Source organism: Pleurodeles waltl, chromosome 7 (genome assembly GCF_031143425.1).
Source record: "Pleurodeles waltl isolate 20211129_DDA chromosome 7, aPleWal1.hap1.20221129, whole genome shotgun sequence".
Lineage (NCBI taxonomy): Eukaryota > Metazoa > Chordata > Amphibia > Caudata > Salamandridae > Pleurodeles > Pleurodeles waltl.
In genome coordinates this window covers 552,826,602-552,898,690 of record NC_090446.1, presented here as the reverse complement: position 1 = coordinate 552,898,690, position 72,089 = coordinate 552,826,602, and positions in this window count along the sequence as shown.

The following is a 72,089-nucleotide window of genomic DNA, read 5'->3' as shown; positions in this document are numbered from 1 at the left end:
TTTTCAGATGTGCATTCCACAGAAGTGTCAATTTCCAGTATGTGGGCATGTGTACCCTGTGTCAGTATTGGTCTCCATGGTTTTACGGTTTTGTGCGGGTCTAGTCAGTAGTGTTTTGGTGCAAACCTTGAGTTCACAGAGTATCTTGCAAGGAAGAAGTGTACCAAAGCAGAAGAGCAGCTATAGGCATACATGGGTATAGGGCAGCTATGGTAAGGCAGATAATACAGAAGAGTGATTACAGAGCAACCTTAGGTGGTCATTACAACCCTGGCGGTCGGTGTTAAAGCGGCGGTAAGACCGCCAACAGGCCGGCGGTAAAACTTTTGCAATTACGACCGTGGCGTAAACCGCCAACAAAGACAGACACTTTAACACTCAGGCGAGAGACAATGTACCGCCCACACTATTATGATAGGCCAATCCGCCACCCTTTCCGGGACGGATTCACCGCGGATAAAAACACAGCAGAGACAGGAATCCCAAAGGTAAAACGCTCACCTCTACACACCCCACGAGGAGCGAGGACGCCATGGACCCGGAACTCCAAATTCTACCTGCAATAGTCTTCCTGTTCCTCTACCAGGAGCACGAATGCCGGCAGCGATGACCACGGTGAGCACTGCACCTACGACACAAGGGAAGGGGGAGGCAAAAAACAGGGACACACACATGCAACACCCCACCCTCACCCACTACAACACACACACTAATGCAGATCAATACATCACAGTTACACCCCCAATCCCCCGGAAGAATGCAAAGACAATAGAAAATGAGTGTAACCATTGTAATATATTAAAAGCAAGTAGGCAGAAATATATATATATATATACACCATGTACATGTACATACCAAGCATAGTAGTCGAGGTAGTGCTCTAAGAAAGTCCGTGGAACACTGGGATCACACGGTATGGGCGAGGCCCACACAAGATCCCCAACCATGACGGAGAGAACACTGCAGGGGCATCAGTCAGCAACTAAACAGGCACCTCAGAGGGAGGGAAAGGTGGGGGCACCTCAGCCGGATGAGTGCACAACGCAAAATCCACAAGGGGGCCACATGCCCACTGTTCCATCCTGGGGAGTGCAAAGCCACAGTCTCTCAAGTCTATACAGTGGGTGGGTTACCCACTGTTCCATCCTGGGGAGTGCAAAGCCACAGTCTCTCAAGCCTCACAAGTGGGCGGTTTGCCCACTGTTCCATCCTGGGGAGTGCAAAGCCACAGTCTCTCAAGTCTATACAGTGGGTGGGTTGCCCACTGCCATATCCTGGGGAGTACAAAGCCACAGTCTCACAAGTGGATAACAGTCTCCACTGGTTCTGGAGGGGGCATGGTGCACAGAGTGCTTCATCCTGCTAAGGACAGAGGTAGTGGATGCTTTTCTCGACTGGTTTTGGAGGGGGCGTGGTGCCCAGAGTGCTTCATCCTGCTAAGGACACAGGTAGTGGATGACAGTCTCCACCGGTTCTGGAGGGGGCATGGTGCCCAGAGTGCATCATTCACATTGTGACAGACTTAGTTGCGTCAGTGCCCTTGCCGCTCATGGGCCAGCGGGGCTTGAGACGGCGGTGCCTTGTTCAGCGGTGCTTGAGACGGCGGTGCCCTGTTCAGCGGTGATTGAGACGGCGGTGCCCTGTTCAGCGGTGCTTGAGTTGCCGGTGCCCTGTTCAGCTGTGCTTGAGTTGGTGGTGCCCTGTTCAGCGGTGCTTGAGTTGACGTTGCCCTGTTCAGTGGTGCTTGAGTTGGCGGTGCCCTGTTCAGCGGTGCTTGAGGCGGCGGTGCCCTGTTCCATGTTCAGCGGTGCTTGAGTTGGCGGTGCCCTGTTCAGCGGTGCTTAAATTGGCGGTGCCCTGTTCAGCGGTGCTTGAGACGGCGGTGCCCTGTTCAGCGGTGCTTGAGATGGCGGTCTCCATTGCAGGGTCTCAGCTGCTGGTGGTCCTTCATGGCCCAGCGGGGCTTGTGCTGGTGGTCCTTCATGGCCCAGTGGGGCTTTTGCTGGTGCTGGCGGTGGCCTCCTGGGCAGCTGGGCTGGTGCTGGCGTTGGCCTCCTGGGCAGCTGGGCTGGTGCCGGTGGTGGCCTCCTGGGCAGCTGGGCTGGTGCCGGCAGTGGCCTCCTGGGCAGCTGGGCTGGTGCCTGCCGTAGCCTCCTGGGCAGCTGGGCTGGTGCTGGCGGTGGCCTCCTGGGAAGCTGGCCTGGTGCTGGCGGTGGCCTCCTGGGCAGTTGGGCTGGTGCTGGCGGTGGCCTCCTGGCCAGCTGGGCTGGTGCCGGCATTGGCCTCCTGGGCAGCTGGGCTGGTGCTGGCGGTGGCCTCCTGGGCAGCTGGGCTGGTGCTGGAGGTGGACTCCTGGGCATCGGAGATGATGGCGGTCTTCTCCGCCGTGCTGCTCTTCCCAGACTTGCCAGGTTTCTTGTGGCCCTTCCCCACCTTGGAAGGTGTCACAGCTGACTCCACACTCCCACCGGGACCCCTGGGAGCGGCTTTGGTGGCTGGAGTCTTCCCCCTCTCCCCCCGGGCACTGGCTAACTTCTGATGCTTCACAGGTGGGGGACTGTCTGTGCTGTGGCTCCGTGCCACCCTGGCTGACCTGGTGGCCGGTGCACTCCAGATTCCGGTGACTACAGGCACCACTGGTCCCGGAGATGTTGTGGCTGAGGTGCTAGTTCGGGACCTATGAGACAGATGCGGTGGGGGAGGTGTGGGAAAGAGGTCAAGGGTGGACAGGAAAAGTTTTTGGGACACACTGGGACGGGTAGCTGGAGGGGGTTTGGGAGTTGAGTAAGAGGTGGTGGTTGTAGGAGGTGTACGTTTGGTGACTTTGGGTGAAGGTGCATGCGCTGGAGGCTGTCGTGAGGTGGATGGCTGTTGGGTGGGTGTGTGCCTGCGTTTGTGTAACTTGGGAGGGGGTGTCACAGACACACTGGGAGAGGACACAGGGGACGTATGAATGGTAGTGGGGTGGGGACTGCATGTGAGCGGGGTGTGGTGGTGGGTGTGCTGGAGAGGGATGTAGTGGCTGTAGAGGTAGTGCATGCAGGTGTGAGTGTAGACGAGACTGGGAGGGAGGAGGGAGACGACGAGGAGGGGGACACAGTGGAGGCAGTGGATGTTGGTGTGTCTGCATGTGTGTGATGCTTGCCTGAGTGCCTGTGGGATGTGTGGTGCTTATATTTGCCAGAGCTTCCCTTGTGTGTTGAGGTGTGTGCATGCTGGTCTGTAGGTGTGCTTGGGCTAGGCTGAGGTACAGGGGATTGGGTCTGGGTGGAGGAAGTTGGAGGGAGGAGGCTAGAGACGGGGACCATGGCTGCCATCAGTGCTGAGGCCAGAATCTGAAAAGCTCGCTGAAGGGCCGCCTGACCAGAATGAATGCCCTCCAGGAATGCATTGGTCTGTTACAACTGCCTCTCTACACCCTGGATGGCATTCAAAATGGTAGACTACCCAACAGTGAGGGACCTGAGGAGGTCAATGGCCTCCTTACTGAGGGCAGCGGGGTGACTGGTGCAGGGCCTGAGGTGCCTGGGGCGAAGGTGATGCCCACCCTCCTGGGTGAGCGCGCACAGGGCAAAGGCTGAGGGGCTGCTGGGAGGGCGGTGCTGGTAGGGGGGGTGGCGGCTGTACCTGTAGATGCGGGGGCACAGATGTTGCCGGCACCACAAGGGAGCTTCCATCATAGTACGAGTACGTGTCGCTGGTGTCAGCGTCTGTCCCCGCCGTGGAGCTCCCCTCTCCCTCTGTCCCACTGGTGAACTCTGAGTCCGTAGTCTCGCCCTCCAGGGCCATGTGGGATGCAGCTCCCTTGTGCTCCGGTGCCACTGCTCCTCTGCCTGATGATGCTAATGCACACAAGAACAGGGAGACCACAAAAAGAGGGGGGGGACGACAGAAGAAAGACACGTTGAGTGCATGCATCACCGCTACCGTTGGCGGACACGACAGACGCGCTCTTGGGCTCCACTGTTCAATTCCTGGGAAATGGCCTACAAGGCTATGGACCACATCTGCACACATAGATGACACAGGAGCATGACTAGGTGTACTTGGCACTCTACAGAGGTGGGGTGGGGTGCCACATGGCCTGTCTTACGGAGGGGCCTTGCCTACGGAACTCACCCTGGCCTAGGGAAACCCACAGTCCACCTCCCCCACCCAGACACCTCCACTGCGCGCAAAGTCGGCAGAATGAGAGTGTACTCACCCCCTTGTGTCTGCTGTGATGCCCTCAAGCACTCATCCAACTCCGGGCACGCTACCGCCAGGATCCTGAACATCAGGGGGGTCATGGTGCGATGGGCACCCCTCCCACGTTGGGAGGCTATCCCCAGCTGAGCCTCCGCCGTCTTCTTGCTCCAGCGGCGAATGTCCTCCCATTTTTTCCAGCAGTGGGTGCTCCGTCTGTGATAGACCCCCATGGTCCAGACGTCCTTGGCGATGGCACGCCAAATATCTTTTTTCTGGTGGGCGCTGACCTACATGAAATGTACAGGGGAAAAGAGAAGTTATTACCAAGTGCACCGTCACACTGATTGGCCCCCATTGCTACCCTTGCCATGTGGCACATGCATTCGCCGTCTTTCATGCACGCAGCACTCTCCCCCCTTCCTTCTTACATCCGGCCCTCTCCACACAGGCATAGCCCATACAACATGCTCCCTGTGTACTTACCTGTTTGTCTGGAGGACCGTAGAGTAGTGTGTACTGGGGGAGGACCCAATCCACGACTTTCTCCAACTCCTCCGATGTGAAGGCAGGGGCCCTTTCCCCAGACACTCGGGCCATTGTCTCTATCAGACCAACGTCACAGCAGCACTTGCAGTGTAGGTCCTCTCCTGTCGAAGATCAGGTATCGAGTGATTGAACAGATAGAAAATGGCGGTCACGTCTACGGCGGTGCGTACCGTCAACACCGTCGTACATTGTCATTGGATCCTGGGACCCATAGGGTCCAATTTTAACCAATGCAGCATTGCGCCGCGGTTTTCGACTGCCTACCGCAACGGTGTACAACGCCAGCGCAGTTACCTCACATCCCATTGTCCCACTTTAGAGGTCTGGCAGCCGCCATTTCAAGGGCCCACATGGCTTAATTTTTAACTACGTCACACATACCTCGGCCTAGCCGCAACACCATACAGGCCACTTTTCGGATTATGATTCGTGTACTGTGTAAGCTGTGTGTATGTACCTCTAAGTTGTTTGACTCTGTGCTCGCTGTTGTCCTTCTCAGGCACCATCTGCTGGGACATGTGAGGAGATGGCGGCATCCTCCGGTGTACCGACCATTGGTGGACTGATTATCACATACAGGATTGACTGTGCCACAATCCAGGAACTGTGTACCCAGTTGGAGCCAGACCTGATGTCAGCAATCCGCCATCCCACAGGAATCCCCCCTCAAGTGCAGGTGCTGTCAGTGCTCCATTTCCTTGCAAGTGGGCCTTTTCAAACAACAGTGGCCATAGCATCAGGGATGTCCCAGCCTATGTTTTCCAACGTATTGTCCAGAGTGTTGTCTGCCCTTCTGAAACACATGCGGAGCTACATCGGTTTTTCTCAGGTGGAGGATTTGCCTACAGTGAAAGGTGATTTCTATGCCCTGGGACACATCCCCAACATCATAGGTGCCATTGATGGGACCCATGTGGCTTTGTTCCCCCCCCCCCCACAGGAGTGAACAGGTGTACAGAAACCAGAAGAGTTATCATTCCATGAATGTACAGATGGTATGTGTGGCAGACCAGTACATCTCTCATGTGAATGCCATGTTCCCTGGCTCAGTGCATGACGCCTACATCCTGCGGAATAGCAGCATCCCTTATGTGATGGGTCAACTCCAGAGGCACCGTGTGTGGCTAATAGGTGAGCACCTGGAAGCAAGTCAGTGGGAATGGTTGTCTGGGGATATCCCTCCAGGTTAGTGTGTGTCTAACAGTTGTCCCTCACCATTTGCAGGTGACTCTGGTTACCCCAACCTGTCATGGCTACTGACCCCAGGGAGGAATCCCAGGACAAGGGCAGAGGAACGCTAGAATGAGGCCCATGGGCGAACTAGGAGGGTGATCAAGTGGACCTTCGGCCTCCTGAAGGCCAGGTTCCGGTGCCTCCATATGACAGATGACTCCCTATTCTACTCACCAAAGAAGGTGTGCCAGATCATCGTGGCCTGCTGTATGATTCACAACTTGGCTTTTAGACAACAGGTGCCTTTTCTGCAGGAGGATGGTCCTGATGGCAGTGTTGTGGCAGCTGTGGAGCCTGTGGACAGTGAAGACGAGGAAGCAGAAGAAGAAGACATGAACAACAGGGACTCAGTGATCCAGCAATATTTCCAGTGAGACACAGGTAAGAGTACAGACCTGCTTACTACATGTACTTTAACACTACTACCTCTCTACTGTCTGTCGTTTTCACCCACTGTATGGTCACTGAGTTGTCACTTTCCATTACGATTTCACAGATGTGGCTCCCACTGTATGACATCTGCTTAGATTCCTCATGGACTACAGCTGTGTGACATAGGTATGTTGACATTACAATTGGAAGAGCATTTTGTCACTGTAATTGCTATTACACTATTTGGAAATCACAGACAGACTCCAGATTATTTTGTGCTTTAAGTGTGTTTATTTAAGTGCTCATTATTGGAGGGGGTAGTGAAATAGTGAGGGGTGATGGCAGAGGAATGTCCAGGGCAGAGTCCAGTCTATTAGTCTCACAGGTGCATTGCCCATATGGGCATAGGAAGTGGAGCTGGGGCAGTTTAAGTATGGACAGGGTGACAAAGTGGGACAGTAGGATGACATTCAGGGTGGTCTCATTTCTTGGCGGGGGTCTTGGCATCGTGCTCTGTCTTTGTCCTGGATCTCAGGGACCGTTTGCGAGGTGGTTCTCCCTCTGCAGGGGGTGGGGTGCTGGTGTGGTGGTCCTGTGGCGGGGCGTCCTGTCCACTAGCACCAGCGGAGGTGGTGGGCAGTTCATCGTCCATGCTAGTGTCAGGGGCCCCTTGTTGTGCCACAGTGTCCCTCCTGGTGTTGAGTACTTCCTTCAGCACCCCTACGATGGTGTCCAGGGTGGAGCTGATGGTTCTGAGTTCCTCCCTGAAGCCCATATACTGTTCCTCCTGCAGGCACTGGGTCTCCTGAAACTTGGCCAGTACTGTTGCCATCGTCTCCTAGGAGTGGTGTTAGGCTCCCATGATGGAGGAGAGGGCCTCGTGGAGAGTGGGTTCCCTTGGCCTGTCCGCCCTTTGTCGCACAGCAGCCCTCCCAGTTCCCCTGTGTTCCTGGGCCTCCATCCCCTGGACCGTGTGCCCACTGCCACTGCCCCCAGATCCCTGTTGTTGTTGGGGTGGTGGGTTATCCTGGGTTCCCTGTAGTGGTGGACACACAGCTGATTGACGTGTCCTGGTGACGGAGGTATGGGCCCGCTGGGTGGGTGCTTTGCTGGTGTTTCCAGAGGGGCGAAGGTCTGTGGTGGCCTGTGGCAGTGTGAGGGGAACCGACTGTCCCGAGGTCCCCTATGGGCCGGGCTGGTCATCTAGATCCAGTTGGACAGAGGTGCTGTCATCACTGCGGGCCTCTTCTGTTGGTGGTGTGGACCCTCCTGTCCGGTGACGTTGGGTAGGGGTCCTGCAGGGGTATAAAAGGATGGTTATTACATCTGTGTGTGTCATGGTGTGCAATGGGTGGGTGACATTGTACCCCAGTGCTTGCATTCCTGTGTGGGACCTTGTGTGATATTGGTTTAGGGGGTTGTATGGGTATGTGCAGTGGGCATGCTTTAGTGATGGGTGTCCATGCTTTGTTGTTGCATGCAGGGCTTGGTGTTGGGATGTGTGGTTTGTGATGTTGGGACATATGTGAGGAGTTGGGGTGGTGAGGGTGAGGGTGGGGGTATGTGCTGGCATGCAGGTAGGGTGGGGGATGTAAGAATTAAGATTTGTCTTACCAGAGTCCTTTTCTCAACCTACTCCTGCGAGGCCCTCAGGATGCAGAATCGCGAAGACCTGCTCCTCCCATGTTGTTAGTTGTGGGTGAGAAGGTGGGGTCCCGCCTCCAGTCCGCTGAACCGCCTGGTGGTGTCTTGAGACCATGGAACGCACCTTCCCCCCTAGGTTGTTCCACCTCTTCCTGATTTCCTCCCGATTTCTTGGGTGCTGTCCCACTGCGTTGACCCTGTCCACTATTCTTCGCCATAGCTCCATCTTCCTTGCTATTGAGGTGTGCTGCACCAGTGCTCCGAATGTCTGTGGCTCTACCCGGACGATTTCCTCCACCATGACCCGGAGCTCTTCCTCTGAGAACCTGGGGTTTCTTTGCCGTGTCATTGGGTGGTGTGGGTGATGTGTGGGGTGGAGTGTGTGGTGATAAGTGTGCTGATATGTAGTAGTGTGTTGTGTGAGGTGCGTGGAAGTTCTGTGGGTGATGGTGTTGTGTGCCTGTGGATGCTGTTGTTCTGGCTGGTGCTGTCTCTCTCTGGCCTTCTTTCTGAATTTTTTTTCGTAGGGGTTTGTGGGTGATGTGGGTGTGTGTTTTATATTGTAATAGGTGTGTGGGAGGGGTGTGTGTATGTGTATCAGGTGTGTGTATTTGGAATTGTCCAATGTGGCTGTGTTTTGTAGGAGTGTGTGAATTTTGAGCGCGGCGGTGTGTACCGCCAATGGAATACTGCGGTTGAAAGACCGCCGCGTGGATTCGTGTGTCGTGATAGTGTGGGCGTTTTTCTGTTGGCGTGATGGTGGAGGTTTTGTTTTCGCCAGTTTATCACTGACCTTTGGTGTGACGGACTTGTGTGGGTGTCTAAATATTGGCGGATTCCGAAATGTGGGTCGTAATAGCTGGGGCGGTTTTCTGCGGCCGCGGCAGTGTGTTGGCGGTCTTCTGCACGGCAGTAAGCGGCTTTTACCGTCAATGTTGTGATGAGGGCCTTAGTGTGGACAAATTTGGTATGGGTATGTAATGGACAAACATGCGGGGCTCATCACTAAGATTGTACACAGGGTAGGGCTCAGAACTTCCTACAGCAACAGGGAACATCATTGCCTCTGTGCAGATTAATCTAACAGCTAGTCACCACACAAGCCCCATAGAAAGGTGGCACCAGAAGTGAATCTGTGTCTAGACCCTTAGGGCACAAACAAGGATTGTACTTATATACACGAGACTAGCCCTTGTAGGTCGGGCAGGAGACACAGTAACAATTCCTGGAATACAGCCATAGCACACTGTCACTGTTAGGCACTAATGACTACTTGCAACACTAGACAAAGGATGGCGGCTGGATTAGCCTCCTGGAAACCAGGTGCCAGAAAAAATACAAAGTTAAACAGTTCTAGACAGGTGAGGACTGATAGTACACTTACCAGACACGATAACCCAAAGGGAAACAGAAAGCAAGGGAACCAACTAGGAGGCAAAGCTGTTCACAGGGAGCAGGCTCTGGTAGACGCAAAGGCTGGAACAGGTCTGGGTAACAGAAAGCGGGCTCTAGCAGAAACAACCATGAACAAGGCTGAGAAACAGGGAGCGGAGTCTGACTGGAACAGGCAGGAACAGCACTGGTCCAGGCGTGATCAGGACTGTAACACAATCCAACAAGGAGTCTGGAACACAAATAAATCGTACTCCAATGCCCGAAGAGGAGCTTCAGGGAATGGCAGCTTCTAAGCAGTTCCAGGCAGCAGCAAGGCCAGGGCAGAGTCACATGGCTGGGCTGAACAACAGAGGTCACAGGTGTGTGCAGCTTCAGTCTCTCACAAGTCCTGGAAGAGAGAATCCAGTTTAAAGGGACAGTCAGACTTTTTCCCATAGGAAGCAATGGACAGAAGATTACAGGTCTTACCGACTACTAGGAAGTGAATTACGGGACATGAAGTCCATGCAGGATAATGTAGTTCTTCTATAGCATGCCATATGGAAAAGGAAAGCAAACAGAAGTCAGAATGGTAGTCTGGGTGAGTGTTAATGATGATTCCCAGGGTACATATAGTCCATATACAGTTCTCACCAGAGATGGGAGGGCAGAGACATAACACATGGCAGTGGCAGGAATTATTTCCAGGGATAGACTGCGCAGGGCATGTGTTGTGAACATTGCTTGTCATACCTGGGACATTCATGCTATCAATTTTCGGAAATTATGCACCTCTTGTCACACAAACTCCTTGCAGAGATAGCAAATGCCACACTTACTAATGTCAGGGGTCTGTTCATGCATTCCTGTTACCACTGATATTTCACACCCACTGCCTCATGAATGAGGCACTTATTTACCTTATGATTGGAGATGTCATAGTTGTGTGTCATGTACTACAGTATACCAGGTTGTCATATGCTGTGGTCTTATGATTTTGTCCTTCATATATGAAATTCAAAAAAATTTTTTTTTATATGTGTGAGGTTTGCTGTACAATTATGTGCATCGCATGAGATGTTGCATCAGAAGTTGTCCGATTTGTCTTTGTGACATGCTCCCTGAGGTAATACTCACATTCCTAAAGAACATGTGATAGAGAAATAAGTAACCAGAGCAGGATTGTGTGATAAAGTGAGGTGTTTAATTACATATCCTAACATGGTGTATAGACTGAAAAAGGTTTCAAACAATCTGCTGTCGGCAGTGCATTACTGCAGCTGTGTTTGGATGTTCCCCCTCATTTTCCCTGGTACAATCCTCCTCAGGCAGTTCTTACGGGGGTTCAAATAGGGGGATATTCCTCCTTACACAATTGTTGTGCAGGATGGCACAAGTCAACATGATCTTGCAGACCTTTCCTGGAGCATATAAAAGTCTGCCTCCTGTGATGTCCAGGCACCTGAATCTGGACTTTAGGATGCCAAAGGTCCTTTCTACAATGGTGCGTGTCCTCCGATGTGCCTCATTATAGGCACGCTCTGCTGCTGTGCTTGGGTTAGGGAATGGGGTCATGATCCATGGTTGGATCCCGTAACCCTGATCAGCTGAAAAATAAAATAGGAGTAAGTATTTTGTTAGTGCTTGCACCAGGAATGTCATGCAGCATGGAGGTTGATATCTTGTGTCATCTTTGACTCATATGTGTTTGTGGTATTGTGTGAGATCCTGGGCTTCTGTGAGGTTTTTTCTGCATTGGGTTGTTTGACTTGCCAACTTGTGTTTGGCTTTGTAAGAAAACAGGGCTGATTGCAGAGGCCCCATAACTTTTTGCCCCCATTTTCCTCTTTTTGCTGGTGTTTTCCTGACTTTGATGGTGCCCTGGGTACTGCTAACCAGTCCCAGGGCCTGTGCTCTGTGTAAAATGGATATGCAAATGAGGCTAATTATAATTGGCTAAGTTAACCTACCTATAAGTCCCTAGTATATGGTAGGGCATATAGGTTTAGGGACCACAGCATAGGTGGTGCACACCTAGGTGCACTGCTGAGGTGCCCAGTGTCATTTTAAAAGCAAGCCTGCCTTGCTGCCTGCTTTTAAATTAAAGTTATATGCAAATTCGACTTTGGAATTAAAGGTACTTCCAAAGTCTTAAACTACCTTATTTTTACATATAAGTCACCCCTAAGGTGTGCCCTATGTGCCCCTAGGGCTGGGTGCCATGTAACTATAAGCAGGGACTTTATAAAAATAGATTTATAAGCCCTGGTGAGGTAAAAACAGCCGAATTCGTTTTTCCCTCATTGAAGTAAATGGCCTTCATAGGCTAGAATGGGCAGACTTTATTTTAAATGTTAAAGTCTCCTTAAATGTTACATACCAAGAATTTGGTATCAAATTAATTGTTGTAATAAATCCCACAACTTCCAGTTGTTGGATTTAATATAACTTGTTCAGGTAAAAAGTTTAGACTTTACCTAAAAAGTTGCCAATTTCAGCTCTGCATTGTTTTTGCTGCTGTGCTCTGATTGGCCAGCCTGCAGCAGCTTCTGCCAGGCTACCTTGATGAGGTGTGAAGTGGCCTGACTTCACACAAAGGAATGTGCTTGGGGGAGAGAATCTCCCCTCAGCAGATGGTGAGGCAGGAAGGGGGAGGGCTGCCAAACTGGTCATCAAAGGCAGAGAAGGACATTTGGAGCACCCAGCAACACCCCCACATCCTGCAACCCCAGACAATTAGGTGCCCCCTTGATTAGATTAGGAGAGGGCAGGAGAGGGGTGTGTTTATGATTTTTAGCCACACCAGTGGGTGGGCTCAGCCAGATGTAACCTCCAAAAATCAGATTCATCCATGTTGGATTTTTAGAGACTGTTGCCTTCTGGGATGGATTTTTGCCACACTTCCCAGGAAGTGGTCATCACAGGGGGACGACCCTGTCCCTGATTGGAGAACCAGGGCCCCCCTGCTTTTCACCCAGGAGCAAGGATAAAACTGGCAGACCTGCCCCCACACCTCAGATCCCCTCCAGAATTCAACAAGAAAGGAACTAAAGAAGAAGAAGGACTGCCCTGCTGGACCCCTGGCCTGCACCTGGAACCTGCACTCAGAAGGACTGCACCAGCTGCACACTGGGGCTTCACCACAAGAAGGACTTTGCCTGGCTTCAACTGGTTCAAGGAGGGACTCCCTGTTTGCTACAGGTGAAAAATTGCTAACCAGAGTCCCCTGCACCAACTCCTGAAGAAAGCGACCAGCTGACCACTGTCCAGTGGCCAAAAAGGAGTTTGCGCCAGGTGCATTCTGGGAGTTGAAGTCTGCACCCCCCAAGGACCATCACAGAACTTCTGGACCCTTGGGGTGAGCTGTGGACCCCAAAAGAACCTTAAAAGAACATCTGGGTGAAGCACCAGAAGTTTGGAAAAGATTTGAGAATTTTTGGAAAAAAGCTCCAGAGAGGGACCGACCCGCCGCGGAAATTCTAGCCGGCTTGCCTCAACCGCGACCCGGCCTGACTTCGTGGTTCGTCCCGGTAAAGAAAAACATCCAAAAAAGAGACTAAGTCCGAACGTAAAAAGTTGACCGGGACCTCCCAGCCATCGTATCCGAGAAGGGCTCCATGGACGTCGGATCAAGATCCAGGTTTACCCCGGTCGAAGGATTTTCATCTCGAAAAAACGACTAAGTCCGAAGGTAAAAGTCTCCACCGAGGAAACCCACATCGCGTATCCGGACAAGGGCTCCAGGAGGTCGGATTCAACTGGCAGGTTCGTCCCGGTGAAGAAAAACTTCAAAATAAAGACTAAGTCAGAAGGTAACTTTTTAACCGAGGCCTCCCGCGACCTGTAGCCGAGCAGGGCTCCATCGCGGTCGGCCTGAAAGTTTGACTTTGCCCCGGTCGAGGTGCAACCAGATGACCCGATTGGCGCTTTTTGTTTCTAAGCGCTAGAAAAGTAATAATTCTTTAAAAATTCATATCTTTGGTTCCCCTGAACCGATTTTAATCGTTTTTGTGTCATTTTAAAGATAAAAATATAAACTATTTTTATAAATTGGTTTTGGATTTTTAAACTGTTTCCTGTGTTTTATTTAATTACTGTTTTGTGATATTTGAATGCTTTACACTTTGTCTCCTAAGTTAAGCCTTGACGCTCGTTGCCAAGCTACCAAGGGTTAGGCTGGGATTAATTTACTGAGACCTAACTGTACCTATGTGGAGGTTAGTGGCTTGTTGCTAGGTGTAGGTACCTACCTGCCCTACCAATAACCCATTTTCCAACATAATTGGAAGCAGCGACGGGATCCTGTACTTGTGTTCAATATCACGTTACAGTTTTAGGTAAAACAAATTAAAAATCCTTTAAATTGTCCTAGTGCAAAAATTGTTTTTAATTTTTAATTTGGATTAATTTCAATTATTGAATTTTTGTAATTTTTCTAAATTCTTGTTTCCAATTTTTGCAAAAAGTTTTTGTTGACACAAAACTAGGGAACCATGGAGCTTGATCTGGCTAGCCTACCCACACTGACAGTAGTCCAGCTTAGGGGGTTGTGTATTGAAAGAGGGTTGCCTGCAACCACTGATCTCAGGAAGCAAATCCTGATCACATCCCTGACAGCATGGGCTGAGGCCCAAGAGGTAGAGTCAGAAGAAGCTCCAGAGGTGGTAGAAAGAAGGGAGGATGCAAGCTCTAACCACTCAGGGGAGGGAAGGCATCTGACCCTAAGTGAGGACGAGGAAGAACGGTCCATAGTAAATACAGTCACTAGGGGCAGATCCAAAGCTAGTGGTGGGAAGGGGGTCCTTTCAGGAGGAGAGAACCCATCCATCAGAGAAAGAGAGCTGGAGGCCCAGCTAGCATACATAGCTTTGGAAGCAGAGAAGCTGGCCCTAGAAAAGAAAAAGTGGGCATACAAAGAGAAAAGAGATGGAAGCAGCGATAAAGAAGCTGAGGTGTCTATGGGTGGGGGAGTTTGCCCCAGATTACCCAAGGGGGTGGTTCCTGCTTATGTAGAGGGGGATGACATAGATAAGTGGCTGGGGGCCTTTGAGAGGGCACTCCAAATGAGAAGGGTTAGGCCTCAATACTGGGGTTCCCTTTTGTGGGAGTTGGTCCCCAACTCAGGGAGGGATAGGCTTCTGACCTTAAGGGGGGAGGAGGCAGATTCATACCCTAGTATGAAGAGGTGCTTAGCCAAGAAGTTTGGTCTGACCCCAGAGCAATATAGAATGAAGTTCAGGGACACCCAGAAGGTCAGTACCCAGTCTTGGGTTGACTTTGTGGACATTTCACTAAAGGCACTAGAGGGCTGGATTATTGGTAACAAAGTAGATACTTATGAGGGGTTATACAATCTGATCATGAGAGAGCACATCTTGACCAATTGTATCCAAGAAAGGTTACGCCAGCATCTAGTGGACTCTAAGCAGACCAACCCTAGAGAGCTAGGGGAGGCAGCTGATGAGTGGTTGAGAACCAGGGTGGTTGTCAAGTCCCAGGGGGGAGACTCCAAGAAGGGGGGGACAGGTCCCCAAAAACCTAAGGAGGGAGGTGGTAAGCCCACCACAGAGACTCCCTCTGTACCCCAGAACCCTAAGAAGGAGGAGAGTAAATCCCACTCCCAGTCTGACAAGCAGAGACAGGGAGACCCAGGGTTAAAAAAACTCTTGGACAGTAGGGCTTGCTTTGACTGTCAGCAGACAGGTCACTTCAGAGGAGATGCAGCCTGTCCAAGGAAGGTGGTTAGCACTGGGCTGTCCAGTGTAGCCATAGAGGAGGATTCCTCAGATGATGAAGTCCTCCTAGCATTGTGCTGGGAGACAGCACCAGATGGTAAGCTGGTGATCCCTGAGGGTGGGAGTAGGCACTTCCACCACATTCAAGTGAATGGGATCCCTACCACTGGCCTGAGAGACACCTGTGCCAGTCACACTGTAGTGAGTGACCGGTTAGTGACCCCAGACATGTATGTCCCAGGAAAGACAAAGAAAGTCAGGATAGCCACAGGGGAGGTCACCTCCAAACCTGTAGCCATAGTGCCCCTAGAGAGGGAGGGTATCCTTGACTGGATTAGGGTGGTAGTCAGTGCTGACCTCCCCCTAGATTGTATCCTGGGCAATGACCTCCCAGAGGTAAGTCTGGTCACAGATGGGGTGGTCGCCCAGGGCGCCCCCCCAACCCAAAGTCCTGGGGAGTCAGTCCCTACAGTTAGGAGACAGGGGTCCCCAAGAAAAGGAAAGAAGAAAAGGAAGGGTAGGCCACTCTTAAAGAGAGTTCCAGGGAGCCAAGGGCCTTCTGCCCCAGTAGGGGGGGAGCCCAGAGTTGGCACTGGTGAGGCCTCACCTGACCCCAAGGAAGTCCTGAGTAGTCAGGCAGCTGTCCAGATGCAGGGTGTTGCCCCTGCACTGACAGAAGGGAGAGTGGAAGGAGGGTGTCTGCCACAGGAGGTGGTAGCCCCCCACTCTAGACAGCAAGAGGGGTGCCAGGACCCCAAAGTTGCCCCTAAAGCAGCTCAGCCACCTGTCAGTGGAGAGCTTAGGGTGTGGTTCTGGGTACTAACAGCTGTCAGTAGCCTCTGCTGGGTGCTAGCCTTCCTGGCAGCACTGTACTTGGCCTGGGAGGCAGACCCCAAAGCCAATAGCAAAGTAGGCCCCCTGACCCTATTGGTCATGGTGGGGTTGCTCAAGTGTTGGGTGACCTCTTTGGGTAAGCTAGGTGTTGCCCTAGCAAAGTTAGGAGTAGGGGAGGTGGGCACCTCACTACCCAAGTTGGCAGAGAGAAAGGAGGGAGACCCCCCTAGAGGAAAGTTTCAGTTTGAGTTGGGTCCTTTTACTGTTGGGATGGCTTCACTACCCATAGTGAGTGACCCTGACAGGAGGATATAAGGCAGAGTAGGCCCTGCAAAGGGACAGCCAGTTTTCTTCACTGTCTTCCTCGCCTAACAAGCCAGGAAGACTCTCCCAGGGTTGGGCTGAGTCTCCTGGGCGTGTGGGCTGGGGGGGGGGGTTGTGTGAGAAAACAGGGCTGATTGCAAAGGCCCCATAACTTTTTGCCCCCATTTTCCTCTTTTTGCTGGTGTTTTCCTGACTTTGATGGTGCCCTGGGAACTGCTAACCAGTCCCAGGGCATGTGCTCTGTGTAAAATGGATATGCAAATTAGGCTAATTATAATTGGCTAAGTTAACCTACCTATAAGTCCCTAGTATATGGTAGGGCATGTAGGTTTAGGGACCACAGCATAGGTGGTGCACACCTAGGTGCACTGCTGAGGTGCCCAGTGTCATTTTAAAAGCAAGCCTGCCTTGCTGGCTGCTTTTAAATTAAAGTTATATGCAAATTCGACTTTGGAATTAAAGGTACTTCCAAAGTCTTAAACTACCTTATTTTTACATATAAGTCACCCCTAAGGTGTGCCCTATGTGCCCCTAGGGCTGGGTGCCATGTAACTATAAGCAGGGACTTTATAAAAATAGATTTATAAGCCCTGGTGAGGTAAAAACAGCCAAATTCGTTTTTCCCTCATTGAAGTAAATGGCCTTCATAGGCTAGAATGGGCAGACTTTATTTTAAATTTTAAAGTCTCCTTAAATGTTACATACCAAGAATTTGGTATCAAATTAATTGTTGTAATAAATCCCACAACTTTCAGTTGTTGGATTTAATATAACTTGTTCAGGTAAAAAGTTTAGACTTTACCTAAAAAGTTGCCAATTTCAGCTCTGCATTGTTTTTGCTGCTGTGCTCTGATTGGCCAGCCTGCAGCAGCTTCTGCCAGGCTACCTTGATGAGGTGTGAAGTGGCCTGACTTCACACAAAGGAATGTGCTTTGGGAGAGAATCTCCCCTCAGCAGATGGTGAGGCAGGAAGGGGGAGGGCTGCCAAACTGGTCTTCAAAGGCAGAGAAGGACATTTGGAGCACCCAGCAACACCCCCACATCCTGCAACCCCAGACAATTAGGTGCCCCCTTGATTAGATTAGGAGAGGGCAGGAGAGGGGTGTGTTTATGATTTTTAGCCACACCAGTGGGTGGGCTCAGCCAGATGTAACCTCCAAAAATCAGATTCATCCATGTTGGATTTTTAGAGACTGTTGCCTTCTGGGATGGATTTTTGCCACACTTCCCAGGAAGTGGTCATCACAGGGGGACGACCCTGTCCCTGATTGGAGAACCAGGGCCCCCCTGCTTTTCACCCAGGAGCAAGGATAAAACTGGCAGACCTGCCCCCACACCTCAGATCCCCTCCAGAATTCAACAAGAAAGGAACTAAAGAAGAAGAAGGACTGCCCTGCTGGACCCCTGGCCTGCACCTGGAACCTGCACTCAGAAGGACTGCACCAGCTGCACACTGGGGCTTCACCACAAGAAGGACTTTGCCTGGCTTCAACTGGTTCAAGGAGGGACTCCCTGTTTGCTACAGGTGAAAAATTGCTAACCAGAGTCCCCTGCACCAACTCCTGAAGAAAGCGACCAGCTGACCACTGTCCAGTGGCCAAAAAGGAGTTTGCGCCAGGTGCATTCTGGGAGTTGAAGTCTGCACCCCCCAAGGACCATCACAGAACTTCTGGACCCTTGGGGTGAGCTGTGGACCCCAAAAGAACCTTAAAAGAACATCTGGGTGAAGCACCAGAAGTTTGGAAAAGATTTGAGAATTTTTGGAAAGAAGCTCCAGAGAGGGACCGACCCGCCGCGGAAATTCTAGCCGGCTTGCCTCAACCGCGACCCGGCCTGACTTCGTGGTTCGTCCCGGTAAAGAAAAACATCCAAAAAAGAGACTAAGGGGGTCATTCTAAGTCTGGCTGGCGGCGGAGGCCGCCCGCCAGACTTCCCCCTCCGAAATACCGCTCCGCGGTCGAAAGACCGCGGAGGGTATTCTAAGTTTTTCCCTGGGCTGGCGGGCGGTCGCCAAAAGACCGCCCGCCAGCCCAGGGAAAAACTCCCTTCCCACGAGGATGCCGGCTCGTAATCGAGCCGGCGGAGTGGGAAGGTGCGACGGGTGCTCTTGCACCCGTCGCGCATTTCACTGTCTGCCAAGCAGACAGTGAAATACTTGTAGGGGCCCTCTTACGGGGGCCCCGCGACCCCCCCTACCGCCATCCGGTTCCCGGCGGGCGGACCGCCGGGAACTGGATGGCGGTAGGGGGGGTCGGAATCCCCTCGGCGGCGCAGCTAGCTGCGCCGCCTTGGAGGATTCAATAGGGCGGCGGGACACTGGCGGGAGACCGCCAGTGTTGCCGGTCTGACCGCGGCTTTACCGCCGCGGTCAGAATGCCCTGCGGGGCACCGCCGGCTTGTCGGCGGTGCTCCCGCCGACCCTGGCCCGCCGGGGTCAGAATGACCCCCTAAGTCCGAACGTAAAAAGTTGACCGGGACCTCCCAGCCATCGTATCCGAGAAGGGCTCCATGGACGTCGGATCAAGATCCAGGTTTACCCCGGTCGAAGGATTTTCATCTCGAAAAAACGACTAAGTCCGAAGGTAAAAGTCTCCACGAGGAAACCCACATTGCGTATCCGGACAAGGGCTCCAGGAGGTCGGATTCAACTGGCAGGTTCGTCCCGGTGAAGAAAAACTTCAAAATAAAGACTAAGTCAGAAGGTAACTTTTTAACCGAGGCCTCCCGCAACCTGTAGCCGAGCATTGCTCCATCGCGGTCGGCCTGAAAGTTTTACTTTGCCCCGGTCGAGGTGCAACCAGATGACCCGATTGGCGCTTTTTGTTTCTAAGAGCTAGAAAAGTAATAATTCTTTAAAAATTCATATCTCTGGTTCCCCTGAACCGATTTTAATCGTTTTTGTGTCATTTTAAAGATAAAAATATAAACTATTTTTATAAATTGGTTTTGGATTTTTAAACTGTTTCCTGTGTTTTATTTAATTACTGTTTTGTGATATTTGAATGCTTTACACTTTGTCTCCTAAGTTAAGCCTTGACGCTCGTTGCCAAGCTACCAAGGGTTGAGCTGGGATTAATTTACTGAGACCTAACTGTACCTATGTGGAGGTTAGTGGCTTGTTGCTAGGTGTAGGTACCTACCTGCCCTACCAATAACCCATTTTCCAACAGGCTTATTGACCTGGTATCTATAATTTTGTGCCCACACTGCTGGTCAATATGTATGCACCATGCGTTGTTTAGTGAGCAACATGTTTTAGTGTGCCTTTACTGGAGGGTACATGATGCTTCCACACACACATTAGATTCCGATGTTGTGGTAGCATAGTTGCACTACATGGCCTGGACATCCCATCCAATTAGACATATGTCATTGCAGATGAAATGCTGCAGTGAGGCCCTTTGATTAGGCTTGGTGACAATGTACAGCACATCTCCCTAAGTTGGCAGCACTGAAGTGTTCAGTACTGACAATGCACAATTGTCCCATGTGTGACTTGGTTCTATGCAAACCTTTGTAGTTTTCTCTGCCAGTGGCTCATGTGCAACCGTGCACCTATACTACCAAACTTGCTGCAGATAACCTGCCTAACTGCCTTGTGGAGGTGGATGTATCTGTGCAGGAAGGGCCATCTCCCTGTACATCTTTTATTTTGATGGACAATTGGCTCTTTCAGTGTGTGCAGCAGTGTACAGTTTGCATTAGTGGCACATCAATATGTGTTAATAGCACAGTCCACTTCCTTATTGCTACCTGGCAATGGCACCCCAGGAGTGATGTATGATGTTGGGACTGCCTCAGTATTTCCGTGTCACAATCATGTGATTCTGCATCATCATGCTATGTGTCTCAAGGTGTTTGACTTGCAGCAACACACAGTGCACACCCCTTCCACAAGAGATATTGCTTGGGAGGGTGTGGGATTGACTATATGACCTAATGTAAATGGTTCATCTTCCAAGTTGTACTTCCAGTGCAGGCCATGTCATTGTCACTGTGTGCTTTGACATTGGTTCCTTGTAGCTCTAGAGGGGCAGCTAAGGTTATTGGCAGCCGTCATTTGTCCATAGGTTTGTATCCCGTTGTGTCAGGGTTTACAAAATATCTACCTGTGTCACACCTCAGTGTCTTCCTGCCCACGTGTCAATGTAGTGGTGTATGTGTTGTGTGTATATTGTTAGGTTTATGGACTTACCGACAAGAAGGCCATTGCCATATTGTCCGTCATGGAAGTGCTGATTGATGGTGCTATGGCGAAAGATGAAGGAATCATGTACACTCCCAGGATACTTGGCCAAGATGTTGGTAAGCAATCCCTGGTGGTCAACAATGGCCTGCACATTTATGGAGTAGGTGTGCTTTCTGTTCCAGTATAGATGCTCTGTTTCTGCAGGTGGTACAATCAGGACATGGGTGCAGTCAATTGCACCAAGCACATGCAGGAAGCCATGTATTTGATAAAACCCCTGTTTGATCTCCTTTCGCTTCTGCTAGGTGTTGGGGAAGCTGATGTGGCTGGGTGTAAGGGAGATGATGGCATCTAGGACCTTGGGAAGGAAGGCGGAGTATGAGGGCTGTGATACCCCAGAGACCAGGGCACCCGTTGTTTGGAAGGAGCCACTTCCCAACATGTTCAGGACAGCTAGCAGCTTGGTCACTGATGGTATAATGTGTGGTGTCTGCAGGCTGGCTGTTATATGTGGCTCAATTTGGCACAGGAGCCGCTGGATGGCTTGCCAGTTGAGTCTATACCTTTGGATGATGTGCTGTTCCCTGAGGCCCTTGAGGGTTGTTCTAGTCTGAAGACCTTCTCCTGCCTTCTGTGTTGCCTTTGGGGGCCACATTGGGGCGATGGTGGCTGCTGCTGCTGTTGGTCCTGTGCCATGCGTCGTCTAGAATGCTGCAGCAGTAGCACCTCTATGTTGTCCCTATTGAGCAATGATATTGCTTGTGTGTGTTTTCCTTAAGTAGTGGTGCGTTTGCCTCATTTAAACACCTGCTCTGACCCAGGTGTTAAAATTTGACGCAAATGGGGCTTTGAGTTATTTTTCGGGTCCGGCTCCCACCCATGCGTTATTTTTGCCCTGTTGGATAAATATGGCGCTATAGGGTTTGAGGCATTTTTTGGATGGGAACGCCTACCTTCCATCTAATTGACGCAAGGCCGTTTCACGCATCCATAAAATGATGGAAACTCCATATTTTTGAAGCTAGATGTGTCTAGTGTCAAAATAAAAATATGTAGTTAAGTTTGCTCGGGATTTCTGTAAAAACAAAATGACACAAATCCGACACAAACAGAGTACAAATTTTGGGTCTTACATTTTGTATGTTTGCGCTGCTTTTACGTGAAAAAAATTACGCAAAGGCAGCACTAACTTTTCATAAATCAGGCCCTAGATGTGCTGAAATTGGGCTTTCAGGGTTCACTTCACTCCATGCCTGTACCCAACCAGAAGCCACACAGAACAACAGGGGTGGAATCCCAAACTCTTTCCAAGCTTCTGATAGGGCTTAGATTTTAGCAATTTCAGAAGCTGGCGGAGAACTTGAGGTAGGTATTTGTACATCTCTGCTGCTCCTCATTTACCTTGCTGTTTCCTATATCCACCCTCACAGTTCTATAGTGTTAATGCAATGGAGGAGTCACCAGCAGAGGGTTCAAGAAAAGAAAAGTAATTTCAAATCTGTTGCTCTTTTCATAAGTGAATGTATATGAGAGAGAATGTGTGAGTTAGAATTGATGAGAGTGCAAGTGAGTGTCTATGTATGTGTTTTTGGGATTGAGAATGAGTGTGTGTAGCTGAGAGCATGTGAAAGTAAGCATGACGAGAATGAGTTAGTGAGAGGTAGTAAGTGGCAGAGCATCGGAGTGAGAGTGAGTGAGTGAGTGAGATAGTATGAATGAACATGGATGAGTTATAATGAGTAGATGAGGGAGGATAAGAGAAATGGACTGTGAAAGAGAGTGCATGAGAATGTTTGAGTGCCTCTGTGAGAAAGAATCAGTGCCTTGAAGTAAAAGAGTGTGAGGCAGTAAGTGCATGTGTATGCTTGTGTGAAATAGAGAAGGTGTATCGGTCAGTGAGTGTATGAGAGTGAGCATGTGTGAGTGTGATTATGCATGAATTAGAGTGAGTGAAGATCACTGACAGTGAGTGAGAACTAGTGAGAGTGAGTGTATGTGTTTATGTGTGTTTGAGAGTTAGTGGGTGTGTTCAACTAAGAGTGGGTGGGTATGTTTAACTAATGGTGAGTAATTTGATTGAGTTAAAGTGAGTGTAAGTATGAATGAGTAAGTGATCTCAGAATAAACCGGACGTGAGTGAGAGGGAGTGAGTAAGGAAGTGATATTAAGTTAGTGTGAGTCTGAATAAGTGACCAAGGGAGAATGGGAAAGAGAAAGTGTGTATGTTTGTGCCTTTCTGAGTATTGTGTGAGAATAAATGAATGAAATTATGAGAGCCAGTGAAAGTGAGTGAGTGTGTATCTGTATATTTGATGGAATTAATGAGAATAAGTGTAAATTAGAATGAGAAAGTGAGGTTGTGGAGAATTATGAATGGGTTAGAGTGATTAAGGGAAACGTGTGTGTGTGTGGGGGGGCATGTGTGCCAGTGAATGTATGTGTATGTGTTTTTAAATCAGCCTCTTGCCATGACATATTTGAGGTAATTTGTGGCTTTTGGAAGTATCGATGCCCACCTACTGTCACTGGCCTATTGGATTGGATGTATTTCCTGTAAAGCAGTGTGTCGGTGGAAAAATGCAGGTTGTGGCTTACTGAAGGTAATTTGTGGAATTCGGGGGCACTCATAGGATAATGTTGGACTGGTATATTGGGGATAATTCTTGATCTAGGGAAGGCCGGTCATGGCAAATAGGGGAGGAAAGGCACTGCGTGAGAAAATGCTGCCTCTGACATATTACATCAATTTTCTTGACGTATTGACATCCATGATATATGGGTGGCATGAATGCCAAAATTCTAGTTCTGGCATGCTGGTTGTATTTATTGACATAAATGGGATATGTATCACAAACCAGCTACAGAGCTTGCAGTGGCAAACTGGGAGAAACTTACCGAACAGAGGGTAGCCCATAGCAAATTTTGAAGAAAATGGATCATCTCCTGCGAAGTGTTAGGCTGCGCTGACATGCAATGAAAGTGTGCGTTTCCAAACCATAGAGATTTATTAAAGGCTAAAATTGTTTACAGATGCAAAATTGACAAATTACTGAAAATTCAATAGTCAGCATATGAATGCATTAGTTCAATATAAAGTTAAATTCACTCAAAATTATAAAAGGACAACCGTTATAAATGTTCCTCAAAGGAAAGCTAAGTAAACAAGTTCTTCCATAGAAAGAGTACTCTAAACATCCTACTCTGATCAGTAGAATATTCTGTAAGTGTTCTACATTGTACTCGGTGAAATCATTCATTTCTAGCATTTACTACGCCTATTAATAGTTTCATAGTTCGCTCCAATCAGGTTAAAGTATAGAGCTGCACTATAAACTTTGCTGCTTTCTCATAATCTTCCACAATACAGATTATATTGGACCAGCCTGTATTCTGTAGGTAGACAGTCGCAATCAATTACAACATTCTACAGTTATCACCTGAAGGAAAACTTTTGACATGGTGAAGAAAACAAAGATGTATGGGAAGCCGTTCATGTCAAAATTACAGCTCCCCATATTCGACACCTCCTGAAATGCATAGGGGGCTGCAAAATGAATATGACACATACCAGAATGAATGTTCTATGTGTCAAAATAATTATGGTACTTGGCAGAGTGATTCTGAATTGAACCAAAACAAATATGAAATCTGACAGAATGAGTGATTAGTGATTAATATGAATAACACACACACCAAATTGAATAAGAAATATACTGAAATATATATATATAAATCATACTGAAATTAACATGGCCCTCACTGTAAACAATAAAGCAATCACTGAAACGAATACAATTCACCAAAAAGAATGGGACATGTCTTGAAATGATTGACTTGTGCCAAGCAAAATATGACATACATTGAAATTAATATGACAGATTGAAAATAATATAAAGTACTGAAATGAATATATTATATTCTGAAAAGAAAATAATGCACATTGAAACTAATACAATGCACACTGAAATGAACATTAAACATGTTGCAATGAATTTGAATTGTGTTGAAATGAATATTACCAAGATGGCAATGAATATGAGAAACACAGAAATGAATAGGAGATGATTAAAAATGAATATGGCTTGTGTTGAAATTAAAGTAATCCCATTGAATTGAAGTTGATATGCCTTCAAATGAGAATGACCAAAGCTGAAATTCACATGACCTTTGTTAAAATGAATATGGCACGCCTATAAATTAATATGACACATATTCAAATTAATATGATATATGTTAAAATTGATAAGTTGCATCTTAAAATTAATATGCCAAGTGTTAATATGAATATGACATCCATTGAAATAAATGTAACATTGATTGAAAGGACATGAGTTGAAATGAATATGACCTTAATTTTAATTAATGTGACATGTTTTAAAATGAATGCGAGTAACGTTAAAATGATCATGACATTAATATGGCTTGCATTGAAAGTGATATGATATACATTGACATGATTATGACATATGTTGCAATGGGTATGATTCATGTTAAAATTAAGATGTGTTAATATGAATGAAACATCCATTGAAAGGAATATGACACATGCTAAGATGAATATGACATGCATTGAAACAAATCTGAGCTCCACCTAAATGAATTCAACATATCTTAAACTGAATATGGCCAGTGCTGAAACTTGGCAAAATGAATATGTTATGCTTGAAATTGCTTTGAAATTGCTATGATACACAGCAAAATAAATACTGCATATAATTAAATTAATATGACCTATGTTGAAATGGATATGACCCATGTTAAAATTATTAAATTATTATGATAGGTGTTAAGGTGAATATGACATCCATTGAAATGAATGACATTTATAGAAAGTAATATGACACATGTTAAGATCAATATGAGCCACTTTGAAATTAATATGACACCTGGTGAAATTAAAATAGCCCACGTCAAAAGTAATATGACATTCTGTAACATGAATATGACACTTTTTGAAATTATTATGAAACTGTGAGATAAATGTAGCATGCTTTGAAATGAATTAAGCACATGTTGAAATGAACACAGCCATGTTTAAATGAAGAAGGCTTGCTCTGAACCCATGTTCATTTGCTTTAAAATTAATATTACATATTGAAATTAATGTTACATATTCTCAAAGGGTATCATATGGATTAAAATGAATTAGCTAAATTAGTACACCACGCATATAACTGAATATAAAAGAAGGAACCAGCCTTTACCACGCATCCATAACATGCATCCATTTACAACACAGGTAAGTATTTCTGAAGTTATCACACAGGTCATTATTTTTATAAATAGCATAATTTTTTCAGTGCACCTACAGGTAAAGGGAGGTGTTAGAAATGGGGTCTCTAGTTGGCAATAATTTGCACCCTGTCCAAGTATGGACCCGCATTCTAGTCAGGGTAAAGGAGTCACACAGCTAAGATAACCCCTGCTCACAGCCTTGGTAGCTTGGCACGAGCAGTCAGGCTTATCTCAGAGACAATGTGTACACGCACGCACAGTAACACAGTGAAAACACCACAAAAGTACTCCACATCAGTTTAGAAAAATAGTCAATATTTATCTGAACAGAACAAAACAAAATGAAAAAAAAATCCAACCAACACAAGCAAAGACAAATTTTCAAAGATTAAAGGCCTCATTAGGTGTTTGGCGGTTTGTGCACCACCATAGCAGCAGTCCGACCGCCATTTAGGTCAGGCCACAGTATTACAATGCTAGCTGTCCCATAGGGAAAGACTGCTGCAGTCCCACCAGCACCACCAGGCAGCGCAGACCACCGCATTGGTACAGCAGGCCAAACAGGCCAACGGAGCCAGTGTTTCCAACGGAAGCATTATGATGTTCCCTACCGCCAGCGTGACCATGGCAGTCCAACTACTACATCCAAGCAGGTGGAAACAGAAAGCATAAAGGAAGCAATTCACCTGCAGGCAGTGTTACATGACCTCTGCCGCCATGGAGCCCATCACACACACATCCTGCCACAGGTGCTGCTCATCGATGGACCCACACAGCACCCACATTGCAACACTATGGAAGGTCAATGGGATGCACAACAGGCTATGAAACAAATATCCAAAGTTAACAATGCACACAATACCTGCACAATAGGGATGGCGGCATCAGGAGCATTCATGGACACATTTCACTTTGCACATGCCCCAAAACACCATTTGCATAGGAACTGGCCCTTCATGTTCCTCAGGGACAAACAATATTTGAGCCATGTGATATACCTACCGGCCAAAAGTGTAAGTGCAAGTCAAGAAAGCACATACAACAGCAACAGCATGGTCCAGACATCTAGATGATGTAGCTGTAAGGTACACACATCAAAATGGACACATGGTAAGTCAAATGCAAAGGAAGCAACTACAAATGAACGCCCTCCATGTGTGGACAAACAAAAATCTAGCTCCCACAAATGAGACGAAAGTACAATCCGTATCAGGGGGCAAATCTACACCAAAAATGCTGACATTGGCCAACACAAGATGAAATACTTAGCTTAGCAAGCATAACACAATGCAATAACACCCCGTTTGGATCAACATCCACATATCTATGCAGTGAACATCTACCCTTGTCTTGGGTGACCAACACTTCCCACAAAGTCAGATATAGGAAACAACAGCAAATGGATCACCAATCAGGGTGAAACACACACAACTGTAGGAATACAACACAAGTTACACAGGAACAACATAAGGGAAGAAAAGTAATGGTTTGACAAATGTGTACCCATCAAAACAACAGCTTTGATGTATTGAATTAAAATGCTGAAGAGCAAAGGCCATTGGGCAGACCATGTAAGTCCTTGCACATTACTGTGCTCAAGCTTGACTTCAATCACTGCCAGAGAACCTCCACAGGAAGGGGCATCAAGTGGGCAGGAAGGTACCTCAGAGTTCATCCATAAGTGTGGTCAGATTTGGGATGGGGGTGTTTGAGTTTGTGAAGGGGGTTCTTCAGAAGGATGGGCTTCTTCTTGTGAGGGGAGGGGTGTGGGTGCTTGCAGGGGGGCAGGTGTGACAGGGGAGGACTTGGATGTGAAAGGTATGGGTTGGGCTGTAGGTGGGGGCCTCTTGGGTTTGTATGGTGTATGGATGTGTCACTGGGTGTTGTGGTGGTATCCGTGGGTATGGTGGATGTGGTGTGTGGGTCGATGGGGGTGTCTGTTCAAATGGTGGCTGATGTAGTGTCTGTGGGTGAATGTTGAGTGTCGGCATGCCAGTGTGTCTGGTAGAGTTTGTGTCGCTGTGTGCTGCTTGTGTGTGTTGAGGTTGGTGCATGCAGATATGCCTGTGTGCTTAGGGCAAGTAGGGGAATAGGGAATTTGGATAGGGAAGAGGGAGGTGGTAGGAGGGAGGATTGGGGATGGATATCCTTTCATCATTGAGGAGGCCAGAGCCTGAAAAGATCTCTGTAGGCCAGACATTTCACTATGAATGTCTTCCAGGAAAGCATTTGTCTGAAGTTGGCTTACCAAATCCTGGATGGCATCCACAATGGCAGTCTGCCCCACAGAAGGCTATTGACTTCCTGATACTCCTCAGGAGGTCAATAGCCTTCTCACTCAGGGCAGCAGGAGTAACAGGGGCTGGCGCTGAGGTACCTAGGGCAAAGGAGATGCCCACCCTCTTAGGTGAGTGAGCATGGCCAACTGGGTGGCCACTTGTGGTAGAATCTAAAGATGATGAGATTGATCCTTTGTCCTCTGTGGCATTCCCCTCACCTTCCGGGCCACCGTGTCCCTGTGTGTTGGTGGTGTCATGACTGGAGGTACCGTGGCCAGATGCTTCCCCACTTGGTTTTGCCCTGTCTCCTTCACTTACCTGGGATGATGCTGCAAATACAAAGGGGAAAAGGGTCTCCACATGTTCCTGATTACACTTGAACGAAAGCTGTGATTTACAAACATTACCATGATGTCAAGAAGGCCCCAGCAACATTCTACTTCAAAGGTGGCTCGTACATGAACCATACCATATGCATGCATACCATATGAACTGTCAACAGTTGCCCACAGGAAAATCAGGTCTCATATCTCCAATTGCATGGGTGAAGTTGTGCAATCACAATCACCATTGAACAAGTAGAAGACCATATCACCTTCAATGCTTTGCGTCATGGAGCATACCTATTACTTGTTGTCATACAATAGTAGGCCAATGCCAGTTCATTCCAACAGATCCCACACAAGGTCATGCAGACATCTATTTGTCACATATGCAATAACACAACAATAAGAAATGATGCTCCAAATCCTGCCATGTTGCTGAGAGCAGTACAGTATCCTGAAGAATGGTTACATGGAAATTCTCACGTCACACTGGAAACATGTCAACAATGCACACTTCACCATGTGTAAATGGCATGGAAATGGACATTGTGTGTAAAAACTCTAGTACTACTTGTCATGTCTCTCATTGCTACTGCAGTTGTACATGCCAAATGACATGCATTGATGGGTGAGGGTACGTGTGAGCCAACAATCAATGGTGACACACTCCTGTCTGTGGCACCACATAAATTGTAGCCCTATTGCATATGTCCAATTCGAAAGACAGGTTGGCATGCAAATATATGTGAGGGAATACAGAAATCTTCCTGTGAACACAGGTAGACGAAGCATAAAACAGCAGTGTACACATTTTGTCAAAAGAGAACGGGACACATGCTAACATGTTGGCACAAGGAATTTTGGCAACAGTGATGGGCTATAAATCATGTCAATAGATATTTCCCACTTAACAAGGGAACGTTTTGATCTGTAGCTGCACCCAAAGAACAATGTAAGCTCTATCACATGTGTGATTCCACTTTCACACGTCAGACAGTAGTGAGGCACCAGCACTCATCACACACGGAAAACAAGTGGCCTCTGGGGAGCAGATGCCAACTTACTCACTTCACTAGACACATGGCTGAGGACAGTGAACCATCACTTCTTTTTCTTTGGACAATAACACTGAGGAGTAGTGGTCTGTTGCATAGAATTTAAACCCACTACAACAACAAATCTTCCTTGATTGATCACTGTACAAAGCAATGTGTTGTCCCTGGAGAGCAATTGTTTTGTGGCTTGTACTCAGTTGTGTCCTAGGTCCCTGGGCTACTAGACAAAGCACATCAATATGAACCAAATTACATATCTACACAAACAGTTACTCATCTTGTGTGTCACACATGGTTCATCCCCAGTGACCAGGAGAAGATGTCAGAACCTAACACATCAACTTGGCTGTGTTACAGGCAGTAATATGTCCTGTACTCACCCCCTTGTGGCTGCTGTACTCCCTGCAATCGCCCATCAAGGTCCGGGTATGCTACTGCTGGAATGTGGGCCTCTAGAAGGGTCATGCTTCGGGGTATGCCCACTCACGTTGGGAGGACAGCTCCAGCTGAATCTCTGTGATCCTCTGGCCCAGCACCTCAGGTCTTCCCACCTCTTGCAGCTGTGGGCGCTTTGCCGGCTATGGACCCCCAAGGTCTGCACTTGCTGGGTGATGGCTCTCCCAATCTTCTTCTTTTGATGGGTGTTTACCTCAATGAATGCAGGAGACAAATCAAACGATTACAAACACAAGTTTTTGCTCAAACACCAAGCATCAAATGGGCAATTTATCAACACACGACAAGTGTGAAGCACATGCCAATAAGTACAGGGGCATGACTACACACGTTTGGATTCATCTGCAGACTAACCACTACCCTGCTCTGGGCCTACAATGACTAAGCAAGCCTAATGACATCAGGTATCCGATGCTCCAGCAACATGTACTGTGATGTGAGCCACAATGATACACCACACACCAATGTGGCGTCTGAAGAGTAAACTCCTTGGGCCTCACTGGTCAAACACATTTATACTCTGCAACATTGACTCAATGCATACAGTCCCTAAGGCAACTATTGTAGTACAGACTTCACCCTTACACTTAAGTGGCAATGAAAGGGCTGGCATGGTGGGTACGGAAAGTGTCTTCCCTGTGCATGTGTGGACATGTGGCCTACCAAATGCAGACTCATGTCACTTCAGAGTAGGTTTCGGTGTTATGTACCTGTACCACAAAACACTCATTTAAACATATGTTTCTAACCGACAGAGATGGCATCCAACGTATAAAGGTATGCATTGTAAATTTTCTGCTATGTAACCAAGCTATTGAGTCACATGTCATGACCTCCCAGGAATCTACACACTATCTGCACTTAGGGTCTGCCATTTGTACAATAAGCCTGTATAGGACAAATATGACTCCTGTGAAGGTGACAACAGAGCTGTGGTAGTAAGGGACTTGTCATGAGTCAAAGATACACATTGACAATGATGCAAAATACACATATTGGCTAGTTCAGGGATTTACCTCAGTACCCATTCCTAATCTAGTCAATGGACTGGGGCATTTAGGGCTCGTTTTGCCACTAGAGCCTCATATTGGCCACCTGACAGGATCTGTATGTCTACAGGAAGTGGGCACAGTGCCACATTTGCATAGCCATAGTTACTTTCCCACAGCCTGGACTATCTCTTATATTGGGAGATACATTTGACAGGCCCTGATCCCTGCAGGCTGAGCATACAGAACCTACATGACACTCACAGTTCCATCACTTTAATGCATGACAGTACATCATGTGGCCATCAGCAATGTGGCTTGTGGGCAACCTGAAGGGCACAGTGAGTCATGATATGCCTTCCAGGCAATGGTTTGGCAAGGCCAGATGTGGGGTGAAAGATCTGTGGTACAATACACATTGCGTGCAATATCCTCAATAACTCAGACAAGATGCATACACAGCCTGTGCTGTCATGCACATACATATTGTCTAGCCATCATAAACCAAAAAAACAAGTCACTGGATGGCAGTAAAGTCTGCTTGCCTAGCTATGTTAATATAACACAAGGAGGATCTGGGGCCCCCAAAAAAATCACACAACACAGTGAGAATGAGCACAACATATAGTACTGGTCTCCAATCCGGCACCTTTTACATCCCATTGGTGCCACACCGACTGCCACAACAGGCACACAATAAGTCTAACTGGCACACATGGGCACTTTGTACACTGTGAGGAGAAAAAGGACGGTGTTGAACTGAGTCAATTATGAGGTACTTACCTGCTCCTTTGGTGAGCAATAGAGTGGACCATACAGGGGAAGAACCTTGCTCACAAGCCTCTCTAGCTCCTCTGGAGAAAAAGCAGTGGTCCTTTTACCTGCTGGGCTTGGCGTGACTGGTCCCGGAGGCCGCACACAGCAGCTGAAGTGGTGGAGGTGTTGCTGGCAGCAGTGTAGGAGTCAAGTGGTTGATTTTGCACAACGAGGCGTACACTTATGCCACATACGCGGTCATCACCATTGACGGACATAGCCATTGGGCAGCTACTACCATAGGCAACAATGTTAGCCTATGGCTGTGTCTTTCGCTGTTTGAAAACACCTACCACACAGATGACTTCCGCCGCCGGCCGAGGGCGGTTCTTGATTTCCAGTGGAGTACGTCAGGCATCCACCATTTTGACAGCTTGAAAGACCTACATGGCCCTGTAATATGCAACACAAAAACAATATAAGTTTAATATCATCACAAACATCCTCAATCTGTCTTGTTGTGTAGTTCGGACTGCACAATCACAAGTGTAGTAGGTTGTACGGCACAGATGGTATATGATGGCAGTACACAGGCTACCACCGTTGACAGTATTTTTTGGGGTCAGAAAATACAGTCACATTTCAAGGGAAAACTGTCTAGCAGATAGATGGGTGTTACCCGAATCCGTGTTGTGGACACATGTGTTCACAACCATGGGGATCACACTTGACCCTTGTGTAGTTGCCAACTGTCATATGTTCTGGGTGTCATGTGTATCCAGTCAGAAATGCTTTGTCACATGATATTGTTGACATGCATCATGTTGCTATGCACACAGTGACTAATGTTCCAAATCATGTCTTTTCACACATAGGCACCCTGGGAGGGGGAGGATGCAACAACCTCCTGTCTACCGTTCATTGCCAAACCTTCAGACCATGGAGGAATGCCACGTCATCCAGCTCTACTGCCTGAATAGGCAAACAATAGTGGATTTATACCATCAGTTGGAGCCAGAACGGATGCCAGCCAACAGTAATCCATACTGCATACCACCCATTGTACAAGTCATGTCAGTATTGCACTTCCTGGAAATAGGGGCCTTTCAACATACAGTGGGCCTATCTGGTGGTATGTCCCAACTTATGTCCAATCTGGTGTTGAAAGATTTCCTATCAGCAGTGTTGAAACATATAGACAGCTGTGTCATTTTCCCTTGACGTGAGGATTTAAGCAATGTGAAGGCTGACTTCTAAGGATTTGCCTGCATCCCACATGTGGTGGTGGGCATTCATGGCACACATGTTGGCCTGGTGCCACCATAGGCCACGGAACAAATCTATTGAAACAGAAAAAACATCCATTCCATCAACGTGCAAGTGGTCTTTCTGGGGATGTCTACATCTAAAATGTGTGTGCCTGTTTTCCTGGATCAGCCCATGAATCCTTGGTAATGCAGAACAGCGCCATACCCCAGATGATGTCACAACTACAACCAGAGAGAGCCCGGCTGGTTGGTAAGTCATATCTGTACTGATTGTGTGTGCTACAATTATGAAGTGAGAGACTCATTGTGGCACTTTTGTCCCCTTCCTTAAAAGGAGATTTAGCATATCCAAACCATCCTTGGTTATATTCCGCTATCTGAACAGGAATGGCGGAGCCCTCCTCTACTCACCCGGGAAAGTGTGTCAGATCACTGTGGCATGCTGAGTGTTCCCCAACTTTGCCCTAGGGAGAAATATCCTGTACATCCCAGAGGAGGGGCTATCTGCAGTGCTACCAGGTGAGAATCCTTAAATGCCAAATGAAGATGATAGTAGTAAAGAGGAAAGAGCTGACTTGTGAGAAGATCTCATCCACAGCTACTTCTTGTGAGTGTAAGTATGTCATGTGATGTATTGACTGTGACTGTAAAATAAAATGTAGTTGTGGGAATGTGTGGAGTTTAGTATTTTTGAAACAGTGAGGGAGCTGATGCTCTGCAAAAATCAGCCAAAGACTGATTGATAATATAGCTTTTGACACATCCCCACCTTGATGATGTTACTTTGTTTGTGTCAGTTTCTTTTCAATGTACCTTGTTTTCCAGATGCTTGCTGTATGACGTGTGTCAAGTGTATGGTTTTAAGCCTAAACTCCTTGTTTTGTTCTTTGTACAGGTACCTTCATCATGACATCTTCATGTGAACATTTCAGAGTTGTGACATTGGCAGATATGTGATGCAGTTTTGACATAGAAAGTGGGCATGGATTGTTCCAGGTAATGTAGGTCGCAGAATTTGAATGTATGAGACCTGCACCAAGACAGTTTGCACAGTGTTTGGGTGGAGGTTCAGAAGTGCTCACTGTACTTGTTTTGTGTCTTGTGGTGGGAACGATGCATCTTGTATGTCATTATGTGGTCTTCATATATGTAGTCCTAGCTTACGACCAAGTCATTGTTCCCTCACATTGACTAAACACTTTTTGTATGACCTGTATGTAGCTGTAGATGTGTTTCATCATTGTAGGCCACAGTGCCTGTGACAAAATACTGACATATGTTTGTGTTATATCAACAGATGCATGAGCATTGGATTATAAAGGCCCTGTGATGTGGAACTGTTGTACTGCCATCTGTCTGAATCTTGGATTATGTGGTATTGAATTACTTTGGTGTGGTATGTGAGAAGGCACAAGCTGGTGATATCAGCCACTTCATGTTTGCCTATTCTACAGGACAATGTCTGACAAATCCCTTCCTATTGTGGTCTGGAGGTCTGTACCTGTAAATATGTTCATTTGCTTAGTATGAGACAATCATTTATGATTTACAAGAGTACAGACATATTGACAGCCTATGTGCTGAACACTGTAATATATTGTTTAGTTTGACCAGACACTTGTATGTAAGTGTTTGTGTATTAAACAAGTACCTTGGATCATCACTGTATGGTTCACATGATCTGACATAGCTACATGGCTAAATCTAAAAGCAAAATCGGCAGGGAATCAGCTGCTACAGAAGCAGGGGTGTCTGTGACTGGTTGGTCCTCTGACAGGGCCTCCCTTCCTATGGCTGTCGCCGATGTTGATGGGCCTGTTGTTGATGAGCCAAAGGCAGGAGAAGATTGGTTTTGAAACGCGCTACTTTGGGTTGTGTGCATATCCCTCAACACCCCTGTTAGGGAGGCCATATTGGAATTGTGGGCATCCATCTGTTCACACATGTCCCTATGCATGTCCCTCTGTAGCTGCTTTATTTCCCAGAGTTCGGTCAACACCTGGCCCATCACTCCTTGGGACTCCTGATAGACCCCTAAGACATGGCTGAAGTTGTCCTGGCCAAGAGCAGCCCTAGTGGCCTCACCCCACTGGCCCACAGCATTCCTCCCACATACCCTACCCCCAGGGACATGTGCCCTTGCCACAGGATGACCTATCAAACTTGTTCATGGACCCTCATTTTCCAAAGTGTTGTGTTGCAATTCAGGATCCAGGATTGGGGGGCTCAAGATGCTGAAAACTGTGCTAGTTACACAAGTTGGTGGACGGGCAAATGGTTTCCTGTGATGTTGACAGAACAGGTCTGGGAGGTGACTTTGTGGGCACAGTGAGACTCACTTTTCCATCTGACCAGGTTGCCCAGATGGGCCAGAACCATCCTCCATGTCCACAAGTCCAGGAGTGTTGACATCACTCAGGGCTTCATCTAGGGGAGGTTACAATAGTAGTCTGTTCTGTGGCCTCAGTATGCCTTCTGTTAGATCCACCTGTTGATGAAAAACATGCATTGTTACTTGTTGAATTATGACATTTACCTCCAAAGGTTTTGTGTTACAGGAAGCAGAGATCTTGGACAAAGTTAAGTTGTACGTAATCCAATTGTGCCAAGTAATCATGGTATTGGGTGATTTGACATGACATGTATAAAGCATGGCAACACAATTTGATTCAAGCAGCTGATGAGATGTGCAGATCACTTGCACTTTGGAAGGTGGCCTGAAAATGACATTTTACCACCAGTGCAGTCAACACAGTGGAGAGGCAAGGTACAGCTTTGACCACTTGGAGGCCTAGTTGAGTGAGATGCAAGCAACCCCAGGACTTTGTTGTATATGTGACTGGAGTCATCATGTATACAGTGCTATGTTAATGTGTCTGCTGCGAATACCAATCTGGTGATGCATCTTGAGGCCTTATGAATACTTGTTATACACACTGGGTAAAGTGTCATTCCTGTCCTCAGTAGTTTCATCTTGGGTTTGCAAGTCAAGATGTAGCTAGGTAGACACACACTTCTTTGATTTGAGCATGATCTGTATCTTGATTACTCCTAGGTGAGTACACTGCAATTGAGAGTTCATAAATGTGTGTATTTGGACAAGTGACCACTGGACTGGTGTTTGGAGTTACTGGAACAGGGTCTATTGTGCTTTGCAGTCAGATCGCTCTTGTTACTGAAACAGTACCTCCTGGGTGTTTCAGTCAGGTCACTCCCTCTGTTATACACACTTGACAAATGGCATCCTCCCAGGTGAGGATACTTCAATTGAGAGTTCACAAACAGGGGTAATTGGACAAGTAACTACTGGGCTGGTGTTTGGAGTTAGTGAAACAGTGCCTCCTGGGAATTGCAGTCCGGTCACTCCCTCTACTATACACACTTGACAGATGTTATACTCACAGGTGAGTACACTTTAATTGAGAGTTTACAAACTAGGGTATTTGGACAAGTGACCATTTGGCTGGTGTTTGGAGTTACTGGAACAGGACCTCCTGGAAGTTGTAGTCAGGTCACTTCCTCTACTACACACACTGACAAATTGTATCCTCCCTGGTGAGTGCACTACAATTGAGAGTTCACAACCAACGGTATTTGGACAAGTGACCACTGAACTGGTGTTTAGAGTTCCTGGAACAGTATCTCCTGGGAGTTGTAGTCAGGTCACTCTCTACTCCCCACAACTTGACAAATGTTTGGTATTACATATCTGTATGTAGGCTGCATTTAGGTTTGAGCATAAGTTTGCATTTTGGGACATACAATGAATCCTGGAATGTGTTTTTATGAGGTTTCTAGACATTATTCTGACATATGGCATGTGATGGGCTTTGGTAGCTGTGATGTTGGATCCAATTATACAGACTGACAGTGTTACAACTCAGATACTCTGAGCATTGAATTTTGTTGAGGTACATGAACAAGACAGTGGTAACAGCTAAGCTGTGAGCATGCATGGCATTGCAGTTTTGTGACATTATTTGTGTGTGACTTACCAGGCTCCACTCTCCCAGTTATTCCTGTCAAGCCCTGAGGATGCAGGATGGTCAAGACCTTCTCCTCCCAGGGAAAGAGTCTTAACAGGGCAATGGGAGGGCCACTAGCAGTCTTCTTGGCCTCCACCTGCTGCCTGGAGACCATGGAACTGACCTTGCCCCTGAGGTCGTTCCACCTCTTCCTAATCTCCTCCTTTGTGCGCAGGGTGGGGTCTACAGCATTCACTCTGTCAACTATCCTGTCCCATATCTTCATTTCCTTACTGAGAGGAGTGTGCTGGACATGTGCTCCTAACATTTGTGTCTCTACTATGATGATTTCATCCACCATGACTCTCAACTCATCCTCTGAAAATCATGGGTTTTTGGCCCATGACATGCCTGGAAATTAAGAAGAGTGACAGTGACTAACTGAACAAGACAAATGAATATGGGGGAAAATAAAATGATGTGTGTGAAAGTTGTAAAATGGGATGGGGGAAAAAAGGGCTGCCTTATGACAAAAAATGGACGAAATGATGTGTGGTCTGTCTTGCTATGCTGCAGTGGAAATGCAAAGGATTGTGGTCTGTGAAGGGGAGTGATTTACAGTGTCCTTTGCAGGTGTGTCCACTTAGCCAATGTGTGTCATCTGTGTTGTTTTTTAATTCATCCAGAGTGCACTTGTCTGTTACTTTGCTGACGGCAGACCGCAGTGGTCGACCGCCTCTGGCTGACTGCTGCGGCAACTATGTGTTTGTAATAGGCTTGGTGTTTTGCTGCTGCACTGATTGTACTGGAGGTCAGAACACCAAAATCCAAGCCGCTGCACTGCTGGCAGTCTGCCTTTTTTGCTTGGCAGATGGCGGTCCTGCCTGTATGCGTCATAATATGGTGGTCTGGGAACCACAAGCGCTGTGATCTTTTTGAGACTGCCAACATGGCAGTTTGGCGGCCTGACCACCAAACCTGTAAACAGGCCCTATATCTTAGTATATCAGTTAGAAACACAATAGCTCCCACTGGAGCTTTCATGACATCTTGATGGAGTCATTCACAACAGTCTGATGCTACTTGCAAGGGAGTGTGGCTGGTCACGGAGTTGCACCGACCCAAGGTACAGTAAGTTGGAAAATGAGGAAACAAAGACTTTGCATAGAGTCATGGAGGTGAGGGGTCACTGGAGTCGGTGCGGTGTTGGTTCCTTACTGCTAGGCAGGGGAGGTGAGGCATTGGTTGCTTACGGTTGCAGGGGAGGTGATGTGGCATCGGTGGCGAGGCATTGGTTCCTTTCGACAAGGTGGGGTCGATGAATCCAGCAGGTCAAGACACGAGGCGTCAACTTCATGGTCTCGCAATCACACCATGTGGCCAATGGTACTGCAGTGGAATTGAAGTTGGGTGTCACAGGTGTCACTGACACTGCACTCTGGACTCACACTGTGGTGGGACTTCGCAGTTGCTGCGGTAGCGTCGGGCCTGCAGCATCGGTCTCCATTGTTGCCCTCAGTGGGGACCACAGCTCGGGTCTCGGCAGCTGAGTGGAGTCAGTTAGCGGCACCTGTTCCGAAGTCACTCTGGAGTCAATGTACATGGTTTCATCTTAGTTGCACCAGAACTCACTCCCAAGGGTCCAGAAACAGAATTTGGTACCAATTAACAAGTCAAGACTCTCAGCAAGAGAGCCCAAGTGCTGGCAGACGATGTCTTTGATATCCCTGAGACGTCCTAACAGGAGGAAAGCCCAGTCCAAGCCCTTATAGAACCTTTGGGAGAAGGATGTAGAAAGCAAAGTCCAGTTCTTTCAATCCCAGGACAGACGCAGAAAGCAGTGGGCCAGCACAGCAAAGCAACAGGTAGAGTGGCAGTCCCTTCTACAGCATCCAGCTCTTCTTCCTTGCAGAATGTCCTCAGTTAGAAGAATTCTAAATTCGTGGGGTCAAAGGTCCAGTCCTATTACCCATTTCTGCCTGTTACCCTATGGGAGAGATAGGCTTTGCATAGTGAAAAACGATTATAGCAGTATTTCATTCTCAGGACATGTAAAATACCCCAGTACATGTCCTACCTTTTAAATACACTGCAAACTGCCCATGGGGCTGCCTTGGGCCTACCTTTGGGGTGCCTTAAATGTAGTAAAAGGGAAGGTTTGGGCCTGGCAAGTGGGTAAGCTTGCCAGGTTGAAATGGCAGTTTAAAACTGCCCACACAGACACTGCAGCAGCAGGTTTGGAACATGTTTACATGGCTACTCATGTGGGTGGCACAATCAGTACTGTGGGCCCAATAGTAGCATTTGATTTACAGGTCCTGGGCACACATGTTGCACTATACTAGGAACTTACTGGTAAAACAAATATGCCAATCATGGATAAACTAATCATCAGTACAATTTAAAAAGAGAACTTGCACTTTAGCACTGGTCAGCAGTGGTAAAGTGCTCAGAGTCCAAAAGACGGCAAAAAAGAAATGTAGCACATAGTCAAAAACATATATTTATTTTAGTTAATTCATTTTTGTTCATATCATATCCTTTCAGAATATGTAATATTAATTTCAATATGTAATGTTAATTTTAAAGCAAATCAAATTTGATTCAAGGCAAGCCATATTTATCTAAACAGTGGTCATATTAATTTACACATGGCTTGCGTTCATTGCAATATGTGCTTTATTATTTCAAAGCATGCTATATTTATCTCACATAGTGTCATATCCATTTCAAAAAGTGTCATATTAATTTTAATGAATGTCATATTAATTTTGATATGGGTCATATCAACTTCATCAGATGTCACATTTATTTGAAAGTGGTTCATATTCATTTTGACATGTGTCATATTGCTTTAAATGAATGGCATATTCATTTCAATGGATGTCATTTTCATCCTAACCCCTGACATAATAATTTTAACATGGGTCATATTCATTTTAATATAGGCCAAATTCATTTCAATATATGCAATATCCATATCGATGTGTATCATATTGATTTCAAAGCATAACATTCATTTTGACAAGTTTCATTTTAATGTCTGCATTGGTAATATTCAGTTTAAGGCACGTTGAATTAATTTCAAAGGGTTCATGTTAATTTCAAGGCATGCCATATTCATCTTAGCATGTGTCATAGTCCTTTCAATAGATGTCTCATTCATATTAATGCATGATATTGATTTTAACATGACTCATACCAATTGCAACACAGAGCATAATCATGTCAATGTATAATATATTACTTTCAATGCAAACCATATTCTTTTTTTATAAATGTAATGTTCATTGCACATTATATTCCTTTCAGAATAATGCATTTTCATTTCAGTACCTTGTATTTATTTCAATCTGTCATATTCATTCCAATGTGTGACATATTCCTTTTGGCATTTGTCAGTCATTTCAAGAAATCTCATTCTTTTTGATGAATATTGTATGTGTTTCAGTGATTGCCTTATTATTTACAGTAGTGCCATATTTATTTCAGTATGACTGATATATATTTCGGTATATCTCTTATTCAATTCTGAGTGTGAGTCATTCATATTATTCACTAAGTAGCATATTTACTTTGCCAGGTTTCATATTTGTTTTGGTCAAGTCAGATTCACTCTGCCAAGTATCATAATTATTTTGACACATAGGGGGTGATTCTAACCCTGGCGGTCGGTGTTAAAGCGGCGGCCAACCCGCCAACAGGCTGGCGGTAAAAAATATGGGATTCTGACCCTGGCGGGAACCGCCAACACAGACAGCCACTTTAACACTCCGACCGCCACGGCGGTACAAACAAACAGCGCGGCGGTCACCGCCAACAGACAGGCGGCAGACAATGTACCGCCCACACTATCACAACTCACCAATCCGCCACCTTTTCCGGGGCAGGAGCACCGCCGATAAAAACACGGCGGAAACAGACTACGGACGGGAAAACGCTCACCACTACGCACTCCAGGAGGAAGGAGGACAGCATGGAACCCGAATTAAACATCCTACCTGCTCTCGTCTACCTTCTCATCTACCACGAGTACGAAGTCCGGCGCAGACGACAACGGTGAGTACTGCACCTACGACACACGGGAGGGGGGAGGACGAAAGGTTACGGGCACACACATATGCGACCCCGCCACCCCCCAACTATGTACACACCAATGCAGAGCAACAAGTCACAGTGACACCACCCAAACACCCCAGAAAAATGCTAGGACATAATCAAATTTGGAATAAATATTTATGTACCAAAAAGCTCCTGAAAATTATCGTACAACCATGAAAGATATTCACAAGAAAACTAATGACATACACATCAGTGTATAACTGAAGTAACAAGTCCTGCACATCCTACGAATTCATCATGTCCGTGGGCCAAAGTTTTGAGAAACAAGGGCAAAGCCCACACAGGAGACCTGAGTCCTTTGGAGAGAACACTGCAGGGCCATCAGATGTAAAAACTACAGGCACCTCAGGGGGAAGGGAAGGGGGGGGCACCACAGCCACATGAGTCCACGACGCCAGATCCACGAGGAGCCACCATGCCCACTGTACCATCCTGTGGAGTGCAAAGCCACAGTCTCTCAATGTCTCTCCAGTGGGTGGGCTGCCCACTGTACCATCCTGGGGAGTGCAAAGCCACAGTCTCTCAATGTCTCTACAGTGGGTGGGCTGCCCACTGTACCATCCTGGGAAGTGCAAAGCCACAGTCTCTCAATGTCTCTACAGTGGGTGGGCTGCCCACTGTACCATCCTGGGAGTGCAAAGCCACAGTCTCTCAATGTCTCTACAGTGGGTGGGCTGCCCACTGTACCATCCTGGGGAGTGCAAAGCCACAGTCCATCAGGTGGATGACAGTCTCCACTGGTCAAGGAGGAGGCATGGTGGGCACAGTGAACCATAAACAGTGATTGAGACGGCGGTGCCCAGCGGAGCGGTGCTTGACAGGAAGGGCCCAGCAGAGAGGTGGAGAGACAGCGTGCCCAGCGGAGCGGTGCTTGACAGGAAGGGCCCAGCGGAGCGGTGTTTGAGACGGCGGTGCCCAGCGGAGCGGTGCTTGAGAAGAAGAGCCCAGCGGAGCGGTGCTTGAGAAGAAGGGCCCAGCGGAGAGGTAGAGAGACAGCGGTGCCCAGCGGAGCGGTGCTTGACAGGAAGGGCCCAGCGGAGCGGTGTTTGAGACGGCGGTGCCCAGCGGAGCGGTGCTTGAGAAGAAGGGCCCAGCGGAGCGGTGCTTGAGAAGAAGGGCCCAGCGGAGCGGTGCTTGAGACGGCGGGGCCAAGCGGAGCGGTGCTTGAGATGAAGGGCCCAGCGGAGCGGTGCTTGAGAAGAAGGGCCCAGCGGAGCGGTGCTTGAGAGGAAAGGCCCAGCGGAGAGGTGGAGAGACAGCGGTGCCCAGCGGAGCGGTGCTTGAGATGAAGGGCCCAGCGGAGCGGTGTTTGAGACGACGGTGCCCAGCGGAGCGGTGCTTGAGAAGAAGGGCCCAGCGGAGCGGTGCTTGAGAAGAAGGGCCCAGCGGAGCGGTGCTTGAGAGGAAGGGCCCAGCGGAGAGGTGGAGAGACAGCGGTGCCCAGCGGAGCGGTGCTTGAGATGAAGGGCCCAGCGGAGCGGTGTCTGAGACGGCGGTGCCCAGCGGAGCGGTGCTTGAGAAGAAGGGCCCAGCGGAGCGGTGCTTGAGACGGCGGGGCCCTGTTCAGCGGTGCTCTTCTGCACCGCGGGCCCTGTTCAGCGGTGCCTATCTTCACGGCAGGCCCTGTTCAGCGGTGCTCTTCTGCACGGCGGGGCCCTGTTCAGCGGTGCCTATCTTCACGGCGGGCCCTGTTCAGCGGTGCCTATCTTCACGGCGGGCCCTGTTCAGCGGTGCTCTTCTACACGGCGGGCCCTGTTCAGCGGTGCCTATCTTCACAGCGGGCCCTGTTCAGCGGTGCCTATCTTCACGGCGGGCCCTGTTCAGCGGTGCTCTTCTGCACCGCGGGCCCTGTTCAGCGGTGCCTATCTTCACGGCGGGCCCTGTTCAGCGGTGCTCTTCTGCACGGCGGGGCCTTGTTCAGCGGTGCCTATGTTCACGGCGGGCCCTGTTCAGCGGTGCCTATCTTCACGGCGGGCCCTGTTCAGCGGTGCTCTTCTGCACGGCGGGGCCCTGTTCAGCGGTGCCTATCTTCACGGCGGGCCCTGTTCAGCGGTACTCTTCTGCACGGCGGGCCCTGTTCAGCGGTGCTCTTCTCCACGGCGGGCCCTGTTCAGCGGTGCTCTTCTTCACCGCGGGCCCTGTTCAGCGGTGCTCTTCTCCACGGCGGGCCCTGTTCAGCGGTGCTCTTCTTCACCGCGGGCCCTGTTCAGCGGTGCTCTTCTCCACAGCGGGCCCTGTTCAGCGGTGCTCTTCTGCCCCGCGGGCCCTGTTCAGCGGTGCTCATCCAGCAGGTCAAGGGAGCCAGACCTGGCCTGGACTCCCTGCTCAGTCGCCCTCGGACCGTGACGTTTCTGGACCCTTCGGGGACGGACTCCTGGCCTCCTTAGTGTCCTCCTTCCCAGCTGGGATGTGGCATGTGGGGTCCACCTTCTCCGCGCTCCTGCTGCCCTTCCGCTCCTTTGATGGGGCTCTCGGGCCCTTGTCTCCCCTAGATGGTGTGGGTGGTGAAGTGGCCGCATATTGCTCCTTGGGGGCAGCCCTGTCGGTCCTCGCACGGCGGCCCTTGTTTTTGCAGGTCCTCTTGCCGGGGGGGAGGCTGGACGTGTCCTTGCTGCTGATCGATGTGTCACTGCTGGCAAAGGGTGGGCTCCAGAACCCATGCACAACAGTGACACCCGAAGCTGGGCTAGTGGTGGCTGCGGTGCTCTTGGGACTCTTTGAAGATGGATGGGGGAGCTCATCGGGGGGAAAGAGGTCAAGGTTAGCCATGAAAAGTTTTTTAGGGCCAAGGTAAAGGGTAGGAGAAGTGGAGATGGAAGTGGAGGTAGAGGAGGTGGTTGTAGGAGAGTCAGGTGTGCTGTCATTGGGTGAAGGTGCTGTAGGCTGTCGTGAGGTGGATGGCTGTTGGGTGGGTGGCTGCCTGCGTTTGTGTGTCTTGGAAGAGGGGGTGACAGACACAGTGGGAGAGGACACAGGGGACGTGTAAATGGCAGTGGGGGTGGTGACTGCACGAGTGTGCACTGTACTGGAGGGTGAGGTGGTGATGGAAGCACTGGCTGATGTTGGGGTGCATGCAGGTGTGAATGTAGACGTCACAGGGAGGGAGGAGGGAGACGAGGAGGAGGGGGACACAGGGGTGGCAGTGGCTGTTGGCATGTCTGCATCTGGGTGTTGCTTGGGTGAGTGTTTGTGGGATCTGTGGTGCTTGTGTTTGGACGAGCTGCTCTTGGGTGTTGAGGTGAGTGCAGGCTGGTCTGATGGTGTGGATGGGATAGGCTGAGCAACAGGAGACAAAGAAAGGCTGGAGGCAGTAAGAAGAGGGAGGCTGGAAACAGGGACAATTGCTGCCGTCAGTGCTGAGGCCAGAGCAGTGAACGCTCGTTCATGGGCAGCCTGACCCGAATGAATGCCCTCCAGGTACGCATTGCTCTGTTGCACCTCCCTTTGCACACCCTGGATGGCATTCAAAAGGGTCGTCTGCCCAACAATGAGCGTCCTTACCAGGTCAATGAGCTCCACACTGAGGGCAGTAGGGGCAACAGGGGCAGGGGCTGAGGTGCCTGGGGCGAAGGAGACGCGCGCCTTCCTGGGCGAACGGGCACGGAGCGAAGACTGAGGGGCTGCTGGGAGGGCGGGGCTGGTGCGCTGGGTGGCTAGGGAGCTCCCATCCGAGGACGTGTCGCTTTCGCTGCTCTCACCAGCGGTCACCGTCGTGGTGCTCCCCTCGCCCTCCGGATCACTGGTGCCCTCGGTGTCTGTTCCTGGGCCCACCGGGGCCTTGTGTCCTGCAGCTCCCTCGTGCTCCGATGCCAAATCTCCTCCGCCTGATGATGCTAATGCACACATGCACAAGAAGATGAAGAGAAAGGGTGGGGGGAGAAAAAAGAAGACCAGGTTGAGTGCATGCATTGTCAACACCGTTGGCGGAGAGGACAGACACAGGAGCCTAACGCACTAAGCCGCGCATTCGGGGTACACTACTCAGTACTACTGACTAGGACAACAGGCCAAGAGACATCAAACGCGCACATGGGAGATGCTGGACCTTCAATAGCTGTACTTGTCACCCTACCGAGGTGGGGGCCGGGGGCACAGGGCCATGCCTAAGGGAGAGGACTACACTACAGAAAGCGCCCTGGCCTAATGTCACCCACAGCCCTCCTCCCCCACCCAGACGCCTCCACTGCGCAGAAAGATAGGAGAATGTGCTGATACTCACCCCCTTGTGTCTGCTGTGATGTCTTAAAGCGCCCATCCAATTCTGGGTAGGCCACCGCCAGGATCCGGGACATCAGGGGGGTCATGGTGCGACTGGCACCCCTCCTAGGTTGGGAGGCCATCCCCAGCAGTGTTTCTGCGGTCTTCCTTGTTCCGCGGCGGATGTCCTCCCACCTCTTGCGGCAGTGCGTGCCCCGTCTGTTGTGGACCCCCAAGTTCCGGACTTCCTTGGCGATGGCATGCCAAATCTCGATCTTCTGATGGGCGCTGACCTATTTGACATGTACAGGGTAGAAAGGAGGAAATCATCAATGACCTGCATGTTAGATGTGATTGGCCCCCCCCACCAACTTTGCCATATGGCACATTCTCTCAGCTGTCGGGCGTTGCACTCCTCATTCGCCCCCCACCCCACCAACTTACATCCACCCCAATCCACACAGGCATAGCCCATTCCATGTGCACCCGGTGTACTCACTTGTTGGTCTGGAGGACCGTAGAGTAGCGCATACTGGAGGAGGACCCCATCCACGAGCTTCTCCAACTCTTCAGACGTGAAGGCAGGGGCCCTTTCCCCAGTCGCAGCAGCCATTGTATCTTCCAGACCGAGGTCACAGCAGCACTTGCAGTATAGGTCCTCTCCTGTGGATGATCAGGTCTCGAGTGATTAAGCAGATAGAAAATGGCGGTCACGCCCGCGGCGGTGCGTACCGCGGTGGTGCGTACCGCGGCGGTGCGTACCGCGACCGCCGGCGCACTTCGTCATTGGCTCCTGAAAACCCATAGGCTTCAATGTTAACCAATGCGGCTTTGCGCCGCGGTCTTCGACCGCCTACCGCCACGGTGTGCCCCGCCAGCGCATTGACCTCACATCCCATTGTCCCACTTCACAGGTCAGGCAGCCGCCATTTCAAGGGCCTACATGGCTTAATTTTGACTGCGACACACAGGCCTAGGCCTTGCATTGCCACACATACACGCCTTTCAACCCATTGCCATTCTTTAACTGTGCAAGCTGTCTGTACGTACCTGTGGTTTGGCTGACTCTGTGCTCCATGTTGTCCTTCCTAGGCACCGTCCGCTGGGACTTGGGATGAGAAGGAGGAATCCTCGCGTGTACCGACCGCTGGTGGACCTGTCGACAATGGAAGAACGCCTTATAATACTTCGATACAGACTTGACCGTGCCACTATCCATGAACTGTGTGCCCAGCTGGAGCCAGCCCTGATGTCCCCCATCCGCCAACCCACAGGGATTCCCCCTCTGGTGCAGGTTTTGTCAGTCCTCCATTTTTTGGCAACTGGGTCATTCCAGACCACAGTGGCCATGTCATCTGGAATGTCTCAGCCTATGTTTTCAAAGATTTTGAGTAGAGTGTTGTCTGCCCTGATGAAACTCATGCGGAGCTACATCATTTTCCCAGAGGAGGGTGACTTGCCTACAGTGAAGGGTGATTTCTATGCCCTTGGACATATCCCCAACATCATTGGTGCCATTGATGGGACCCATGTGGCTTTGGTACCCCCAAAAGACGATGAGCAGGTGTACTGAAACAGAAAAAGTTATCATTCGATGAATGTCCAGGTGGTCTGTTTGGCTGACCAGTACATCTCCCATGTAAATGCCAAGTTCCCAGGGTCAGTGCATGACGCGTATGTGATGCAAAATAGCAGCATCCCCTATGTGATGGAGCAGCTACAGAGACAACGTGTGTGGCTAATAGGTGACTCTGGTTACCCCAACCTGCCTTGGCTACTGACCCCAGTAAGGAATCCCCGGACCAGGGCAGAGGAACGGTACAATGAGGCCCATGGGCGAACTAGGAGGATCATCGAAAGGACCTTTGGCCTCCTGAATGCCAGGTTTAGGTGCCTGCATATGACTGGGGGATCCCTGATGTACTCACCAAAGAAGGTGTGCCACATCATCGTGGCCTGCTGTATGCTTCACAATCTGGCATTGCGACGGCAGGTTCCTTTCCTGCAGGAGGATGGTGCAGATGGTGGTGTTGAAGTAGCTGTGGAGCCTGCGGAGAGTGAAGAGGAGGAAGACTCAGAGGACGACACAGACAACAGGGACAGAGTAATAGAACAGTATTTCCAGTAGCACACAGGTAATAATCACCCATGCCATTTTACATTTCCTGAAAGCCTCCTGCATCTCAACTTTGTCGGTTTCCCCCCAGACCTATGAACATGATGTTTGATTTTCCCTTCCCTTTTCTGTGCTGTATGAGCCACTGCGTGACCTCGGCTTGGTTGGCCCATGGACTAATGCTAAGTTACCTCGGTATGTGTAATTCACAATGTTCACAATACGTAATTGATATGTAATGTGTCATACATTTGTAAATAAGACAGGCTGAGTCCTGATTGATTTCAGTGCAATGTGTGATTTATTATTAGTGCATAGATATTGGTACATGATAGTGAAACAGTGATGGGTGGGGGTGGAGTAATGTCCATGGCGGAGTCCAGTTCTCAGTCTCACAGGTGCATTGTCCATATGCCTGTGGCAGGATGGAGCACAGTTCAAGGTTTGACAGGGTGGCAATGTGGGACAGTGGGAGGACTTCAGGGGGTATGTGATGCTGGCGGGGGACTTGACATCCTACTCTGTCGGTTTGTTTGATCTCAGGCTCCTTTTGCGGGGCGGTTGTTGTTCAGCAGGAGGTGGGGTTCTGGTGGGCTGTCGTTGTGGTGGGGCCTCCTGTCCACTAGCGCCGGCGGAGGTGGTAGGCTGTTCCTGTTCCTGGCTAGTGACAGGGGCCCTGTGTGATGCCACATGGTCCCGAAACGTGTCCTCTATGCGGTTCAGGGCCTGGACTATGCTCCCCATAGCGGTTGAGATGTTGCTGAGTTGGTCGCTGAACCCCATGTGGCGTTGCTCCTGCTGTGCCTGGATCTCCTGGAACCTGGCCAGTACCGTCGCCATCGTCTCTTGTGAGTGGTGGTAGGCAGCCATGATGGTGGTGAGGGCCTCTTGGAGAGTGGGTTCCCTGGGCCTCTCCTCCCCCCCCTGTCGCACAGCAGCCCTCCGAGTTGCCCTGTTTCCCTGGGCCTCTGTCCCCTGGACGGTGTGCCCACTCCCACTGCCCCCAGGTCCCTGTTGTTGTTGGGTTGGTGGGTTACCCTGGGGGCCCTGTAGTGGTAGACACACCGCTGCTTGACCTGTCCTAGAGACAGAGGCATGGGCCCGCTGGGTGGGAGCTGTGCTGTTGTTCCCAGAGGGGGTTGGGTCTGCAGTGGCCTGTGTCTGGGTAAGGGGAACCGACTGCCCAGAGGTCCCCGATGGTCCGGGCTGGTCGTCAGGTTCCAGGTCGACAGAGCTGCTGTCATCACTAGGGGCCTGTTCCGGGGGTGGGATGGACATTTCTGGTCCCTCCTGACCGGTGTGTTGTCGTTCGGGTCCTGCATGGGGTAAGAGGGTATGGTTATTGTTTCTGTGTGTGCATTAGCTTGCGTTTTATGGGTGCCCTTGTCCCCCAGTGCTGGCATTCCCTTGGGGGAGGTGTTGTGAGGGTGTTTTGTGGGGGGGGGTGATGGGTATGTGCAGTGGTCATGCTTAGGTGATGGGTGTCCATAGTTTGGGGGTGGCATGCAGGGGTTGGTGTTGGGTGGGTTGTGCTGGGGAGACATTCTCAGGGAGGATGTGTGCTGGGGGTTTGGGGGTGAGGGTGGGGGTTAGCATGCTGGGGGGGGTGGGGTGAAGTGGCTGGCCTTGTACTTACCAGAGTCCATTCCTCCGTGTACTCCAGCGAGGCCATCAGGATGCAGGATGTTGAGTACCTCTTGCTCCCATGTTGTGAATTCGGGTGGAGTGGGTGGGGGTCCCCCGCCAGTCTTCTGCACTGCGATGTTGTGTCGCGAGACCATCGAGCGCACCTTCCCCCGTAGGTCGTTCCATCGTTTGCGGATGTCCTCTCGATTTCTGGGATGCTGTCCCACCGCGTTGACCCTGTCCACAATCCGCTGCCAGAGCTCCGCCTTCCTTGCTATGGTGGTGTGCTGGACCTGTGAGCCTAAGAGCTGGGGTTCAACTCTTATGATCTCCTCCACCATGACCCGGAGTTCTTGGTCCGAAAAGCGTGGGTGCCTTTGTGGTGCCATGGGGTGGTGTGTATGAGGTGTGGGGTGGTGTATGTGATGATGTGTGTGTTGGTGTGTGGTGCTTTGTGCTTCTATGTGGTGTGTGTGATGTTGCGGTGTGCCTCTGTGTGTCTGGCTATCTATTCTCTGATGTGTCTCTCTCTCCTTCGTCTCTGGTTTTTGTTGGTAGGGGTTTGTGGGTGATGTGGGTGTGTGTTTTATATGGTATTGGATGTGTGGGAGTGGTGTGTGTATGTGTTTCAGGTGTGTGCCTTTCAAATTGTCCAATGTGGTAGGGGTTTGTAAAGGTGTGTGTATTTTGACCGCGGCGGTGTGTACCGCCAATGGAATACCGCGGTTGAATGACCGCCGCGTCGATTTGCCGGTCATAATGGGATGGGCGTATTTCTGTTGCCGTGGCGGTGGAGGTTTGGTCTTCTCCAGTTTACCGCTGGCCGCTGATGTGGCGGACTGCAGTGGAGGGCGGATTTTCGGAGGTTTTGCAGTTTTGGGTCAGAATGTACGTGGCGGCTGACCGCGGCCGCGGCGGTATTGTGGCGGCCTTCTGACCGGCGGTAAGCGGCTTTTACCGCCGAGGTCAGAATGACCCCCATAGTCCATTCATTCTGGTGTGTGTCATATTCATTTTGCAACACACTACGCATTTTAGAAGGTGTCCTGTAGAGGGAGCTGTAATTTTGAAATTAATAGCTTTCCAAAATGATGCATTGTGTTTGTTAATTGGAACTTAAGCTTCTCCTAGAACTAAAATACACTCGTGACAAAAAGCAGGATGGCGAGAAAACGTTAGTTATTTTAAAATGTAGGCCTAGATTAGCCAACGTCAAACTAATTATTACAAAATAAATACACAGTTATACATTTGCATGTTTAAATTTCGATAAAATGCAAAAGCATTTAACATGAAAATACCCTTTCGGTGGCAATGTTAATTTCTTTTATGTTTTTAATTTGTTCCTAATAAAAGCTCACTTTTGAGCTGCGAATCTGTGTAACACGTTTGTTTACATATCAATTCAAATTGTACTATGCGTTTTTGAATGCATTCAACATGGATCTAGCACAGACTGGAATTTGCACTAATCCGTGGCATTGTGTCGTGCTGAAATTCAGCCATTTTGTGTCACATGATCTTGGATGTAATGAATGCTATGGAAATATATAGGTAATGGTGGGGCTTGGCCTCCCATGTTTAGAGGCAAAGACTGGTGAAATTGGTATCTGTTGAAAGCTGTATGATTTTATCTCTTCATTGCTACTTGCCTTCGCTTTATTGACGACTTAACCTTGACTCAATTGAGTAATCATTTTCAGAGATTCTAAAGATTCGATTTTTTCACTTTTTCCCTAACTCTCAGGCCCCAGTATCAATCTGCAGTGAATTATGTTTAACCGGGTATAGGAAATCTGTGATAAAGGGGCTGCCGAGATGTTGCTTTGAGTGTGTGCCATGTTCAGAAGGAAGCATTACCAACCAAACAGGTGGGTCATTTTAAAAGTGTTAACACCATGAGTGAATTGTTCTGCAAGGTCACTGATATATATTTATTTGAATGGTTCGATGTAAAATTTTCCATGTCTCCTAATGGTTTCTTAGGTAACTGTAATAAAGCTAACTTTACCTTGCCATAGCAGTCTTATTTCCATCTAAATTTCAGTAATTAAGAATCATGAAATCACTTCCTGTTACCACACTAGGGCGAACGTTCCTTTCAGGAAATATTTGCCCTTTATTTAATATGTCTGAAAAATATTTTTACTCTAATGTCGTTCACTCTGCTTTAAAAAAACATGACATTATGTAAATCAGAATTTGCCAGAAGAACGGATTACAGAGAATTTAACCTGTTTATGGCTTCAATGGAAACTGACGGTAAAAAGCAAAAAAATGGGGTCAATAGACTTTGCACACAACTTTTACCTTTCAGCCTATTAAGAGATAAGTGCAAACATATGCCTTTCCTAACTTGAAACGGGTAACGTCCTCCACGGCCTACCCGAAGAAAATGTTGTTGTAAAACTGTGCCATAGCAGTAAAATAATGCCAAGAACTGGTTGCAAAAAATGTTTATGCACCTTATTCACAATTATGCACTGGAAATTTGATTAACGGGAGAAGCGACAAGGTGTTGGTACCAGGGTGTAGTTGCGCCTCTTATCAATAAGCAACCTGGAACTAGGCTATTGTTGCCTAGCTTAATAGGGCATCTACCAACAAGTCTGTAGTACATAGTGGTTTTATAAGGGTATATAGTTAAACATTTTTTTCAAATCCTTTATTCGGCATAAAAAACATAAACTCACTCGACAATCATAAAACACAATACAATTCATGACAAAAATCAACACATCATACAAATCTTGCATTAATAAAGAATGTCTGATCTGCAAATCAAGGCCTAATACGGAAAAATGCTGAAAGGCAATTTAATTAATACAATTCAGCCACATGGATAATACCTTCCCAAAAACGAATGAAACTATGTAATCCCTATACAAATAATAAATTGAACATTCATAAAAAGTCTATCAAAATTCCTGAGAATAATCTACAGGTGTTACGAAATCAGGACAACTACATATCTTTTTCTTACAATAAAGGCTGTCCTAATGTAGTTGGTTACTGCCTAGCTGGAAATCCCAACTGCTTTAGATATAACAGGCCGATCTTGTGCTTTCTTATATTGGTAGTTCGCAATATCGGTACTAAAAACTGTTTACATCTTAGGCTGTACAAAGTGCAAAATAACATAAAGTGGCTTATACTTTTCTGAGGCACCTAATCTCACGGGGATTTTGGAAGATTTGAACACCATGGTGCATATTTATACTTTTTGATGGAAAACTGCACAAACGCAGTTTTGCATCAAAAAGTTTAGCACTGGCTTACGCCATTCCTGAGCGCCAACCGGGTGCCATTTTTATGGAATGGCGCGAGCCGGTGCAAAGGGTGGGCTAGCACCAAAACATGGCGTTAGCCTCGTTAGAGGCAAAAAAAAAATGCCTCTAATCAGCCTAGCGTCATTCTCTGACGCAAAACAATCCATATCACATGACTCCTGTCTCAGAAAAGGCAGGAGTCATACCCACCACCCCAGTTGCCAGCACAGTGGACCAGTGTCCCCTGGGCATGGCCATTGCACCCTGTGCCATGTAGGGGGCCCCAAGTTGGCACTTTAATTAAAAAAAAAATACTTACCCTACTTACCTGGGATGGGACCCCCCATCCTCCAGTGTCCCTCTGGTGTGGGTGGGGGTGTTCCTTGGGCTTGAGGAGGGCACCTGTGGACCCATTCCATGGTGTTTAACCATGGAAATTGGTCCACAGGTCCCCTTACGCCTGGTCTGACCCAGGTGTTAAATAATGGTGCAAAGCAAGCTTTGCACCATTATTTAGCCCCTCCTCCCACCCGTGCATCATTTTAGCACAGGGGCTATGGGGTTCACACCATTTTTTAGATGTAATTGATGCAAGTTATGTTCATGCATCTAAAAAATGGTGCAAACTCCAATAGTTTGACGTTAGAAGGGGCAACGTCAAAATATAAATATAGAGTTAGTTTTGCACCGAATTGGCGTAAATAAAATGGCTCAAATTTGGCGCAAATGGAGTATAAATATGCTCCCAAGTACCTTGCAAGGGAAACGCTAACAAAAAGTGCAAAGTGCTTAAACGGAGCCGAGTAAGATTAAACTTGCATTGCAGATTGCGTATAAAAATAAGATAAGGTATCACGCTTGATGTAGTAATCAAAGCAGAGAGCTAGACAACCAAATACATTGGGGCATATTTAAGAACCATGGGCCAGATGTTGGTAGCTAAAAAATAGCGAGTCGGAAATTTCCAACAAGAAAAAGCGACTTCATTTTGCGACTCGCAAATGAAGTCGCACCGCAGATTGCGTGTCCGCTGTTTACGAGGTCACTTTTTGAGACCTCGCTAAAAACGAACACACAAATTGCGAGTGGGTGTCGCAAATTGTGACTGTGCCGCAAATTGGATGCAGGTGCAGCAGAACAGTCTGGAAAATACTTCCTGGCTCTTGCTGATGACATCACAGCCAGGAAGTTTACAAATACACCTGGGAGGAGGGAGGACCACACCCTTTTCCAACTGCTGAGCAACTACCTGGAGGAACAGCAGCAAGAATGGAGGACTCTGGCAGGAAGAGAAAACTTAAGTTTTCAGAAAAGGAACTGGAGGTGCTGACAGATGAATGCTGCCAGCACCATGACCAGCTATTTGGAAGGGCTGCCCTGAGTGTGCCAGAGACTGACAAAAGGAGGATTTGGAATGACATCCAGGAGAAGGTCAACGCCATAGGGGTGAGCCACAGGAGCATTGAAGAGCTCAAAAAGAGATGGTACGACCTGCGCTCCAGGACCAAGGAGAGGGTGGCAGAGCGCCTCTGGGAGATGAGGGGCACAGGAGGAGGCCCATCCACCATCCCACCACCCACACCCATGGTGGAACGTGTGGAACAGACCCTTGAGCCAGAGGCAGTGGCTGAAATGGGAGAGCTGGACACGTCAGCGCCAGGAACATCAACAAGTGAGTACCATGAAACATGCATGTACACCCATATCTGCCATACCCCCACCCACCCAGTACACAGCAGCATGCACAACCAAATTATCTCCATTCTAGACTAGCAACCACCCGATCGGTGCATAATGGGCAATGTAGTTCAGTAGTCAGCTGATAGGCAACAGTTTATTAGGAAGTATACAACAGATGTTAGATGCTGACAGTGTGTTCCCTATGTCCCACAGGTCTCCCACAAGACATCCCCACCAGCCAGTCCATCCAGGGTGCAGAGAGCAGCCAACAGGCAGCACAGGAGTCGGGAGCAGCCACTACAGGGCCCAGCACCACCCAACCACAGTCCCCTCCAGCTGCTCCAATGGACATTGTGGAGATCGACCCAGCACCCGATCCCAGCCACAGTGCCATACATCAGGACCCTGATGCTCCACCGCATCGCAGACGCCAAGTCCATGTCCCTGCAGTGTCCCAGGAGGATGTAGGGGACTCTTCCATGTCCGCCGCCGAGGCAGCCCTCATCAGTGGTCAGCGCCTGCAAACAAGGCAGATGATAGTTATATCAGGGGCCATGCAGCGTATGGAGTGGAATTTCACCACAGGGCTGGCACAGGTGCACACAGACTTCCAAAGCCTGAACAATCATGTCGGTGACCTTGCACTCTCCATCTGTCATCTTGTGACTGAACTAGTATCAGAGAGAGAGAGTGCAAGGCGCCGTGAGCGGCAACTCATACACTGGTTGGACCGCATGGCTGCATCAATCGTCCGCCTGGCAGTCAACACCACAGGGCTGTCATGCTGTACAGTCAGTTTGCAGGTGGACTTGGGCCACTTTGCAGGGGATGTGGCTCGGGGACTGGGTCGGATTAGCCACGCTGTGGACATGATGGAGGCAAGACAGGTGGCTAGGGGCACGGCAGACACACCTCAAGATAGTGAGGAGGGCTCCACCGTCAGTAGTGCATCTGCCATGGACACAAGGGTATTGAGGAGTGGCAGTGCACGTCAGGGATCTGCTGAAACTCCAAGCACTAGCCATGCTGGGCGTCCCAGGCGGAGGAGTTGAGCCTATGCACTTGCGGACATTTGAGGCACATGAGGTGAATGTGTCCCCATTGCAGGTGGACATTAAAAGCCCCTTCCCAAAAGTTCAGTTCATAATTACTTAGGTTCACTTAATAAAAGTTCTTGTTTGTTCCACTTCACAACTGGGCTCTTTGTGTGTGACATTAGTGTGTGTGGTGACAGCACATACCTTCCAAAGTATTGGTTTGCAATGTAATGCGGTCTCTGTCTGCCTTGATTTGCAATGCTTCTATCCCCATGATGGCGATGTGGTAGCTCTTGCTCGTCATCCTCCGAATCTGGGTCTTCCGGGGTGAGATGCAGCCCAGGTCTGGTGGCAATGTTGTGCAGTATAGCGCATGCGCCAACGATCTTGAATGCTGTAATTGGGGCATACTGGAGCGTACCTCCACTTCTGTGGAGGCATCGGAATCTTGCCTTCAACAGTCCAAAGGTCCTCTATATGACATTTCGGGTCCTCCTATGTGCACTGTTGTATCGCCTCTCTTTCTCATTGCTAGGTGTTAAGTACGGGGTAAGTATCCATGGTCGTAGCGCATATGCACTGTCACCTGTTTGGCATAAATGGACAATGTTAGCAGCACATGGATGGTTTCTACAGTGACCTGTGTGTATGGCTGCAGGGTGTATTCAGCAATACATAAGAGATATCCGTCTCCAAACTCCCCACGTTCTAGGCGTTGGTGTATCCCACTGTGCCTGAAAATGTAGGAGTCATGTGTACTCCCTGGAAATTTGGCTACCATGTCAGTGATGACATAATGGGCGTCACATAGCACCTGGATGTTCAGTGAGTGGGTACACTTCCGGTTGCAGGAGGGCATAGTTGTATATGTGTCCTGTATACACACCCTATTACATGAGGGAAGTTGGCGATTCTGTAGAATTCCAACTTGGTGCTGTTGATTTCTGCCTCATTCCTGGGTAGGTATGTATCTGGACATATGTGTGAGTATGGCATCTAAGAAACATCTGAAGAACCGTGAGAGTGCACTTTGGGATACCCCACCTGCCACAGCAATGACCCCCTGATAGCTACCCGAGGCCAAGAGGTGCAGTGAGCATAGCACTTGCACATGTGTGGGGATGGTGCTGCCGCGCACAGTCTGGAGTTGCAGCTGCGGATTGAGTAGATCAATTAATTCTAATATTGCTGCACTGCTGAGTCTGTATTTATCATATATCTCCTCCTCTGTTTGTTGGAAAAGAGTCTGCCTGGTTCTGTATATCCTCTCCTGTCTCTGGCTCCTCCTCCTCCTCTTCTGTGCGGCACGGACTCTCCTCCTCCTTGCTATCACATATATCTCCGCCATCTTGAGTAACCCAGGTGCCTTCTGGGTCTCCTTTTATACTTTGGTTCTGGGTACCACCTGCTCTGACTTAGTGGTAAATTGGGAGTGCAAAATGGGCTTTTTGCGACTAGTCGCAATTTGCGAGTGGCTTTTTCATATGGTTTGCGACTCGCAAATTTCGACTTCCTATTTGCGGGTCACACTATGGGGTCACAACTTGCCCGCGTCGCTATTTGCGATTCGGAAATGGGGTTTTTGCATCCCATTTCCGATTTTGCGGGGTCGCAAATTGCGATTTGGGCCATTTGCGACTCGCTAAATTTTGCAACATCTGGCCCCTAGTGACATCTACCAACACATTCGCGTATTTTTTTTTGCGTTAATGTTTCATTAGATGTCTAAAATCCGTGCACAACGCATTGCGCCACTTTGTAATCCCTTGCGCCACATTATGCCTGCACCAGGCATAATGTTTGCCAGGGGGTGTCCTCCAGTTAGTGGGGACGAAAAAATGGTACAAGGAAATCTAAGGGAGTTCCTTGCACCATTTGTTTCTGCACATTATTTATAATGGGCCCCTATATACTCTTCAGGAGTAGCACAAATATGTTGGCGCTACTCCTGCAGAGCACATCAATTGCGTCATAAAAATTGACGCCATTGTCCCCTGCACTGCACAATGGTGCTCCGTATTTTAAATACGGCACGCACATGGTGGCAGTATGGGGGCGGTAAAGGGTGCAAGAAAAGTGGCGCTGCACTGTGTGCAGGGCCACTTTTCGTAAATATGTCCCCATGTTTTTAGCCCTTGCATTATGCTTCCTAATACAATAATTAAAGAATAGATTATTCAATTGTTCTTTAGAAAGAGACATCAGAGAATCTGGGTTGGAGAAGAATTCTAGGACACCCAGCCTATTAAAAACCCATTTCACACAAATAACCCATGGTATCTCATCCTTATTCTTAAAGGAATTCATTATTTTGGGGGGATTTAACACCTAGATGTAACTTGACTAGAACAGTGCCCTATACAAGTCTTTCACCTAGGGTATTACACAAATGAAGAAGGGTTGGGAAAGGAAGGCATATGTGAAGCATTGCTAAATCAGGCTTCAATTGTGCCATTTAGGACTCAGATTAGATTGCACTAATGTCTTTATTTTTGTGTTAGCGACTAAAGCATACATCGCTGCCCGCTTGACTGCTGCTGCCACCCGTGAGTGGTGGAGGCAGGCCTGGGGTGACTTTGGAGTGTTTGAACTTGCTTACTACACAACATTGATTCTTATTGGCAGGAAAAAAACACAAAAGTGAAACTGTTGGGCAGTCAGTAATTGTTTTTTTTTTTGAGAAATAAACATTTTCATAAAACACTCAAAAAATAGAAAATTACATATGTTTATTAAAAAAGAAATAAAGCAATTGAATAGAATATATCACTTCAGTTTGATAGTGCACAAAACGTAAGCAGTGAATAAATTTAAATAGCATAACCAAATAAAGGTCAAGTGCTTTCCTATCCAGAACCCTTAGAAATGATGAACTGTACATTTCTATAACTACTTGTACATATTCTTAATAAATAGTTCTGAAAGAAAATGGCAAAAAACAAACTCTGCTCAAAATAGCTTTCTCCTAAGAAGCTGTGCCTAAGTATAAAGGCCCATGTTTATGGAAAGTTAGTGTTGCCGTAGCGTAATGTGTTCAAGTAAAGTGGCACTAACTCAACTCCATATTTATATTTTGATGCTAGACCTGTCTAGCATCAAAATATTGGTGTTAGCACCATTTTCAGGAAGCGCCAACCCACCTTGCATCTCATTGAGACAATGAGATGCAACTTAGGTGTTCCCACCCCAAAAATGATGCTAGCCTGATAGCGCCATATTTACTTCCTGGTGGAAAAGCGATGCATACCAAGGAAGCAGACCGCAAAAATTACGCTAAGTTCGATTAGCGTCATTTAACACCTGGTTAGACCAGTTGTTGAAAAGAGGCCCACATACCACCACGTAAGGAAAACACACAGAAGGAGTATTTGTGACCTCCAGGACAACATGGAAGTGGTACTGCTCCAGCTTGACACATGCCACAGACGTAAGCGAAGACAGCAGGTCCCTCCACCACCACTGCAGCAACCCCTAACACCATCGCAGGAGCCACAAAGGCTTCTGAAACACCCAGCAACTGCAGCAGGAGACCAAGCAAGGTTTCTACCAAATTGCTAGGTTCCTGCATGTGCTGGGTGCAATGGTCTGCACCTATGTCCATCTGCAGCAACCTAACATTAATATATGAACCGTAAGCACACCCATTAGATCAATGTGCAGCCCATTGTGGACCACAGTGGGCTCTTCACTAACATCCTAGCAAAATATCCCAGCAGCGTCCATGACGCCTATGAATTCCACCATTCCACTATCAATGAGTGGTTCCAGGTTGGGCAGTATGGCAATGGCCTACTTGTAGGTAAGCCACCCTACCAATCATTACACACACAGCACACCAACCATGTAGGTAAGACATACACCACACTAAATACACATGGACAGGGAAACACAGATGTACAGACAACAACACATATACAACATGCCACACTACACCGCAGTCATTGCACATCCCAAACAGATACACCCACATGTACATAACACAGCCACAACCTGACTGGCATGCCGCATGTGGACAGGTGGAGCTATGTCACCTTTGCATACATAAGCTGCCCACACACCACTACAAGTGTTCACTTGTTGACAACTAAATACAGATTCCACACATGTTACACCAAACAATGAATAGCACAGCTATGTCAATGGCATAGGCCATGGCCATGTAAAGAAAGTCACACATAGGTACAGCCCCACTTAAATCATGGTGTGAAAGCCTCTGGCAGCACCTATATAAAATGCCACCCAAGTGGTGACATTACCAACTACATATAATCTACACATACCTGACAAACCTGTAGTGTGCACATACACCTGTCTGCTGCATTGTGTCGCACACATAGGAATACAAATTAAGCTGCCATGAAAGACCATGGGGCAGAATCATGAGAAATGGTGCAGCATCTACTCCAGTGCCACCTCACAAGCGTCCCTTAACGCCCCCTAACACCACCAAGTCTGTTCCGTATATTAGAAATGGTCCACCATGGTGCAGAGTTTGTGCAAAACTGTAACGACCATGGATGCCATAGTAGGACTCAGTAGGAGTATAGAGGGCATACCTGACCTTTCATGCACCGCCTAAAGGGACCCATGTGAAAGATAGGTGTGCCCCCTCCCAAAGCCTGCACTATGCATGTGTTGAAAGTGGCTGTGATAAATCATGTATTGAAAGCTAGGAGATACTACTGCATCAAATTAGATCATCCTACGAATGTGTGATTCACACTCTCGTTCACTTGATTGCTGACACAACCATCATCTGCCACAAAGGGACACTAAGGGGGTCATTCTGACCCTGGCGGTCATGGACCGCCAGGACCGGGGTTGGAGGAAGCCCCGCCAACAGGCTGGCGGTGCTTCCGTGGGCATTCTGACCGCGGCGGTACAGCCGCGGTCAGAAACGGGAAACCGGCGGTGTCCCGCTGGTTTCCCGCTGCCCCAGGGAATCCTCCACGGCGGCGCTGCAAGCAGCGCCGCCATGGGGATTCCGACCCCCTTCCCGCCAGCCGGGTTCTGGCGGTTTTCACCGCCAGAACCAGGCTGGCGGGAACGGGTGTTGTGGGGCCCCTGGGGGCCCCTGCAGTGCCCATGCCACTGGCATGGGCACTGCAGGGGCCCCCTAACAGGGCCCCACATTGATTTTCAGTGTCTGCTTGGCAGACACTGAAAATCGCGACGGGTGCAACTGCACCCGTCTCACACCAGCAACTCCGCCGGCTCCATTCGGAGCCGGCTTCCTCATTGCTGGTGCTTTCCCGCTGGGCGGGCGGACGGCCTTTTGGCGGTCGCCCGCCAGCCCAGCGGGAAAGTCTGAATGACCGCCGCGGTCTTTTGACCGCGGTACGGTCTTCTGGCGGTTCCCGCCAGACGGGCGGCGACCGCCGCCGGCGGGGGTCAGAATGACCCCCTAAGTGTTCCACTGCATGTGTAGTGCCACATGCTAACATGGAGGGCACAGTTTGGCTTTGTAGGACTACCATGGTGTCTCTACATCTGACACCACTGGGGTGCACAGAGGTGGTAGGTTCCATCCAACAATAGGACGCTGTCTCATATATGGACCACACAACACATATTTGCAATGGTTTAACCATCACTTTGGAATTAATATGACAATTCCCACGTCCCTGAGCTACTACCCAAGATTGTCATGTCTATTAACACAGACCTATGAAGCCACTTCACAAAAACAGGAACAAACACTATACCACAAGCAAGTCTGAGGCTTCACTCCACCTATAAATAACAGCTTCCATGATATATTCTAAACCACTATCAACCTTTAACAATATATCTTCTCTCATACCATTGCAGCCGATCAAGGTTACAGCATACAGCCAGGGGTAATGACTCCATTTGACAATCCCACAGCAGTGGAAGAGTGTGCATATAACAAAGGGCACAGAAGAACACAGAATGTGGTGGAGAGGACATTTGGGCTTCTGTAGTCAAGGTTCAGGTGCCTGGTCCTGACAGGAGGAAGCCTCTTACATGCTCCACCACTGGTATGTAAAATCATACTGGCATGTGCAATACTCCATAACATATATATAACAACAAATGTTCCCTGGAATGAACAGGTTGACGTCCCCAACGAGGAGGAGGATGATAATGGTGCAGCTAATTTGGAGGGAAACAACAGAACACTGCTGCAGGAGTTCGCAGTAGACTCCACATAGTACCGAACTTTTATACATAGCGACTGGACCTTCATTATCACATTGTAAATTGCACCAATAAAATACTTTGCACCTGAATCTCCTTGGTCTACTCATTCTCCACTACATCTACCATTGGAATGTAACTCAGACCTCAGGGAGCAGGTAAGAAACACAATGGTTACACGTATGGTAGCAACATCGTTTGTGATGTAAGAGGGCCTACTGTCTCCATTTCACATAGCAGTGACACAAAATTCACAGGCATGTGACTCCTGAAGGCCTATATCCATGCACCACAACACATATTGTGCTGTCAAGTGGGCAAGGTTCTAATTCCTAGCCCTTTCCCCACATCATCACCACACCTACCAGAATGTATGAACGGGGGTCACACATAAGGTAGGGGCTGTGATCAAATGGTTTTTAAGTACTGTAGGAACTGAACACTGTCACATCTCACGGTGATTGCTGCTTTGCCTGCAAGGTGCATGTATGATAAAGGGGGAACATCATTGGTAACTATGGGCTTTCAGTAATTGTCCCGGGATTGTAACCAATGTTAGAGGCAGAGCCCGCACTGCACATCCATGGGATTATATCCTGGCACTGCCATTGAGCACAACCCTGACACATGGCGGGCTGTACCTCACTTATGGCACACACCTTTGGCTGTGGTGTTCGCTATGAGTTGCCGGACAAATGAAGCAGCTATGGGTGCTGAATCACTATCCAAACATATGACCCATTGTCAGGATCTACAAATTAAATGGGACAATTCATCAACAAATTATTGTCTGGGTGGAATGTAGCAAAAGGTTTGCTAGTACCAACAATGCTTGACATGTGTCAGCATGGTTACCAAGTACGCTTTGTATAACAACATCACACAGCACAAAGCAATACACACCACTCATTGTCACTCACATGCCAAAACAAGTGCAAGGTAATACCAGTTACAAATTATCTCATACATACTTTGGGCTCCAACATGGGAATCAGGTGTGGGATGTGCAACTATGTCCAACAATGTCCAAAAATGTCAGAGACCGACACTGCAGCACTGAGATGATTTCACACATCAACATCATTCAGTCATGGTAAGAGTTACCTTGGTTGTGGTATGCTGAAATAAATGCATACCCACGCTCGACGGGGATGTGCATGGACAGCTGAGAGATACTCACAGATACTTGCAAATACAACATAGGAGGTAACTTGGAGACAACACAAGTGCTGTGGCAGGTGTAATGTCATGTGTGTGTGGCACTCATTACATCTCACAAATACCGACAATGGGACGGTAACTATCATGTAGCCAGTAGTAGAAGATGTGAACATCTATAATTTATACAAGTCACATGTTGCATACTGTCCATGTATAACCAGACAATGTTGCTGTAGAAGATGTGTACAAAGTGCAAGCAGCCTAAAGAATGGGAACAATGTAGGAGACAATATATACCTTACAAGTAATGTGGTAAAACATGGAGAAGGAACACACATAATCCAATACTGACTATGCAACACATCAATTTCTACATGTGAACATCCAACATGTGTGCAGAGATTGTGGCCAGGCCAGTACATAACCCAGTCATGTTTGCCACTATCATAACCTGGTAGTTGTCCAATGCATGTCAACATGACAGGAACCAGTGACAGATAACACCATTTGTCCCCCTGGTAAATTCCTAAAATAGAAGTCACAACAGAGATACAACCCCTAACCAACCTGCCAATGGAAATTACTAAGGACATCAAATGATGTGACATGTCCAATACTTGCAAGTACCCAGTCCTCTGTATATGAAAGGGGAAGTCTGACATTGAGTACTGTAGCGGAAACTGTGATATCCCGGTCAGTTTTGGTCACAATTGTGCATGTGTCTGTCTGCTGAGGAGAATTACTCTGCTGATTAGCAATCATGAAGAGGCTAGTCCCCACTCAAAACACCCTAACACCACTGCTCTGGCTACATAAACATATGGCATTTTCAGGGGCCTGATGCATGTGCACAGTGGAGTTAGTAATCTTGAGCTCCTAAACCTGCCCCTTCACATGCAACCCTAGGTTTGTGTTGCTAAACAAACTCCCACAGTAATGATGACGAGTAGGCTTCCATCTATGCCAGACTGCAACAATGCTACACAGTGGTATGCCATTGTATGTGACTATCATAACAAACATGATGTGGACGAATATGAGTGCCTAGTTTGAGGCATGCACACATACACCACATATCACAGCACACATGTACCACTGAAATGGCTCAGGCATGGTAATGTGTATAGGATTATGAACAAAAGGCAACCTACCACAAATGTAAGGGCATATGTATCACAAGATCACTGACGGAAAGAAATGAAATGCACATGTGTTCCGACATACGGAAATATAGGTGGCACTGATATGACTACACACGCATTTGTCAAAGTCCAATATGTGTCCATGCAGGAAGATAGTTATGTAAGAATGACTGGAAATGTGACGCACACGCCCAGGAAGTGATGAAACAGGACATCCTGCCTGCTTACATGGTACAGTGAGTCTACTTTCACTTCACAGTCTTATTGTCTGTGACAGTGTGCAGCTCTGTGGATCTGGTGATTTGAAATATTTGGAGTGTTTATGTGCTGTGTCCTGTAGCTGTTGTGTATTTTTTGTCTCTTAGTCTGTCTTTTGTATTGTATTTGTTCTGTATCTGTCAGTGTATTATGGGGTGTTTGTCTGGGGTAGGATAGTTTGTTGGGTATTTGGGGCAGTTGAGGTAGTTTTAGGGCATTTTTTTCCTGCCAACTGCATTTGCAGTGCATGATATCAGGGAAAGGGAGGATTGTCAGGATGTCGGCCAATGAGCTGGAGGGCTTCATTTGGCTGGTACAACATTACCTCCCTATGATGCTGATACTGGGTGGCCATGTCATTCAGGTCTACCCCACAGATGCTAGGAAGCTGCGATGGGGCAAGGTGCTCCACCTCCTGACTAGAGTTTTTGCCACCGGAAGAAATGACCACCAACTGAAACACTATTAGGATGACCTCATCACACTGGAGCAAGTTCTGCTGGATCCACAAGGCATCGAGATTGGTGGAGCAGTTGGTAAGAATTGCATTTCCATACCAAGTCGATTATTTGCATGTGCATGGCAGGTGCTGATACGGTTGAGTGCAGCATGTCATGTTTAAGGATCTGGACATGTCGTATGCTGCCTGTATGAAGAGTCCCAGCACCACCTAAGGGCTGCCATTCTAATGTACAGTAATGAAGTCCAGGCAGGGCAGATATACCATCTTCCCTGCACAACCATTACAAAGTGTTGTGATGCATGCATAGGGCAACTCGTTTTTGAGCAGCACAACATGAGGCATGTGCCATGCATCATGTATGGGAGGGGGCCCAACACCTGTTTGGGGGGCAAATGTACAAGTCTCTGGGAAAATGAGACATGCCTAAATCCCACTTTTCATGCGCTTTGAACGGATGCCGAGATCAGGTCTTATATGGAGGCATATAATTGTATTTGATGGGTACTTATGTACTGAGCAGAAGTCGTGATGATCTGTTTTGTTGCAACTCCTGCTGAGTGCATCATTTTCCTCCATGTAAATGGATTCAGTTGGACCCTACCTGCCTCAATCTGTGCCTTAATTCTCATTAGGCTCACACATGGCGGGGGTAAGGAGTGCACTGAGAGCCACAAGGACTGTAGTGATACACTTGGTGCTGCACCACTGTTTGCAACTTTGTGTTATTGGCCAAGGCCATGTAAGGGAGCTTGACTATGCACTGGGTCCAGACTACTAGCACTTTCCTCTTCCTGGACATTGTGTATCACATACACCTCAAACTATGTCTATTACCACACATGCGTGCTGAATTAGTACCACAGACCTGCCGCATCTTACTGACAGTATGGTGCTACCCTGCATCTGCTCCATCACTGGCACATTATTCAGAAACCTGCACCAACACATGCATCCTTGGACCACAGAGCAAGTGTGTCTGTGTTGAGCCATATGTCTATGCACATGTTCTTATACCTCTCTGGACAAATACTGGTATACCATGCCAACTATGGCTGGCCACACAGTATTGGCAATACATCCGTAATTTCAATCAATCAATGTGCAATTAGGTACATTTATTTAATCATAAGTAAACTCCCATGGCATTATTACTCGTGTGTGTGCCTTGTGATGGAACACACATATTAGTAACTACAAACAAGGATGTTTCACAGCATTCACAATACTTTGGAATACCCACCAAACCCCTTGGCTGTTGTTTGTCAGTTTGCGGTGACAATGAGGTAGATGTCTTCAATATCTGGAACAGGCTCAAATGCTATGGGTGTCACAATGGGATGGTCACTGCAACCATTGCATGTCCCTCTGATACAGTATACAGTGTCATTCAGTCCCATATGGTCATGGAGATGTAAAGCTAACAAACTCCTGCAATTACAATGCCATAAATATGCTGCAGTGAAAAGCACCACAGGAGTGTCTGGGAAAGTGATGGTTTGTAGGTGCCTGGGTCTCCATTATCTCAGACTATGTGTGATTGACTGGTCACAGATGTTTGTCAGTTGCTCCGATCTACCACTAGGTTGACTTGCTCACTCAGCCTAGCCAATTGATCGTAAACAATGCCGTCCATTAACTGACATGTACAAATATCAGTAAACCATGTTTTCCATTCCTGTCTTGCAGGTAGACCTCCCCCCTGCACCGTTGGTGAGGTCACCAGATTTGAAGACCCCAATGCAGCCAGTAAGTGTCATCTTGTGCGTCATGTGTGCCAATCCAGGGTTTGGTGTGAGTCAGTCTGATGTGTAGAATGCAATGAGTAATGGTTTTGCCTGGCCAATGATATGATATCATTGGAGTTAGGATGGTGACATAGCCCTCATTACGACTCTGGCGGTCGTCACAGAAAACTGCCAAAGCCGCGGGCACCAGAAGACCACCATGGCTGGCAGTTTTCTGCCCACCAAATCACGGGTACAGCCGGATTTCAACCACACTATGCGTGGAAATCCAACATTAGTCATCCAGGCTAGTGGAGGCGCTTGGGTGGTTCCACCACCAGCCCCGCCCAGCCAGTAGGACTCCACCATTATGGGCAGTATTACAGCCTGGCAGTGTCCTGCTGGCGGGGGGTTGCAGAGGGTGGAAGCGTCCCATCCCGTTCCCTGCTGGCTGACCTTCTCCCCAGACCAGGGAGGATGATCGTCCGACAGGGGAGGGGGTGGGAGGACGGGGACAGTTGTGTGTGCGTGTATGAGTGTGTGGTGTCTGCATGTGTGCATGAATGTGTGTATGCGTGGTGGTATGCATGTCCGAATGTAGAAGTGAGTGCATGTCTGCATGAAAGTGTGTATCTGTGTGTGTATGCAAGTGTGAGTGTGTTGTGTAGCCATTTTAAGTATAGCTCTATGCACGTTAGTTTAACATACTAGGCCGCTGTGCACTTTGCCATAGATATATTTTATTCAACTTCGCACTGTTATTTTACAATAACCAGTTTTTACGGTCTTGTTTTAATTTCTTCTATCAAACTGTTTAGCTTAGTTCAGCACTGTGTTCTCAAACAATACATTCTTGATCGCCCTGTGCTTCAGTCAATGCTACAGTCTGGTACATTGCCGGTAAACGTGGTAGAAGTTTAGTCTCCGACATTCGTAGAAAATGCACATCCTTACGTAGGGACATTTTCTCAGAACATCTGCTGTGTTAGTTATAAAAACATTTTCTAGTCCTAGTACACGTCAAGAGGGAGATTCCAGCCAGGGAGCCACAACTGTATGCTGAATGCCCCGATTCAGATGCTGACGCAGATTACAGGCCTTTGCTCAGGTATGAGGGTTGATGTCCTCCTGGGGGAACCTGAAAGGTAGGCTTAAGAGCTTAACATGCTGTGTTCGAAATATAACTTAGAGAGAGAATAATTCATAGATCCTAGCAGCACTCTGATAGCCTTATTCTTGTGTTTCACTCTCATCGTTACCATTTTAATATTACTGTGTTGTGTAGTTCTGGTTATTGGAGCTCGAGCATTGCTATCCAAAATGCAGTCATTTTATTAATTCAATCTTTAAAACGTATACTGCCTTTATTCTCATTTATACATGAGACCGCACTGTGTATGAGAGAACCGGTTGTGACCTGAGTGACCACGACTTCCCTGAGAAGTACCGATATGTCGGCTGCCCAATTGTCTCTACCATTTGGGAGAGATGAGGCACTTCTAGTTAGCCAGAGCAAAACCCAGATTTGGAGCGACAAGCATCATCCACCGTGGGTCAGACTTAGTCCCCCACACTGTGGATGATCTTGCTGCTCAAAATCCAGTAGTCTCATTAGGATAATGAGAGTCTACGCACAAGTGTTGTGGTGAATGTGTGTTTGTCTGCATGTGAGTATGTGTGTTTGGATTGGTGTGACTATGCATGCTTGAATGGGTGTGAGTATGCGTGCTTGAATGCGTTTATGAATGTTGAAATGAATGCGTGTATGGATGCGTGTGAGTGAATGCGTGCATGTAAGTGTAGGTGAATGGGTGTATGCGTGGTGCGTGTGGATGTCAGTGTGCATGTTTGTGGGGAGAGGGGGGGGGAAGCTGTCTCTGGAGGGGGGGTGAGGTGCGCTTTGGCTGAAGGGGAGGGGGTTCCAGTGCTGGCTGGGGAGGAGTCATCTACCGGTCACAGAGAAGGAATTCACTGTCACCAGTAGCCTTTCATCCATGGTTTTTGTGACGGTGCTACTGCTGCAGAAACCACAGAGGAAAGCTGGCTCCTAATAACGTCGATGGTGGGTTGTGGACCGCCAGGTCAGAGATGATCATCTCCAGCCCAGCAGTTCCGACGAGCATGTTGGGGGTGGGACCGCCAGGGTCCAAATGAGGGCCATAATGTTAGTTGGAATGTTGAGCATTGAGAATGGCTTGGTTGTAGCACAAGGGGCAACATGTGCTGGCATGGAATTGTGGGTATTAGGAAATGGAATAGCTGGTGTAGGAAAGTCCTCCTTTTTGCCCTGGTCACCCTCAAATTTTTTGGACAGGTACTGGTGGTTACTGACTCTTAGCTGTGCCCTGGGTACTGCTTACCAGTCCCAGGGCCAGTGTTCCGTGTAAAGTCGATATGCAGATTAGGCTAATTATAATTGGCAAAATTAACCTACCTGTAAGTCCCTAGTATATGGTAGGGCATGGAGGTTTAGGGATCCCAGCATAGGTAATGCCCCCATAGGTGCATTGCTGATGTGCCCAGTGGCATTTTAAAGCAAGGCCTGCCTTGCTGGCTGCTTTTAAATTGAAGTTACATGCAAATTCGACTTTGAAATTAAAAGTAGTTCCAAATTCTTAAACTACCTTATTTTTACATATAAGTCACCCCTAAGGTGTGCCCTATGTGCCTCTAGGGCTGGATGCAATGTAACTATAAGCAGGGATCTTATAGAAATAGTTTTATAAGCCCTGGTGAGGTAAAACAGCCAAATTTGTTTTTACCTCATTGTAATGAATGGCCCCCATAGGCTAGAATGGGGAGACTTTATTTTAATTTTAAAAGTCCCCTTAAGTAACAGATACCAGACGTTTGGTATCAAATTAATTGTTATAATAAATCCCACAACTTCCAGTTGTTGGATTTAATATAACTTGTTCAGGTAAAGATTTTTAAACTTTACCTGACAAGTTGCCAAATTCAGCCCTGCAGTGTTTTTGCTGCTGTGCTCTGATTGGCCAGCCTCTGGCAGCCTGGACAGGCTACCTTGATGAGGTGTAAAGTGGCCTGGCTCCACACAAAGAGATGTGCCTGGGGGAGGAGATCTCCCCTCAGTAGATGGTGAAGCAGAAAGGGGGAGGGCTGCCAAACTGCTCTTCAAAGGCAGAGAAGAACATTTGGAGCAACACAGCAACACCCTCACATCCTGCAAACCCGGACAATTAGGTGCCCCCTTGATTAGATTAGGAGAGGGCAGGAGAGGGGTGTGTTTAAGATGTTTAGCCACACCAGTGGATGGGCTCAGCCAGATGTAACCTCCAAAAATCACTTTCAGCCATGATGGATTTTTGAGGAATGTCGCTCCCTGGGTTTGATTTTTGCCACACTTCCCAGGAAGTGGTCATCACAGGGGGGAGGACCCTGCACCTGATTGGAGAACGAGGACACCCTGTTTTTCACCCAGGAGCAGGTACAGAAACTGGCAGACCTGCACCCACACCTCAGATCCCCATCAGATTCCAACAATGAAGAACACAGGAGAAGAAGGACTGCCCTGCTGGACCCCTGGCCTGCACCTGGACCCTGCACTCTGAAGGACTGCACCAGCTGCATACTTGGGCTTCACCACAAGAAGGTCTTTGCCTGGCTTCAACTGGTTTAAGGAGGGACTCCCTGTTTGCTACAGGTGAAAACTTGTTAACCACAGTCTCCTGCACCAACTCCTGCAGAAACCAACCAGCTGACCACTGTCCAGGGACCAAAAAGGAGTTTGCACCAGGTGCATTCTGGGAGTTGTAGTCCACACCGCCAAGGAGCATCTCAGAGCTTCTGGAACATTAGGGTGAGCTGTGGACCCCAAAAGAACCTTAAAAGAACATCTGGAAGAAGATCCAGAAGTTTAGAGAACTTTGGAGGACTTTTGGGAAAAAGCTCCATAGAGGGACCGACCATCCGAGGCAACTCTAGCCGGCTTGCCTCAACCGTGACCCGGCCTGACTTGCAGGTTCGTCCTGGTGAAGAAAATCTCCAAAAAGGAGACTAAGGTGGTTATTACAACCCTAGCGGTCGGTGTTAAAGCGGCGGTAAGACCGCCAACAGGCCTGCGGTAAAAAAAAATTGGAATTATGACCGTGGCGGAAACCGCCAACAAAGACAGCCACTTTAACACTCTGACCGCCACGGCGGTACAGACAAACAGCTTGGCTGTCACCGCCAACAGACAGGCGGAAGACAAAGTACCGCCCACAGTATCACAACTTACCAATCTGCCACCTTTTCCGGGGCGGATTCACCGCGGATAAAAACACAGCGGAAACAGGACTTCGAAGGGAAAACACTCACCTCTACACACCCCAGGAGGAATCCGGACACCATGGAACCAGAGCTGCACATCCTGGCAGCCCTCATCTTCTTGCTCCTCTACTAGGAGCTCGAACGCCGGCGGCGAAGACCACAGTGAGTACTGCACTTACGACACAGGGGAGGGGGGAGGGAAAAAACAGGGACACATACATGCAACACCCCCACCCCCACCCTCACCCACTAGAACACACACACTAATACATATTGATACATTATAGTTACACCCCCCAGCCCCCCCGGAAGAATGCAAAGACAAAAGGAAATGAGTGTAACCATTGTAATATATTAAAATCAAGTAGGCAAAAATATCGATATACACCATAAACAAAATATACACCAAGCTTAGTAGTCCAGGTAGTGCTCCAATGAAGTCTGTGGAACACTGAGCCCACACGGTATGGGCGAGGCCCACACAAGATCCCCGACCATGATGGAGAGAACACTGCAGGGGCATCAGATAGCAAGAAAACAGGCACTTCAGGATGAGGGAAAGGGGGGGGCACCTCAGCCGGTTGAGTGCACGACGCCAAATCTACGAGAGGGCCACATGCCCACTGTTCAATCCTGGGGAGTGCAAAGCCACAGTCTCTCAAGTCTCTACAGTGGGTGGGTTGCCCACTGTTCAATCCTGGGGAGTGCAAAGCCACAGTCTCCCAAGTCTCTACAGTGGGTGGGTTGCCCACTGTTCAATCCTGGGTAGTGCAATGCCACAGTCTCACAAGTCTCTACAGTGGGTGGATTGCCCACTGTTCCATCCTGGGGAGTGCAAAGCCACAGTCTCTCAAGTGGATGTATCTCTCCACTGGTTCTGAAGGGGGCCTTGTACCCAGAGTGCTTCATCTTGCTAAGGACAGAGGTAGTGGATGTATCTCTCCACTGGTTCTGGAGGGGGCATGGTGCCCAGAGTGCTTCATCCTGCTAAGGACAGAGGTAGTGGATGACAGTCTCCACTGGTTCTGGAGGGGGCATGGTGCTCATAGAGCTTCATCCTGCTAAGGACAGAGGTAGTGGATGACAGTCTCCCCTGGTTCTGGAGGGGGCATGCTGGCCAGAGTGCTTCATCCTGCTAAGGACAGAGGTAGTGGATGTATCTCTCCACTGGTTCTGGAGGGGGCCTTGTGCCCAGAGTGCTTCATCCTGCTAAGGACAGAGGTAGTGGATGCCTTTCTCCACTGGTTCTGGAGGGGGCATGGTGCCCAGAGTGCTTCATTCTGCTAAGGACAGAGGTAGCGGATGTATCTCTCCACTGGTTCTGGAGGGGGCCTTATGCCAGAGTGCTTCATCCTGCTAAGGACAGAAGTAGTGGATGCCTTTCTCCACTGGTTCTGGAGGGGGCTCTGTGCCCAGAGTGCTTCATCCTGCTCGTGATGAACTCAGTAGCGTCAGTGCCCTTGGTGCTCATGGGCCAGCAGTGCCCTGTTCAGCGGTGCTTGGAATGGCAGGCCCTGTTCAGCAGTGCTTGGAGCGGCGGGCCCTGTTTAGCGGTGCTTGGAGCGGCGGGCCCTGTTCAGCTGTGCTTGAGGCGGCGGGCTCCTTTGCAGAGACTCAGCTGCTGGTGGTCCTCTCTGTCCCAGCGGGGCTTGTTCTGGCGGTCCTCTCTGTCCCAGCGGGGCTTGTGCTGGCGGTCCTCTCTGTCCCAGCGGGGCTTGTGCTGGCGGTCCTCTCTGCCCCAGCGGGGATGATGGCAATGGCCTCCTGGCCAGCGGGGATGATGGTGGTGGCCTCCTGGCCAGTGGGGATGATGGCTGTGGGCTCCTGGGCAGCGGGGATGATGCGGTGGCCTCCTGGCCAGTGGGGATGATGGCGGTGGCCTCCTGGGCAGCGGGGATGATGCCTGTGGCCTCCTGGGCAGCGGAGATGATGGTGGTCTCTTCCGCCGTGCTGCTCTTCCCAGACTTTCGTGGTTTCTAGTGGCCCTTCCCCACCTTGGAAGGTGTCGCATCTGACTCCACACTCCCACCGGGACCCCTGAGACCCCTGGGAGCGGCTTCGGTGGCTGGAGTCTTCCCCCTCTCCCGCTGGG